The 55,776-nt window shown below is 34.6% G+C and overlaps 3 protein-coding genes across 3 annotated transcripts; 1 reads left to right on the forward strand and 2 right to left on the reverse strand.

The window, feature by feature from the left end:
• Positions 1–10,238: 10,238 nt before the first annotated feature.
• Positions 10,239–14,661, reverse strand: LOC132559028 (mucin-2-like). The gene is made up of 3 exons (XM_060223627.1): positions 14,580–14,661; positions 11,023–13,587; positions 10,239–10,612 (listed from the first exon to the last, which is right to left on the reverse strand). Exons 1-3 carry the CDS (start codon positions 14,659–14,661, stop codon positions 10,239–10,241), a joined length of 3,021 nt encoding a protein of 1,006 aa, XP_060079610.1.
• A 425-nt stretch (positions 14,662–15,086) lies between these two features.
• On the reverse strand, positions 15,087–27,470 carry LOC132559034 (protein FAM47E-like). The gene is made up of 9 exons (XM_060223639.1): positions 27,400–27,470; positions 26,066–26,222; positions 25,273–25,494; positions 24,900–25,057; positions 19,368–19,482; positions 18,405–18,662; positions 17,796–17,960; positions 16,388–16,465; positions 15,087–15,330 (listed from the first exon to the last, which is right to left on the reverse strand). Exons 1-9 carry the CDS (start codon positions 27,468–27,470, stop codon positions 15,199–15,201), a joined length of 1,356 nt encoding a protein of 451 aa, XP_060079622.1. The 3' UTR covers positions 15,087–15,198.
• A 9,600-nt stretch (positions 27,471–37,070) lies between these two features.
• LOC132559029 (uncharacterized) lies at positions 37,071–44,929 on the forward strand. The gene is made up of 18 exons (XM_060223628.1): positions 37,071–38,789; positions 38,901–39,026; positions 40,187–40,346; positions 40,501–40,577; positions 40,793–40,886; positions 41,087–41,166; positions 41,473–41,527; positions 41,715–41,797; positions 41,880–41,930; positions 42,203–42,253; positions 42,441–42,568; positions 42,839–42,924; positions 43,083–43,144; positions 43,300–43,359; positions 43,571–43,673; positions 44,016–44,092; positions 44,425–44,520; positions 44,678–44,929. The coding sequence occupies exons 1-18, from the start codon at positions 37,143–37,145 to the stop codon at positions 44,927–44,929; spliced, it is 3,288 nt and encodes a 1,095-aa protein (XP_060079611.1). The 5' UTR covers positions 37,071–37,142.
• Positions 44,930–55,776: the final 10,847 nt, after the last annotated feature.

Here is a 55,776-nt window from a genome sequence, read left to right on the forward strand (position 1 = left end):
TTGAATATTAAAGTACATGAAACCGCTGCCCTTGGGGTAAAAAGGGGAAATTGTATATGGGGCAAAAATGGGGTATTTTCATTTGATTTTATCGAACAATTTACTACAATTTAAGTATTTATCATACTTGAACCATGTCAAATCTCAATGTATTCAACATAAAATAACGAAACTATGTTGGTAAGTTAAAAAATAAATGTTTATACTGTATTGGTAACATTTCCACAAGGTCTAGTATTAGTTGTCTTTCTCAACAATTTCTTCTTTATCACACATTCGCGTTACAGACATCAAATCATGTACAATCTTGCATTTATATCATAACGTAGCCACTTTTACCACTTAACATTATAAAAAAGGTGAAATTTGAAAAATAGGATATCCTTGTATACAACTGTCACGTATAAATCTAACGCTAACTACAAATACGGTGAAATTGGGAGCGAAATGAAATCAGAGGATATCGCTTTCCCAGTGATTTTCAAGATTAGATAATAAATTGTGTAGGTTTGCCCGACGATTTTGAAGATCAGCTGTAAATAATTCAGGATGGACTTAAGACTGTGCTAGGACCTCATACCTTCTCACCAAGTGCGGCCTATTATCTAGGTGCACTGTGTTACTAACCACGAGAAAGGCAGTCAGAACTTGTGTTTAGAAGTAGTGGAAGCACGAGGAGGAAGCTGAACATACGAGTTTCCTTATTGATATACATATATTGATTCAAGAATTCATTTGAAAATTCCCGAAAACAAAAAGGGCACACACACAAAAAATAAGGGCAGAGCAGGGAGGAGTAGGTTGTGACATTATATTTTGGTTATACCCAGTCTGATTGAATACTTTTCATTGTCGAATTTTATAGCGTAGATTCGCGAAATTCCGGTCCACAGCCTTGATACATAATTCGTTGGTCACACTAACGGTCAAGTGACTAAACATTACAGATGTTTTAAGTCATATATTCAATAGCAATGGTCTAGGTACATACATGACACTTTACATTTTGTGGCAAACACGTAACATTCTCAAACAAGAATATTTTACAATAGATTCGGCCCTTTTAATATTCCATAGTAATGCTATGACATAAGTTACCCTTTTGATTTTATGACTGCAACATTGACATAAGAAGTTTGATATACGCTTTAGTTCATTCCATCCTTAATTCTTTAACCAATATGCAAAAATATAAAGATCACCGAATCTAGAAATAAGTTAAGATAATTTGTATAAATCCGTCTCATCAGATATATTGGTTAGCGAATAGTATTATGTTCTGAAAAGAAAATACCAACATGTCAAAATAATGAAAATCCAATTCAATGAAACTAGGGCAACACGTGCATGTACATGGAGACTCCTGAAAGAGCACAGGGAGAATAAAGCCATGTGTTCTAGAAGAGTAAGCGTCTTCTGCTTCATCGACAGCACCTGACATGTAAACCTCGGGCAGTCCAAGTAAGTATTTTTAGGTTCTTTAATGAGGACAAGGTATACAACAACGGAACCAAAAAGGCAAACTAACAATCATCAAACACTCCCATCTTCATGTCACAAAAAGAAATAGAACATTTCTCAATAAGATCATTATGGCGACCATAAAACTTCCCCATAATTTTTATCAACCTGCATCTTTTGAAACTCCTGTTCTATGAGATTTTCCGTAAGTTCACGACTTCTTGCACGAAAATCGTGACAATGGGAACAGGTCATTGAAGATCGAATCAGCAGCCGTATGTAATCACCATATTTTCGCGATACATGAGTGCAGCTATCCAGAGATCGGAAATTCACAACAGGGAAATTGAAATCCTCACGCTTACCATACAGCTTGGTTGAAACTTGTCTATGTTGAAACTACGTTTTTATTCTAACGAATTTTAACTGACATGCAGGATTTTAAAAAAAAAAACAGGGATAAAAACACGCCAGCTATCTAAACACTATTTAATCTAAACAGATAGTACAATACACACACAGATATTTTACCTTGGCGGTCAGTTATGGAGCAAATGTGTGTGCGAAATTTCTTTTCAAACTGATACAAAAATTCAGTTGGCCTTGGTTAATTGTTTGGTTTGTGGAGTAGAAATCAATTTTATTGCAAAAAAAAGACAAATGCATTTGAAAAAGTTATTTCAACTAAGTTGGTCTCTTTACTCCTAACAAATAAATACAAACTTAGTTATCACGCAAGCCTATGAAAGCAATTCGAATTTAAAGTGAGATTACAGCGAAATAGGAAAATTTGAAATATTGTGCAAATTGTTTATTTGAGATCGCTTGTGTGATAAATTACATAAAGTCTGTATTAGAATATCTATTAATGCCAGAATTTATACATCATAGTGGAAACGATTTATTTGATTATTTTTATATGACATACAGAACAATGGAGTGTATTGCCTGGGACATGTTAAGTTACGATGTAGGTATATACACATCATTGTGTGGTCTATATATACTATTAAGGGATAGTTTAAATAATTTTGCTCATTCAAATTGCGCATGTCGTTTAAAAGTAAACAATAATTGTCCGTCGGTTTGTTTACTTCTTTCCGTGTTGTTATATTATGATATAATGCTTTAAATAGGGGCGCCAATGGGGAGCAGCGATCGTATTGAATTGCTCGTTAGTTTGCTTGTTGGCTCCGTTGTTGCATATCTTGTTTTCATTTGAATTATGACATTACTTACTTGGATTGATCAAGGTTTACATTGCGAGAATCTTCGATGAAGCAGAAGACACTTACTTTTCAGGAACATCTGGTCTTCGTTTCCTTGTACTTTTTCAGGAGTCTCCTTGAAAATCCTTCTCTTTTATATTTTTTCTTATATTGTCTTAGCTTCATTGACTTTGAGTTTTAATTACACTTACGATTCTGTTATCATGTCCTTCTCATGTAGCTCCTCTCATTGTTTCTGTATCAAATATTATGAAATAATAAATATTAGCATTAAAAAGTCCGGCTATGATTTGATAAGAAAACGGGCAATTTAATATCTTAAACAGTAGTTATGTTAATGAACTGGTTTCCCTATCGAGCCCCTGAAGCGGAAGTCCAAGTGGGGTCTCATTTCTTTTCAGAAGAATTGTATCGCGACATTTTAAGTGTGTGTTATGTTAGTCAAACATGACCCCAGTGTAAGCACAGGTCTCGGAGGAAATGTAAATAGAAACTCAAGGTAGTTATTTCTCATTCTATTAATCATTTGTTTTAATATGTTTATTTAACGTTACTATGTGCTATACAAGTAAAAACAAGACTTTAGTATTCTGTCTGAACAACTACCAATTCATATATGTGATCGATTTATGCCTTAAGTGAACATAAAAAGATACTAAATTCTTACATCAATGTTTTACGTTATTGTAACGGGTGGGTTAAAATGTTCCTCACATCTTCAGAGTATATATGCTAGCCGCGGTTATAAAAGTTTTCATTATATTTCATGTAGATTTTTTTAAAGTGTGACAGACGATGTTTTATTATTCACAGCCTGACAATCAACGCTCAACGTTAATACAAAGACCAACGAACACTGAGGAGAAAACACACACAATAAAATAGAAATTAGGCCGTATTCTAATAGTGAACATATCTTTATATAATATATTCCATAATAAAAAAAATAGAAAAATCGGTGTGTTTTAAATCCACTTGAAATAATCGCACGTGTGGTCTATTACAAATTGAAGTCTAGATTTATGAAATGGAATTTGCTATTATTATGAATAAATGAAGAGTGTACGCGAGGTATCAGATAACCTTATTGTTTGTCTTTCTTATTAATATAAAAACCAAACATTAAATATATATATACATATATAGACTTGTCATGAATATGATTAACATATCATAATATGGGTCAAGTGTAATGTTTACATACAAGTGACATACATGTCACACGCAATGGTACTTCATACCCCTCAGGAGAAATGACTTAATATTCATTAAAGACAATCATGACAAACTGGGTATTAAGTCCATCCACATCGAACGCTACATTTAAAACAAATGATTAAATTTTGTTCAAAATGAGGTTTCGTCGTTAGCGGGAACACACAAAAAACCAAAAAAAAAAAAAAAAAAACATCAGGACAACTTAATCATAATCCAGAATCAAATTCTATAAAACTAGGGCAAATATGAAAAAAAGAAAGATTCGCAAGGAGACTCCTGAAAAAGTACAAGGAGAATAAGACCACGTGTTCCGGAAGAGTAAGCGTCTTCTGCTTCATCGACTACACCCGCTATATAAACCTTGAACAATCCCAGAAATGCAGAAATGGCATTCTTCTCAATGAGATCACTATGGCGACCATAAAACATCCCATAATTGTTATCATCATTTGAAGCTATATATTAGGAGTTTGTGCGTCATTTGACTTCTTACACGAAAGTCGTGATAATGGGAACAAGCCCTTGTTATCGAATCAACTGTGACATGACAACATCATTCAAAATCAGAACGGATGAAGGAAAATTATCCCATGTATTACAAAAGTATATTGTACCCGTCGTCTCAAACATCATTCAAAATCAGAAAGGATGAAGGAAAGTGATTCTATGTGTAATATTACTACATCATATGACAGTAAGAGACGATGAAACAGAAGACTTGTTTTTCTGCTTCCTTCCCCAATGCCTTTCTTACCAATTCTGGCCTTGAGTGTCGTAAGTCAGCTAAAGGAAAGTTAAGTGGATCTGACCGAGTCAGACTGGCTACCGGGTAGCGGACACCGTCACTTCAACTGGGTGGACTTAAAATCTGAGCCATTTTGAACCATGAAGCTAACAAGGCCAAACAGAAGTGTCGAATTATCAGTTAGTGAGAGTTAGCAAATGTACAACCCTTTGTGAGATTTGTTAACTTCATGTAGTTATAGTTATAAAAACAAGAGTACGTGCTGTTTTTCTGGACATAGTTTTCTCGAATAACATTTATAAGATTGATAAGCAGGTTGATCGACAACCCTTCAGCAATCGCTGGTGTATTTTTACTATTTCAGGACACGATTTTAAGCTGTGGATATCTCTCTTGTACATACATCATTTCACGTATGTATAATGCAAAAATAGTTGTCGATATTTAAAGTTTTAACATTGTAAAGCCGATGCTAAACTTTGATAATAACAATTTCGATTGAAGCGATTTCTCCCGCTACATCACACAGAAGTGATCGACTTTCTTCCACTATCTCAGTTCGTTACGTAAAAAGTGATGAAGCAGACAAATTTGTTTAGGTGGTAAATATCTTTCTACACAAGGGCATGCGTTTCCCTCGGAGTTGAGAGAGACGTGTTTATTTCGTTTTTCTGTAGAAGACGGAAAAGCATCGACAAAATGCGAGAAAATATTGCGTCTTGTATTACGATATTTCAGGGAATAACTTGAGGCATGTAATACCTGGAGATATGACATAAACATGATATAACTATATGTGTGTTACGTATAGTACCGGGAATTCATGATTGTCCGGAACACAAGGTTTTACATGTTTTTGATGTTTCAAAATCTCTTTTACTGTCTCCTTGATTTCTGTCATAGTGCTTTTTAGTTCAATTTCAATTTTCTGTCATTGTGCTTTTTAGTTCAATTTCAATTTTCTGTCATTGTGCTTTCAAACAACAATAAAAAAAGATAAGTATTAAGGCCTGGTTATCTACCCCAGTACGTACTTCCTCAGAAAGTCCCAGCTACTTTTACGTCTGTTATAAAAATATATAACACCAACAAAAGTTGTCTGTATCGTGTAATATCACAAAGGTACCCGCCAGTGAAGAATATATTAAAAGTATCAGTACGTCAGTTTAATTCAGCTTGTCGGTAAGTAAACAGAAGACTGCAGTACAAACAGTGATATGATACAATATGTGGGTATATGTCAATACAGTTAAATACTTATCAGATATCATTTCATTTGATATCAAATAAAAATTGACAGTTCTAAGACATTTAGACGATTAGATTTAAATTGTGTTCCGTTAAACCATGGACAATAGATAGACATATACAATGCGATGAGAATCAGACTTTTAGCATGTGAAGCCACGTAAATGTATGGCTAGTGTTTTGTCTATGTATATTTACATTGAGGCTTGTCTTTTTAATAGGACAAGGTGCGATGGTGAAATCAAATTTACTCTGTCTTTTTGCGACGTACAAATCTGTCATATACCACAAATGTCATAAAGTACTGGTGCCGATAAAGTGATAGTAAACACATGTCAATAAGTGACACATAAAATTAAGATATTTACGAGAAAATCTTTAAAAATCGGTAGCATGCATAATTTCTGTACATATCCTATTGAAATTATTCTCTCAATCTCACTAACCCACTTCTCCACCTCTCTCTCTCTCTCTCTCTCTCTCTCTCTCTCTCTCTCTCTCTCACTAACCCACTTCTCCACCTCTCTCTCTCTCTCTCAATCTCACTAACCCACTTCTCCACCTCTCTCTCTCTCTCTCTCTCTCTCTCTCTCTCTCTCTCTCTCTCTCTCTCTCTCTCTCTCTCTCTCTCTCTCTCTCTCTCTCTCTCTCTCTCTCTCTTCTCCATCTCTCTCTCTCTCTCTCTCTCTCTCTCTCTCTCTCTCTCTCTCTCTCTCTCTCTCTCTCTCTCTCAATCTCACTAACCTCCTCCTACACCAACCCATCCACCTCTTAATCTATCTTACAAACCCCCTCCTCCACCCACCAACCCCCTCTCAATCTCACTAACCCCCTCCTCCACCAACCCATCCACCTCTTAATCTATCTCACAAACCCCCTCCTCCACCCACCAACCCCCTCTCAATCTCACTAACCCCCTCCTCCACCCACCAACCCCCTCTCAATCTCACTAACCCCCTCCTCCACCCACCAACCCCCTCTCAATCTCACTAACCCCCTCCTCCACCCCGTTTCAATCGCCCTAACCTCCCCATTTCTCTCCTTCAAAAATCTCTATTTTTTATCAACTTGTATCAGACAAAACTGATGTGGTATGTGCTTTTATCGATTAACATTCACAAGTATTAACATTTTATCGTGCATTAATTTATAAACGGAAACTTCAAAACTAAATATAGATAAAACCAGTCTACATATCTCCTCCACTTAACATACATATAATGCGGTAAATTTCGTGGTGAGAATTTATATGTAAATTTAAATGATCACTCGAGTTCAAACTTGGATTCTTTTCCACATAGTGTCATGAAAACGGATTCCATCTTGTCCTGTTCTGTCGATTAGGTATCAATTATGACAGTGACACGTGACAATGTCTTGGATCTTTCTGAAAGTTTAATCTAAAATAATCCCGTTTTTACAGTCGGGGACACTTTTGATTTCTTACATCCTGTCATTGACGGTAATCGCGTGCCTTTTTATCCTTTGTATCAGGGCATACTGTTATTGAAACAGGGTTTAGTAATCTAAAACACATCGAAATAGAGAGGGCCGACACAGTAGTATTATAAGTAGTTTGGAATGTAAATCCCTTCAAAAGTCTGTTGATATTTTCTTTCAGCATGTTTATGTTTCCTTAAATTCCAGTTTTGTTATTCATAACGTAGTCATTTTGTCCAATCATCATTACAGAGTGACAAATTTTCTTTGCTTAATTATTCAGAAATTTTACCAGGTTCATAGTACATAAATGAGTGTTTGTCACCTGTCTTTGTTACAACCTGTCCCTGTCCACAAGTTGTAATAATCTAGACAGGGTTGGGCGGACACATAGATAAATCTCCATACAGTATAAATTGACCTAATTATTTTCTCATTGTTACTACACGATAAGATACCGCGTTATTAGAAGTTTTATTAAGATTTCATATTTTCCAACTTTATCATCACAGATAGTGCAGGTAAATTTGAATATATACATTCCATGACTAGACGGGAATGTTTCTTACAAGCGTATATTTACCCTAGAATAAAATTTCAATTTTACAATTCTCATTCACCGATATCTTGAAAATATCTTATAAATAAGGAACATTACCTATTCATAAAATGGAATCTTTTTCATTACGGTGACAGACATGTCTATCAGTGTATTATATATACAAAGGCTACAGTAGTTATGGAGACAGACTGACAGTCACAACTGATGTAAGAATTTGGACAACATTTGAAACCTTCACAATGTATCATGTTGTATCACATTTATCATCATTCATTACAGGCATTTGGTCCTATTTTGCCGGTACAACCCCTTTTATTCTAAATTCCTTATTACAGAGAAACTCAGATGCTGTAAACTAACAAATATTCGCGAGCAATTTATTTTTGGGTATAAGAAAAGTCACGAAAATTTATCGCCACGAAAATAATAGCTTTAAAATACAATAATCAGATACTGGTAGGATAGCCATGAAAATAAATTGCTTAACGCTTTATTTACGACATGACTACCCCGAAGCTCACCTTATTGTACACTGGTAAATTACGGAAGTGTTGTTAGCTTGTGTTGTACTAAACTTTTCCTTTACCGTGAAAATATTTTATCTTATGAGGTCAACATCGGCATTTCCCGTGTGACGGTGACATATCGATTTGGTGACTGTCATTTGAATCTCCGATTTCAATACTACTAGTACTTTATGACCACTCTCTCAGAAAAGGCTTCATGGAGGCGTCGCTCTCAGATCTTGATACACGGAGTTTCCTAAGTAACTGGCTCTAGTTGTGCAGTTGCAATTTCGAATAAAACTATACCGGTTTTATTTAATACAAAAACGTCTGCCAGTTGCTTTTATTGAATCCGATCAGTCCAAATGATTTTAAGACAACTGACAAATCAGGCATTCCAGACGAAATAATTTGTAATGCTAATATCGCCTTTTAAGTTTCTGCCGTTGGAAAAAGGAAGATGGCTACCATTGGACCAACCATCTCGAATTAAGTCATATCTCTTAGACAAAATACTAAGAGCTCGACAATTCTTTAATTCTAATTAGCTATAATGTCTTGTATTCTAAAAATAAGAAATCTATTGATCACGTCCACTTGATATACCAGCATATCCAGGGAGTTTTCCACAACGATACCATGACAGCTTTCCACTTAGCTGCACAAGTGTTTGCTGATTTTTTAAAAAAAAATTCCTTATTGTGAATTTTCTATTTCTTGATAGTAACATTCCTGTTTTCCTTGCCTTCGGTGTTTAAATGTCGCATTTAATTAAACAATTACGAGAGCTTTCCAATATCACGATATTCGTGAATAATGTCGACAGCTGCTGACAAATCAAAACCAATGGTTTCGAAAAAGCAGATTGATAATTATGGGGAAATTGTACGGTCGTCATTTGGAAATATTCTGTTTCCTTGTTGTGTGATATGAAGTTAAATACGTCCGATGATTTTGTTTGTTTAAAAGATCTTTTGAAATACAATTTCAAAGATTAAAGATTTGTAATATACTGCAGCTTACGGTTACCTCAATGGCATTTGTGTTTGAAAATCGAAAAAAAAATACATATTGCCACAGACAAAAAAACACAAAACTCCGTTCTGCAAGTTGCAATCCTACAGTCCACCTATGAATATGAATGGCAGTGTAGCAGATGAAGCCGAAATAAACGTTTTCTTCGATATAGGTCAAAAGTCAAAATATATGCCATAGTGACCTATTTTTGCAACGAGGTGCGCCTCCTCAGGACGATTACCGTTAATATGTATGTAGTGTGCGCACTTTTTTAAGCAAAAACTGTCATGTCAAATAGGGGGTGCGTCATATCCGCAAGAACATGCCGTTCTTGGGTCATCTTTCCGGAGTTTTCTGTCCGCCATATTGAATTACATCCCGTCACATATTTATATTTAGAGTCGCCGAGCATATGTGACAGATCGAAGATAAAAACAACAAAGAATAAAATAAATTTCGATTTTTAATGCAATTGAGTATCATTATTATTTATCTGTACGTGGACGCGTACGGTCACTCCCTTTGGGAAGTTTGCTGGGGAGCAGTGTCGGTCTTTTGACAGGCGGAAGTTTGGTACCTTCAGCAATACACGCTAGCATCACGGTGAATCTATTTTTCTCATCACCCGTCGTTCGCAAGGATACGGTCTTGCTATTGGACGGAGCTACTGTAGTGTCTTAAGGCAGAGCAAAAGTAAGGGGTTTTTGGTCAGCGTTCCCAGTTCTAGATGGGTCAGTGTCGTATTTCTGCCTCATTTTGATGATATATCTCTGGAATTGTATTAGTTTATCTTCATAAACGCCCGGAAATTTTTAGGCGATTGTAGTTCTCCTCCGGACACTCAGTATGTGTCTGTTCAGAAATCGGACAGCCCATCCAATGGATGCCTTGAAGTCTGTGCCCTTATGACCTCTCTGGATCTGCATAGCCTGCAGGCGCAGTTCTGTCGTACTGACAGCAATGCCAGCATCTCGGCGATTGTATACAAAGTTGAACAGCTCTCTCTCCATCTCTGGATGTTTCGCTGTCGTACCTCTTTCGGTCTTTGTGGTCAGGGGTTGAGACTTAAGGCGTTCTTCCATTTTCTTCCATGCCGGAATGATAAATTCTGGGATGTCAAAATGGCGGCCGGCGGCACGAAACCCAAAACTTTCGGTGTAGTCAGTGGCGTCAAGTTTCTTTTTGGCTGTAAATGATGTAATCAAAATCCTAGGTATGAAGTTAAAGTGACAAGTATTTAAGGAGACACGGGCCAGATATTGTTTTCTTTATTGTAGGTCATAGGTCAAAATGTAGATCGGAGAAACCTACTTTTAATACTTGACAAATTGCTTTACCAAGGTGAATGCATACTGTTAGTATGAAGTTCCTATGACTAGGAGTGTAGGTGATAAAATTGGGAAAAAATGTTCTTTGATGTATTTCAAAGGTCAAAATGTAAGACACGTGACCTACTTTTGATATGTAACACACCATCTCATCAAAGTGAATCAATATCCCAAATATATACTTCCTGTGATCAGTTGTGTAGAAGAAAGATCCAGGACCAGATAGCAGGACTGAAGGATGGGTGGATAGAAGGATGAGCAAAAGGACCAAAGGATGGATGGATAGATGGATGAGCAAGACTGAAGGATGGGTGGATAGACGGAAGAGCAGGACTGAAAGATGGGTGAATAAACGGATGAGCAGAAGGACCGAAGGATGGATGGATAGACGGATGAGCAGAAGGACCGAAGGATGGGTGGATAGACGGAAGAGCAGGACAAAAGGATGGGTGGATAGAAGGATGAGCAAAAGGACCAAAGGATGGATGGATAGATGGATGAGCAAGACTGAAGGATGGGTGGATAAACGGATGAGCAGAAGGACAAAAGGATGGGTGGATAGAAGGATGAGCAAAAGGACCAAAGGATGGATGGATAGATGGATGAGCAAGACTGAAGGATGGGTGGATAGACGGATGAGCAGAAGGACTGAAGGATGGGTGGATAGAAGGATGAGCAGAAGGACCGAAAGATGGGTGGATAGACGGAAGAGCAGAACTGAAAGATGGGTGAATAGACGGATGAGCAGAAGGACCGAAGGATGGATGGATAGACGGATGAGCAGAAGGACCGAAAGATGGGTGGATAGACGGAAGAGCAGGACTGAAGGATGGGTGGATAGACGGATGAGCAGAAGGACCGAAGGTTGGGTGGATAGACGGATGAGCAGGACAGAAGGATGTATGGATAGACAGAGGAGCAGAAGGACCGAAGGATGGATGGATAGACGGATGAGAAGGACTGAAGGATGGATGGATAGATGGATGAGAAGGACTGAAGGATTGATGAGCAGAAGGATGAGCAGAAGGACCGAAGGATGGGTGGATAGACGGATGAGCAGAAGGACCGAAGGTTGGGTGGATAGACGGATGAGCAGAAGGACCGAAGGATGGATGGATAGATGGATGAGCAGAAGGACTGAAGGATGGATGAATAGATGGATGAGCAGAAGGACCGAAGGTTGGGTGGATAGACGGATGAGCAGGACAGAAGGATGTATGGATAGACGGAGGAGCAGAAGGACCGAAGGATGGATGGATAGACGATTGAGTAGAAGGACTGAAGGATGGATGGATAGATGGATGAGCAGGACTGTAGGATGGATGAGCAGAAGGATGAGCAGAAGGACCGAAGGATGGATGGATAGACGGATGAGCAGAAGGACCGAAGGATGGGTGGATAGACGGATGAGCAGAAGGACCGAAGGTTGGGTGGATAGACGGATGAGCAGAAGGACCGAAGGATGGATGGATAGATGGATGAGCAGAAGGACTGAAGGATGGATGGATAGATGGATGAGCAGAAGGACCGAAGGTTGGGTGGATAGACGGATGAGCAGGACAGAAGGATGTATGGATAGACGGAGGAGCAGAAGGACCGAAGGATGGATGGATAGACGATTGAGTAGAAGGACCGAAGGATGTATGGATAGATGGATGAGCAGAAGGACTGAAGGATGGGTGGATAGATGGATGAGCAGAAGGACCGAAGGTTGGGTGGATAGATGGATGAGCAGGGCTGAAGGATGGATGGATAGACGGATGAGCAGAAGGACCGAAGGATGGGTGGAATGACAGATGAGCAGAAGGATCGAAGGTTGGGTGGATAGATGGATGAGCAGGGCTGAAGGATGGATGGATAGACGGATGAGCAGAAGGACCGAAGGATGGGTGGAATGACAGATGAGCAGAAGGATCGAAGGTTGGGTGGATAGATGGATGAGCAGGGCTGAAGGATGGATGGATAGACGGATGAGCAGAAGGACCGAAGGATGGGTGGAATGACAGATGAGCAGAAGGATCGAAGGTTGGGTGGATAGATGGATGAGCAGGGCTGAAGGATGGATGGATAGATGGATGAGCAGAAGGACCGAAGGTTGGGTGGATAGATGGATGAGCAGGGCTGAAGGATGGATGGATAGACGGATGAGCAGAAGGACCGAAGGATGGGTGGAATGACAGATGAGCAGAAGGATCAAAGGTTGGGTGGATAGATGGATGAGCAGAAGGACTGAAGGATGGATGGATAGATGGATGAGCAGGACTGAAGGATGGATGGATAGACGGATGAGCAGAAGGGCCGAAGGATAGGTGGAATGACAGATGAGCAGAAGGACCGAAGGATGGATGGATAGACGGATGAGCAGAAGGACCGAAGGATGGATGGATAGATGAATGAGCAGGACTGAAGGATGGATGGATAGATGGATGAGCAGAAGGACTGAAGGTTGGGTGGGTAGATGGATGAGCAGGACTGAAGGATGGATGGATAGACGGATGAGCAGAAGGACCGAAGGATGGGTGGAATGACAGATGAGCAGAAGGACCGAAGGTTGGGTGGATAGATGGATGAGCAGAAGGACTGAAGGATGGATGGATAGATGGATGAGCAGGACTGAAGGATGGATGGATAGACGGATGAGCAGAAGGGCCGAAGGATAGGTGGAATGACAGATGAGCAGAAGGACCGAAGGATGGATGGATAGACGGATGAGCAGAAGGACTGAAGGATGGGTGGATAGATGGATGAGCAGACGGACTGAAGGATGGGTGGAATGAGAGATGAGCAGAAGGACCGAAGGATGGGTGGACAGACAGAGGGACACTTTGCCAAACTATATTTCACTCCAGTTCCAAGTGGAATACTAATGAAACAAAAACCACCTGTTGTGATTTTTTAAAATTTTTATTGATGCTCAGTGAAACTTAACATCAGCATAACATATTCATAACATGTATTCATTTACTATAAATTAGAATGTTTTTGTCTCACTTTATTTTCACAGCATTGTTACATACTTCATAAATTATCCTGGAATTCGTGAATAGGAAAATTTTGCTGGAAAAAAAAAGTCAATTTTCCTGCGTATGTATAACGGATTTGATCAATATCATTCCTGTGACCTGTATTTATATCAAAATCTCTGTATTCTTGTCTCTTAATGAAAATAAAATGTACAAAAACATCCTAAATTACAGTAAAATTATATCACAGTGGTGTGTATACTCTCACTTTAAAGTGATTGTATCATAATAAAATATGTTTAATAGAAACAAACATTATCACAATGTATACATCAGGTTTAATAACACAGCATGTGATCTTAGTTCCTAAAATTTAACATTAAATTGAAGGTTCTAGCTTTGGTTCATCTTATTGGAACCAAATACCTATTAGGAAAATAGTTTTTTTTTTCTTTTCTCCACCAATCAAAATACAGGTCGTACAATGTGTATATTTTAACTCCTTCACATTCCAATACCAATCTCAAAGTGTCCATTTTATTTATCATTCTTGTAAAATTTCTAGACATATAAGTATGAAAAGGATATTTCTGAGTTTGATTATCAAAAAGTTCATAGATTAGATAGTAAATACAATATCAGAATACCAGGTAATAAAATGTAACTTTGCTCATTAAAAAAGGTTTCAATATTTAAAAAAAAAAACAAAGATAGACAGATTTCTTCACTGTTCGTTATTTCCAGTGAGGTTTCAGGAAATCAGACAGGATGGAAATAGTACTCCTATTTTCAGGATATTTATCTTTTGAAAATTTATTCCATCCTTAAAAAAAGAAAACTAGAAACTCCCAAAAATACTGACTTTCACAGTAAGTTAAACTCGCAAGCTCAGCTGAAGTTTCTACCATGAAGACCACAACACGAACACTAATATTGTGACCCATTCTTACAATGCGACGAAGAATATTTTTGTGATATCCAAAATATAAACAAGCAGAACAACATTTCTTAATTTACGACGTTAAGTGAACAGATAAAATATAGTTATATTTTCTAACAACATCTTGAAATTGAACAAAAATATTCCTGCAATATTCACAAATTTTTGATGAATAAAAAGCATAGTTATTACTTTAACACATCAAAAAGTATGGAAATGAGCTTAGGGTACACCCATACTCTATATTATTCTATAGAACTTTCATACAAAAGTGACTATGGTCTGTAGTTTTATTTCTGAAAAATACCTTGGAACAAATTTAAATATATCCATAGATTTAAAAATCAATTAACATAGCTTACCTATAGCATTATGACTGCTGATAAAACAGGAAATTAAATTTATATAACAATCTAAAATGAACGGACGGATTCTTAATTTACAAAAACAATTTATAAAATTATTAGCATTATTTCACTGGCTTGAGAAATATAAGCATTGATCTGATTTCTCCTGTAATGATGTAACATCACAGTAACAGCTAGGAGGCTTCCACAGTGTCAGCCTTTTTACGATATAAAAATGTTTTGTTCTTGGCCGCTAACTCGGCCTCTAACTTTCTCGCTTCCTCTTCTGCCGCCTTCTGTTGTATATCCTCCACTTCAATTAAAAACTGAAACAGAAATTAAAAATTCCATCTTTTGTTATCTGGCTTTCTTTAAATAACGCACAGAAGTAAAATATACATTGTTAACACTTATTTTAAGTACTTGATTGTAAATATTACATAATGTCCAGCAAACATATTTATAAATTTAGGTTAAAACTGCTTTTTGTTTCCTTTCATAAAATTCACATTGATGATAATTTAGCAATAAGTATTCTTCACAACCAAGAATAACTATCATTATTCTCCTTTGTGTGTATTTTTCTCTCATTTTTTATTTCGCCATGATTTTCTTAAATGTAATTCATTTCTGTAACCAAATTGATCAGTCTTCATGAACTTTAACATACATGTTATAAATTCAACTCAATCCTTATTATTTGATTCAGTAAAATGTTTTGACTTTTTCACTTTTCAACATATTCAACAAGTGAAGTTTTTAAATTATCACAAATAACAATGACACACAAAAAAAGAACAATTGAACAAAACAAGAACAAATTAAACAATACACTGACCCTTGAGGAGCTGAAAAGTACAAGTTTGACATCAAGATGAGTTTGATGGAAGAATAAAGGGAGGTAAGTAAAGAATTTAAACACAAAAATTTGGGGAACATTCAATCATTGTAAGTTTCAACAATTGTTCAGATGGGAATACATAAGTTAAATTAGTATTGTTTAAAATTGATGAAAATAATATAACATATCATTTTCATGTAAAATCATTCCAATTAAAAATTGTCTTTCATTTTATCCCCTTTTGACAGATTTTTGAGCAGAAAAATAAATCTTTACATACAAAAATATATATATAAAGATATAGAATTTCACAAAAAGATAAAAAAAAAAAAAAAAAAAATGTTTTTGTTTCATATAAGATTATCTCCAGGTTACTGTTCTCCCATTCTTATGAAAACCTTTTTATACCAACATCCTGTCCAATATGACCTATCCTACAAAGTGTCAGATTGAACAGGAATCAACATAACTTCATAAACAACTACGGATCAAGTACTTCCATAATATTAATCTCACATTAATAAACAATACCACAGACTTACCTCTGGTTTGCGATCATCTCTTCGGTTCATAAACTCTGAAAACGCCTTTGCTCCATGAGAGATAGATATTTCTTGATTCTGTCAAGTTTCAAAAAACATATCATATAACAAATTTCTCAGGAAGTTTGGACAAAAAAAAACTTTCATGTGCCACACAGTAAGAAGCATTATGTTTTGAAGAAGTGGGTTGTATATAGTGTTAAACTCCGCCTCTAAGACCAGGCCTTATCGTTAGAATAGGGTTTATCACGAAACCTGTGTTTATCATGAGGCCAGGGTTTATCCTTAAACCAGGGTTTATCGTAAGAACAGGGTTTATCATGAAACCTGGGTTTATCAAGAGGCCAGGGTTTATCGTAAGAACAGGGTTTATCATGAGGCCAGGGTTTATCATTAGGACAGGGTTTATCATGAGGCCAGGGTTTATCATTAGGACAGGGTTTATCATGAGGACAGGGTTTATCATGAGGCCAGGGTTTATCATGAAACCTGGGTTTATCAAGAGGCCAGGGTTTATCGTAAGGACAGGGTTTATCATGAGGCCAGGGTTTATCATTAGGACAGGGTTTATCATGAGGACAGGGTTTTCATGAGGCCAGGGTTTATCATGAGGCCAGGGTTTATCGTAAGAACAGGGTTTATCATGAGGCCAGGGTTTATCATTAGGACAGGGTTTATCATGAGGCCAGGGTTTATCATGAGGCCAGGATTTATCATTAGGACAGGGTTTATCACGAAACCTGGGTTTATCATGAGGCCAGGGTTTATCATGAAACCTGGGTTTATCGTTATAACAGGGTTTATCACGAAACCTGGGTTTATCGTGAGAACAGGGTTTATCACGAAACCAGGGTTTATCGTGAGAACAGGGTTTATCATGAAACCAGGGTTTATCATTAGAACAGGGTTTATCATAAAACCAGGGTTTATCGTTAGAACAGGGTTTATCATGAGGCCAGTGTTCAATGAAAATACCTAGACAAAAAGAAACATAAAACATTTTAGAAAATTTTTCATTATCATACACAATGCGTAGGTGCGCCTAAACTCAATATATATACATCACAGCAATATATAACTGAGTTTCACTGGATGTATCACTATTGAATGCAAAAGGTCACTCTGAGGCAGGATCTCTTTGTAGTTTGTGACTACCTCACCGAACCACAAACAGGAGTCCCAATGTACGTCATTCAGAGCAAATGGGGAAAAGTATCCTGATCAAAGAGAAAAAAACGTGCCGGCAAAGATTGGCCTGGAAACACCAGGGGTAGGCAATGTCGAACCACACACCAGAGATCTTCATCTAAGGTCACATAGGCCAATACTCTATCAACTGAGCTACCACGAGCCCCAGTAACCAAGTATTATGGCTAGTAAATCTGTTATGTTAGAATATATTTTTTACCAATTCTTTGCTCCTCTTCTTGGCCTCAGACATTTCCTTGTCTTTAATCTCTTTTGGATCCATAAGGGGTTCAGAATACTTTCTCATCTTCCAAGTTTTAGGGTCCAAATACCAAGATCCATATTTGAATTTTACCCAACTTGGTTCATACTTTCCTGTGTAGCTCTGTAAAAAAGTAGAAAAAGTAGCATTTTTAATACAAATTCAAATAAAAATATTTAGAAAGCATGAACTTAGCACCCTTTGAAGACTTGTAATAGGGAGAAGTAACCACAGGTTTTCTACCAAAGCTGGAGCTAGCGACCTTTCCATCACTAGTCACACATGCTATTGCTAGTAAGGAAACCTGGCCCCATTATTCAACGTCTGGTTAGAGACAACCAATGGTTAGTGAACTATTTTTTAATCATGTTATATATGTAGATTCTGTTGAGACAGGTCGACTGGTGTTCATCATCATCAATTTGTTTTAATGTTAAGCTGCATGTATAGATATAAATTAACACAAAAAACCTTTGTAGAAGATTTTTTAGAATAACATCAACCTCTTGTAAAATTTAAGGTTGCAAGATGTTTAATTTGTGATAAAACAATGGGATATTCACTAACCCAGTTTTCTTTCTTCTGCTCTGCAGGTGGTATATTTTTGTTTGCCTGTTGCGTTTGTGCTCCAGGAGCTGTACTGCGGAGGTCCTGTGGAACATTTGTAAGCTCCACGACATGTATCGGCACAGACAGGGCTGGTTTTGTCTCGTAGCCACTGGCAAACAGACTAGTAATGGTAGACTCCTCAATATTATTCTCCTCTCCTCCTAGGCTCGCCACCCAATCACAGAACTCTTTGGTTACTTTCTGTATATGCTCACCCTGAAATGGAATACATCATAGTCAGATGCATTAACACATAGAAATATTCTTAATCCTTTCTCATCCCTTGATCTGGATCGGTCCATTTGTGGATATTAGGGGGTAAATGTGTTAAATATAATAGTCTAATTTTTTTTACACATTTCAAAGTGAACACTTATTACTTTCAAGAAAAAGGAAATTTTCTGAAAGAGGTTAACATCAAAAACATCTTTACAGTAATCTATATAATTTGGAAAAGTTCATTATTAATTGATAAGAAAATTATAACACTGACAACTGAAATTAAGCAGTAAGGGAGATAACTCCAACCAAAACAAGAAGTTAAGGAATATATTTACCCAAAATTCCAAAAACATGGTGTTCTATGAAGTTTTATCTTTATATATAAATATCTTTGTACAAACTTTAGTAACCTTATATTGTTTCTTATTGGTTTCTAAGTAAAATGTATTAAATAATACATATCCTGTGTATGTTTAACAGCATTGTGAGATTTACAGTTAAACCTGGATTGAAGGCAACAAGTAACAATGTAACAAGTATCTGTCTGTTAAGGCCAATTGTAATAATTCATATTAATTGAACCTCTTTGTAAGGGCCATCTGTCTATAAAGGCCACTTTTCTTCACTCCTTTAAGTGACCTTTGTAGACAGGTGCGACTTTGTTCTATAAAGTGGTGACATGACTTTTAAGACACTTACTCTAGAAGGAGACCCAGGTCCACCACGATCTGATGATTTCTTCTTATCTTTCTTTTCCTTTTCCTCCTTGCGAGGAAGCCATCTGTATGGATTCCGTACAACATTCTCTTCCGTCCTGTGATATCAAAGTTAAAGTAATATTTAAGTAATGATCAAGATATACTTTGCTGTGACTTCAGATCATCTCCACCTCCTACCACACACTAGGTTACACTGTATACTTTACTATGAATTCAGACCATCTGCACCTCCTACCACACTAGATTACACTATATACTTTACTGTGACTTCAGACCATCTCCACCTCCTACCACACACTAGGTTACACTATATACTTTACTGTGACTTCAGACCATCTCCACCTCCTACCACACACTAGGTTACACTATATACTTTACTGTGACTTCAGACCATCTGCACCTCCTACCACACTAGATTACACTATATGTTTAACTGTGACTTCAGACCATCTCCACCTCCTACCACACACTAGGTTACACTATATACTTTAGTGTGACTTCACACCATCTCCACCTCCTACCACACACTAGGTTACACTATATACTTTAGTGTGACTTCAGACCATCTCCACCTCCTACCACACACTAGGTTACACTATATACTTTAGTGTGACTTCAGACCATCTCCACCTCCTACCACACACTAGGTTACACTATATACTTTAGTGTGACTTCAGACCATCTCCACCTCCTACCACACACTAGGTTACACTATATACTTTAGTGTGACTTCAGACCATCTCCACCTCCTACCACACACTAGGTTACACTATATACTTTAGTGTGACTTCAGACCATCTCCACCTCCTACCACACACTAGGTTACACTATATACTTTACTGTGACTTCAGACCATCTCCACCTCCTACCACACACTAGGTTACACTATATACTTTAATGTGACTTCAGACCATCTCCACCTCCTACCACACACTAGGTTACACTATATACTTTAGTGTGACTTCAGACTTCAGATCATCTCCACCTCCTACCACACACTAGGTTACACTGTATACTTTAGTGTGACTTCAGACCATTTCCACCTCCTACCACACACTAGGTTACACTATATACTTTAGTGTGACTTCAGACCATCTCCACCTCCTACCACACACTAGGTTACACTATATACTTTAGTGTGACTTCAGACCATCTCCACCTCCTACCACACACTAGGTTACACTATATACTTTAGTGTGACTTCAGACCATCTCCACCTCCTACCACACACTAGGTTACACTATATACTTTAGTGTGACTTCAGACCATCTCCACCTCCTACCACACACTAGGTTACACTATATACTTTAGTGTGACTTCAGACCATCTCCACCTCCTACCACACACTAGGTTACACTATATACTTTAGTGTGACTTCAGACCATCTTCACCTTCTACCACACACTAGGTTACACTATATACTTGAGTGTGACTTCAGACCATCTCCACCTCCTACCACACACTTGCTTACACTGTGTACTTTAGTGTGACTTCAGACTATATACTTTATTGTAACTTCAGACCATCCCCACCTCCTACCACACACTAGGTTACACTGTATACTTTAGTGTGACTTCAGACCATCTCCACCTCCTACCACACACTAGGTTACACTATATACTTTAGTGTGACTTCAGACCATCTCCACCTCCTACCACACACTAGGTTACACTATATACTTTAGTGTGACTTCAGACCATCTCCACCTCCTACCACACACTAGGTTACACTGTATACTTTAGTGTGTCTTCAGACCATCTCCACCTCCTACCACACACTAGGTAAAACTATACTTTAGTGTGACTTCAGACCATCTCCACCTCCTACCACACACTAGGTTACACTATATACTTTAGTGTGACTTCAGACCATCTCCACCTCCTACCACACACTAGGTTACACTATATACTTTAGTTTGACATCAGACCATCTCCACCTCCTACCACACACTAGGTTACACTATATACTTTAGTGTGACTTCAGATTATCTATACCTCCTACCACACACTAGGTTACACTATATACTTTAGTGTGACTTCAGACCATCTCCAACTCCTACCACACACTAGGTTACACTATATACTTTACTGTGACTTCAGACCATCTCCACCTCCTACCACACACTAGGTTACACTATATACTTTAGTGTGACTTCAGACCATCTCCACCTCCTACCACACACTAGGTTACACTATATACTTTAGTGTGACTTCAGACCATCTCCACCTCCTACCACACACTAGGTTACACTATATACTTTAGTGTGACTTCAGACCATCTCCACCTCCTACCACACACTAGGTTACACTATATACTTTAGTGTGACTTCAGACCATCTCCACCTCCTACCACACACTAGGTTACACTATATACTTTAGTGTGACTTCAGACCATCTCCACCTCCTACCACACACTAGGTTACACTCCTACCACACACTAGGTTACACTATATACTTTAGTGTGACTTCAGACCATCTCCACCTCCTACCACACACTAGGTTACACTATATACTTTAGTGTGACTTGAGGTCATCTCCACCTCCTACCACACACTAGGTTACACTATATACTTGTTACACTATATACTTTACTGTGACTTCAGACCATCTCCACCTCCTACCACACACTAGGTTACACTATATACTTTAGTGTGACTTCAGACCATCTCCACCTCCTACCACACACTAGGTTACACTATATACTTTAGTGTGACTTCAGACCATCTCCACCTCCTACCACACACTATGTTACACTATATAATTTAGTGTGACTTCAGACCATCTCCACCTCCTACCACACACTATGTTACACTATATACTTTAGTGTGACTTCAGACCATCTCCACCTCCTACCACACACTAGGTTACACTATATACTTTAGTGTGACTTCAGACAATTTCCACCTCCTACCACACACTAGGTTACACTATATACTTTAGTGTGACTTCAGACAATCTCCACCTCAACCACACACTACCACACACTAGGTTACACTATATACTTTACTGTGACCCACACAGAAGAGGACTAATTATTATTTGATTGTTCAGTCTTGACCATTATTAGATATAAATACACATTGATAGGCAGATAAATTAGATTTTTTTTTTAAACTGAAAAAGACAGATTTACAAAATCTGAAAGTTTACAGTCTTAATTCCTTTTTTTTGTTTGGCATGCACAGTATGACAAAATTTACAATATCTTCTTCTTTGAATATCTATTTTCATGAATGCCCCAAATTTTCAATCATGCATAAAAGAAAATGTTGCTGTTTGAAATGTTTTTAAAGGGTATATACATGTAATGTAGGTGTACATATATATTTTAACAGAATAAAATTTTCAACATGTTTTTATCTTTTCCCTTTTTGTTTGAATAGACTTTCAAAAATTAAGTTCACAGAGCAAAAATTATGTAATAATGTAAAACTTTCAACCTCTATACACAGGACACCTTTCAACAAAGGACAATCTTTCTGGACAGGTTGCACTGCCCATTGTGTAACTGTTGATATGAATTCTAATTTGACAATATAATGTGCAAATTTACAATGTGGGAACATCATTTACATAATCCTTAAAGTCAACTCAACTCAAAATAATAAGACAACATTGATGTACAAAGAAATACATATGATAAAACATGTAAAATTGTAAAACATTGATAATGACAAAGTGAACTAACATCCATAAACATCTGAAACTATCATGTCTAATACAAGATATGAAAGTGACATCATACAAACAATAAACAACAACAACGGACTTCCCATCAAGAGTTGTGTCATTTGTAGCAAGGACTTTGATATGCGTTATACCAAGGAAGAATAAAATCAGATTTTGGAAACTCCTATTTGAATTTTTTTTCTGTGGGATAAACACCATTTGGAGTACTAGAGCGTTAATGAACTTCAACATAAACTATCAAGTCACTTGAGAGCTACCATAGAAATTTGAGTCAATGGAGTCAATTGTGTCTAACTAGAGATGATCGAGTCACCACTGACCAGAGTTGACTGAGTTACCAAAGTAAGGCCAGAGATGTATGAGTCACCAGAGACTGACTAGAGATGATTGAGTCACCAGAGACTGACCAGAGATGATTGAGTCACCAGAGACTGACCAGAGATGATTGAGTCACCAGAGACTGACCAGAGATGATTGAGTCACCAGAGACTGACCAGAGATGATTGAGTCACCAGAGACTGACCAGAGATGATTGAGTCGTCAGAGACTGAACAGAGATGATTGAGTCACCAGAGACTGACCAGAGATGATTGAGTCGTCAGAGACTGACCAGAGATGATTAAGTCGTCAGAAACTGAACAGAGATGATGGAGTCACCAGAGGCTAACCAGAGTTGACTTAAGTACCAAAGTATGACCAGACAACAGTCATTTAGCACTGTGGTAAAGTTAAATGAAATTTTCAAATAGAATTGTCTCAAATACAAAGTACCTTATACTGTTTATGATTTGGTAATTATTGAAGTTTTTTTTCTTTTTGACAACTTTCATGGAAATAGAGAAACTCTGTTAGATCTCCATCTGAAATGGTTATCAATTTTCCATAAGCTATTGTATTCCTGTTTCAAGGGGACAAACTGGCTCACTAAGAAAAGTAAATGGTAAATGTTCATCGTACTACCAGAAAATATGACTATATCAAAAGAAATTCTGTGTGTTGTGACCTTGAACCTTGGTGACACAATACTAGACAATATGTATGAGTGGTTTGTCCACTGCTGTGACCTCTCACCTCATTTTGACCTTTCTGTACCTAAGTATAGGTTTAGGCCTTGGTTTAAGTTTAAGCACTGGCGGTTCAGGCCTTTATTAAGAAACATAAAACTTTTTATTTAAATCTCTTCTATACAAAATAAACAAACCTGAGAAAGAAAATATCTATTTGACGACTCATCCATGTAAATTGATGCCTGGAATTTTATCCCACTGTTTGTTTTACTGTTAACATATGTAACATTGTGCAATTACATTGTTCATTTTTTTTTTCAAATTAGCACATCCACAATTATAGCTACATAAACAACAAACAGGATTTTTTTATATCGCAAATAACACTATCTTATTCTATTGCAATACTTTCAGTGGGAAAAATGCTAAAATAAAATGTCCATGATGTAGGTTTTTACAATTATATGATCGTTATATGACATATAAATATCATCACTTGTAAAATATCCCCCTTACAATTCATTTCAGATAAAGGACTATTGTACACAACCATTTCTTCATCTTGCTACATGTAAAAAAGATAACTTGGATTATCAAATGTGACCTTGGATAGCTTACCCTAAATACTGAATACTGAAACGTTTCTTATTTTCCTGAGATTTCTATAGAAGAAGAAAATATTGAGATACCTAAAAAATTAAATTAACAGAAAAATTCATGGCCAATTTTATGATTTTGATGGTCAACCTTTTCCCTTTCAAGGTTTTGAAAATACACATGACACTACATTATTTCTAATCCGTTTTAGCTACTTACTCATGTGCTTTATCTAAGTCTATCTCTGATTCCTTATCCCCATCCTCATCTGATTTCGGAGTTTTACTTTCCTCCTCATCATCAAAGTCCTCTAATGAACCAACTTCGGAGTCTAAGTTCATCTCAGGGTCAAGGATGTCCACAATATCCTCAAAAAGCTGAAAATTTAAAATTATATAAATAGTAAGAGTGACTGAGATTCAATAACAAAATTTGTGAAAGTAAATCACATTTTAAAAAAAAGTGGGTTTAGTACACGTGTTAGTAAGCTGGTAATCTAAAAAAAAAAAAAGAAAAAGTGAAGTCTCTTTAAATTTACTTCCACACAGCAATGAGCAGAAGTCAATAAATTTATTTTTTGAAGGTTACATACCTCAGGGTTAACACTCTCCTCTAGATGTGGGTACAGAGCCAGGGGGTGCTGGGTTAGACCATACTCTATTTCATCAATATGATCCCTCCGCTGCTGTTGAAGGGGAGTCAGTCGTGAGTAACAGATCTGGTGTTTACTGAATCTGTTCCTCACAGCTGGCTGTTTTACTACCTTAGCATTCTCACTGCTATGTTTGACATTTGGTCCTGGACCTTTACTTCCCTAAAAACAACAAAACAAATCATTGGTTAGATTTGTTTATATATATCATTCAAAATGGATGTCGAGACAAAATTTTGCAATGTATTGCAACTTATTCATAGGAGTATGAATGCAAATTTAGTTTTTGCAATATGCATAGGTTAGCTTATCACCAGACACGGACTTATTAGAAGATAAATACAGTTATTATTCTATTCAACAGTAATTGATATTGGTGGGCTTATTACCAGACATAGACTTATTACTGGATAAATACAGCAACAATTATACTAAACATCAGTAGATAAGGGTGGGTTTATTACCAGACATGGACTTATTTGTGGATGAATACAGTAATTATTCTATTCAACAGTAATTGATATTGGTGGGCTTATTACCAGACATAGACTTATTACTGGAAAAATACAGTAACAATTATACTAAACATCAGTAGATAAGGGTGGGTTTATTACCAGACATGGACTTATTACTGGAAAAATACAGTAATAATTCTACTAAACACCAGTAGATATGGGTAGGCGTGATACCAGACATGGACATATTACTTGATAAATACTGTTATGTTCCATACCTTGATGAAAACATCTCCTTGAACTGGTGGTGGCAGGCCATCCCTGAAGTCATCCAAACCATCCTTCAGAAACAGCCAATCTTTTCCCATCAAACATTTTGAAGTATCAGCAGGTTTTAAAGATTTGATGTGTTTTGTCTGTAATCTTTCCTTATACCTACATCAGAGATTAATATTTATTTATAGCAATATGACGTTATGCCCATTGTCAGTATAATGGTACCAATGGTGTCCTGCTTCAGTAAAGCATCCTTATACATTCATTTCAGTTCTGCTATATCACAGTAAGGCTTACAAAAACACATCATAAGGACACTAAGCAATATACCAAACCTATGCCTCCTGCAGTATGATTAACTTTCAATATTAGGGAGGTCAACTAGAAAATAAAATTAGATTCAAACAAATATGCAGCTATGTACATTTGATGGTTATAAAAGAAATGTGACCTATTCCACCATGCATTACTTGACTAGACCACCACATCCCCTCAAGGCTGATTATTCAAGTTCTATAGAGTATACAAAATTATAATGACAACTAACTGTTCCAGTTTTGAATATGTCAGCTTTTAATCAAAGCATTTTACTTGTCTAATCAGTCGACCCGATATACAATATGTGTATTTGTATTAACAAATGATGCTCTATATATATGTGTGTATATGTAAAAAAAGTATTAGTCTAATTGCATTGATGAGTCGTACAGTCTCTGTAAAAAGTTTCTGATCAACTTGAACCTCCAACATTGTTGGAGTTATGATAATAGAGTTATATACTGCAGAATGCTATGTTAGTTGTTGGTAATGAACACATGACTTCAATGATCAATGAAAGAAATTTGATTTTCATTTCTGAAGTAGAAATACGTGTAGCAAAAACACAACCTTCTGTAACTGTACATTGTCATGCACATATGTAAAAATAGCAAGCAATAAGCAGGGGTCTTCGGTTTGACAGTCCAGGGCACAAACAACCGTGCAAAAAAGGCATGATCCGTCAGCAGAGTGATAAACGTCGTCCGTACAGGTCGACAGATTAAGCAACATTTTTACCGTGCTGATCTGACCTCCTACTTGTTCTCAATTCGTCCGCCGCAAATGACAAAAACAGCTTTTAAAGGAAACGTGGTCTATTTTTTGAAAGAACAAAAACTGACATTCTTTCCAATAGCTAATTTTTAATCCTCGGTCACAAGATAATTGCGGTGAAAACGGTTGCAACATACAGAAGATTTTGGAAGGTGTTTATGGAATTAAAGAGATCATTATAAACAGTGATATACATTCATTCTAAACACAAATGTGTGTATAAACACGATTGTGTCATATTTACCACGGATGCAGTCGAACTTTTTTGTCTGTTAGTGTATTGACAAGGGCAAGATCGTATTTCCTTTCTGCCATCTTCGTTCCGACTCAACCAACCTCCATTTGTTTACACCAAATAACGCATTACCGGATGTACGTACGAAGACCATATACATCTGAATTTAAACTAATAATCGGCGTAAAGAAACAATCAAACAATGTCAACATCATCAGTACACTACACAGCATGAGAGTTTATTCCAAAAAGATTGACTAACAAGAAGTAAACATTTAAATGATAATATCATATACAAAGAAAATAGTTCCATACGCGAACGTTACCTTGGTTACATAACTCTTCAAATGGAGGTATGATTGTGATATAACGCGGGAAATATCATTAAATTTGACAGTAGAAGGGAAGTAACTCGCATAGATTTACACCTTTTTTGTAGTTTCGCTACAGAACATTACTGACGCGACATATTTGAGCACGAGAAACTTAAACGTGAAACTTAAGAACAACATATCTTATGCACATGACTACCAAATTGATCCCACTGAAATTTTACAGCCACAACTGAAAAGTGACTTAGGTGGAGCTTTTTATGAAATTTCTAACAAAAAAACACAAAACAAAAAAAACATTCTTTCACTCGAAGAAAGACAATAAATATCCGGTGTCCCCTCTAACAATAGCCAGGAATAGTTAAACTGAAATTCCATCATCGGGAAGGTTAACGATACCGAGTCAAAGGTTATTTCAATTTACACTAGATGTTATAAAATGCAACAAGCAGAATTAATGAAAAAGTGGAACTTACAAATGAAATCCGAGCACTGTTTTTAAAACTCTGAGACAGCAAGTTACCATTCTATTTAATCTAATAGGAAATAGGCACTGCCTAAAAGCGAGCGCGAGTTGGTCATGACGCACAGCCTGATCCATGTCTGCAATGAAGCGTGTTTTAAAATGGTATATTTTGCAAGATTTTAACAAAACATTGACACATATAAATATATAAATGTATCAATATATCATCATCATCGTCGTCGTCATCGTCATCGTCGTCATCGTCATCGTCATCGTCATCATCATCATCACCTCTTCTTCTAGAAAACAATGTATCATCATGATCAGGCGGTGGTTTGGTGGCACAGTTGTAACACACTTGTCTTTCACCAAGCTGTTCGGGGTTCGATTCCCCGAAGAGATACAGGTTTCCTCCCAAAGTTAGACCCTTCGCATGCTTACAAAAAGCGTGATTTATATAATTGAAATTATAAAGTTTCCATATGTAAATAAGTCATGCACACATGATTATACCATACTAATTATTCCATACAAAGTATTGAATTTGAGAACTTCTGCTTGAGTACTAGTTTGATGTCTGTTTTGAGTAACGGGTTATTACCTTAAATGGTTTAAGGGAACTGTCTGAAAAAAACTGAACTTTGTAATTTGGCCGATCTGTTTCCATGGTAACAGGCCAAGTATCTAAATGGGAAGCGTCCCTCATAGCAAAATATACTACTAGCCTAATAAGAAAAAAACATTTTGGGCAATTATCTTGAATGGTTTCGGAACATTGGCCCAGAAAATCTGAAATTTGTGATGAGGATCATCGGTTTCAATGGTAACAGTAAATGTATTAATAAAGACTTTGACAACATATCTAGACTATAAAAATTGATAAAAAAAAAGTCTTCAAAATTAATGTACAAGAGTTTCCCTTTCAGAGTTACAGATATTGCAGAGAGGACTATCTATAGTCTTTGCTTTAAAAAAGAAAGGAGTTTGTAGTCAAAATATGGTGAGAGACAATAAAGTTTTAGTCGGATATGTAAAGGCGGTGGTTATATGTTTAACAAGTTTTCATTATTAACATCAGAATGTTCTCTACCACCATTTTCTTTTCTCTTTTCTATTGAAGTTTTCGATCTGTTAATTAACAAATCATAAAATGCTTTGAACCTTCAGTTCTTTAAGCAATGTTGACTTGTCTTGATAGCAAAAAGAGGGTAAAGTTATAAACACTGTTGAGACTATTGTGTTATAAATTGTATTTCAGAAAATTAATATAAATATATATGTTGAAATAAAATTCAAAAGTCACAATATGTTACATAAAATGCATTTTTCTGATGAAAAAAAAACAACAACAAAACTCATCACTAATAGTTATCTTATCATCGTGCCTTAAAAGTGTCTGCTGGAAAATTTCTAAACATTCAAATACTTCATCATAATTAATTTCAAACAGTTATCGAAAGAATATCCACATCTTCAAGAATTAATATAGTTAGGAGACGGGACAGGTTTTTCGCCAAATCGGGACCTTTCGGCTGCTTCCGTCTAGGAGACGATGTCTTACGGAAAGTTACGAAAGTTCCCGAACGTTAAACCGGAAATCAGGTACATCAGTGTACAATCGTGCTCATATCTTGAATGGTTTAAATTGTAATTTTTCAACCAGATATTCGTTATATGCGTTTAAAACCATTAAAGTATATATTTGTTTAATTCATTTGAATCATTTAAGACTTTTAGTATGATTTCACTTTCATAAGAAAGCTTAAAAAGATATTTTAATTCATTCAACAGGTCGGCAGTTTTCATTGCGTGATGCGGTAAGTGTATTGTGGGTAATGAAGTTCCAGCCACACTTCCGTTTAAAATTGATCGTATGGGTAGTTTGTTGGCGTTGACTACCACACACACAATACCATAAAGCGTTCGCTATAAACTAAACATGGATGAGTGAACATAAAAAATACATGTCAAATCTGGTAAGATAGTTTGTCGAAGTCGAAAACAAAAACAAAGGACCTCTCATTACCCGACAATTTGGATGCTAATGATCAAAGAAGTAAACATTTCAGTGAAAAGCATTGGCTACCAGATTATCGATGTAGGCCTATTGGGCCTCTTGTTACTTCATTCGTTTAAATGGGCTATTTAGTCAAGCAACGTTTTTTCTATTCAGTTGGAAATGAAAACATATGTGCTAACAAATCTCAACATAATAGCGATAATCCAAATATATAAACGCTGCGCCCTCTGGCGGGAAGAAGACTGTTTGTAAACAAATACACGCGATATGGAGGCATCAAGTGACGAAACGGTGAGTCTGATTTCACGTTAACTCCTTTCGTAAGGAAATTATGAAAGAAATTGCGTGGTAAACTTTTGTTAAACATATAAAAGTTACTAAAATTCACGGTGAATTGTTATTTGGTGATTTCAATCTGCCAAACACGGTCTGAGATACAAAATTATCACCAGCGATGATGACTTATCACTTACCAAGTCTAGGAGAGTCTTCGCAACTTCTTTATTACTTTGGAAACTTGTCCCACCTCTCGTACTGCTCTCCTATTGTTATTCGAGGGTGAGCTTTCTGTCACCAGCCTTTTCTACGTTTTTGTGCGATGACATGACCCGTTTGCCGCGAACACGCTTCGGTTGGGAAGTCATTTTTTTTTAGTTTTTTCAGACGCGTTTGCGCATACTCAAAGGTCAAAGTGCGCATAGGCGGCTTGCTCATTTGCATTTTATCGTGTCTGTACAGACGATTAGGATTTCCCATATATATCCCGATGGAAGACGCGCTTGTATCAATATGTCGGCGCGGATAGTTCATACGGATTATAGAACTACATTTTTACGGATGAATTTGTAATTAGAAAAAAAAAAATCAAACTGGACGAAATAGCCCCTTTAAGATTTTGCTTTTATTTTTGGGTCCGATCTGAGGACCTCCAGCCTCTCTACAAGGGATTCTGAGGGAGCGCGGAGAGGGGCATATGGAAAATAAAGACAAATATTTTAAACCCCTTTGTTTAGTCTATAGAACGCTCCAAATATCACAACAGTGCACATATTTGTGGAGACATAATTAAAAAAACTTTGGTCAAACAAATCCCGCTGTATACAGTGTTACAAAACGATTGTTAAACAACCCGTGAAGAGTTCATAATTAATTAAAATGTGCCTTTTCACTCGTTTTTACCAATACAAGGTATTTATTGATTGTACACTGAACAGCGTACATCGAGTTTATCCGCCTAACCAATATATAATCAAAGTACTGAAAGTACTGAAAGGCTAAACGTTTTGAAAAATGTTCACAAATAACCGCTAAGCTATATTACTTTCCCCATACTCCTACACTTTAGAATCCAAAAATTAAAAAAAAATAAGAGAACCAGAGGCTATTTTTCTTAATTTTAAGCGATTTTATATCTTCTTTAATTCTTATTTCAAATTTGACGACAATAATGTGAACAAATCAAAATAGGTTAAAAAATGCACACAACCATATATTTATCGCCAACAAGCCAAATGATAAATAGCTCTATGATGAAGTTGACTAAATAAAACCTTTGAAATATCCAAAATGTTGCAATTACTATCCTATCAATATGAGGATTTAGACAAATCGAAAGGACTTTATACCTACTTCTCTATTTTAAATGTATTGCAAAGTAATAGTCCTTACTTATCATAATTATATTGTTAGTTGAGGAAAGTATATAAGGTGTACACAGCATTTCAGGTAGATTAAAGTGTAAGTAATTACATTAAATGTATTTACATGCCTATCTTCCTTGAAGTATCATGGTTAGACTTTTCATCCAGTAATTATGTCTATAAAGACATAGTTCTATGAGATTAAACCAGACTTCCATATATATACAAAATTTACAATATTTTCACTATAGCTACTACTATTTCTGATTTCCAATGCATTAGATAATGTCACCATGACACGCTAAATGAATAAATATGTTATGGAAATATTTCGTTCTAGTTAATTGATAATTATAAACATAAATATTTTGGGGGGGTTTTGTACGCGCTTTGTTTGAAGGAATATTTTCATTTCAAGGAACTTTGACAAACCTTGAGATTTTTTGATTTAATAATTATTTTATTGCAAAACTTTGTACAATTGGATTGGGCACAAGTTTTTCCAACTTATTAAGCCCTCTCCATCACATGGATGGTAAAACAATACTTAACTACAAGCAATGTAACAATATATTGAATCATAATATTTTTCATTGAAACAAAAAAAAAGAAGGATGTAAAGAAGAAAGGAGGATAGGTGAGGAAGGAAAAAGGGAATATATAGTACAAAGGAAGAAATGCAGAAACTAGCCAAATCGCCCAGAGGCATCAATAAATTTTTGAACAGCTCTAGCTAAAAGTGAGTTTTCAGCTGAACTTAGTCGTACGTCTCCATTTAAAAGTACATCTATCGAGATATCACCCTGATACCACGACAGTTCGGTGAACAGGGTGTTACGAATTTGAATGTAGTTCGAACAATGAATTAAATAATGAAAGGAATCTTCAGAGGGATGTCCGCAGGAGCAAGATGCTGAGTTCATGAGATTGGCTCTGAATAGGTCATAGTTGAGTGAGCTTGCCCTATTTCTTAAACGACAATGAAGAATATTCAGTTGACGGGGGCCATATGATAGGAAACACGATTTAAGCTTGTTGGAGTTTTTTGGACGTAGTTTGGTTTTAAACAATTTTAGTGAACCAGCCGTTTTTAAAGATTCATCTAATCTATTCCAGAGTTCAGTTGTAGAAGGAAAAAAAGAGTTACACATAGATTGAAGACGATAAGTTGGTTGTCGTAACTGATCTGCATTTCGTAAGTGATACCTAGTGAGATTACCAATATGTTCAGGGATAAAGTCAGTGAGGAAAGATGGTGCGATCCCATTAATTATATTATAAAAAAGAGATAACTTGCGATGTTGACGTCGTAATTTAAGTTCTTCCCAGCCCGTTTCATTTAGTAGAAAGTCAGATCTAGTATAAATGGGTAAACCAGTCACAATTCGGGCTGCCTCTAATTGAATTTTTTCAATATTTGATGACATATTAACTCCACAATTATCCCAAACTTCACAGGCGTATTCTAATAATGGCCTTATGTATGTGAGATACATTTTTTCTAAAGTGTGCCTGTTTAGAATTAATTTTAACCTACGTAAAGTTGCTATATATTTAGATACCTTTTTAATAACTTCTTCTACGTGTTTATTCCATGATCCATCATTACTCAGTATGACTCCTAAATGTTTGTGATGATCTGTAAGTTCTATATAAGTATTGTTAAAAATAAATTGTGGTTGGTGATCAGGTCGTGTGTTAGATATTATCATTATTTCTGTTTTGTGTGGATTAAAAGACATTAGCCAATCTTTCGACCATTTTTCTAATTTTCTCAGATCACTATTAACTGCTATTTCTATGTCTGCTATATTACGAGAAGAGTAGGAGAGTGATGTGTCATCTGCAAACAAGCGTGATAAAGATGTAAGTTCTGTGTAGATATCATTTATATAGATTAGAAAAAGTAGAGGCCCTAGAACAGAACCTTGAGGAACTCCTGCAGAGGTATTCATAACAGTAGAGCGAGAATCATTTATAAAGACAGATTGGGTTCTATTGGAAAGATAACTTGAAAGCCATTGAAGAAGTTTACCATTAATTCCATGTTTTTCTAATTTATAAAGAAGACCAATATGCCAAACCCTGTCGAATGCCTTAGAAAAATCACAAAAGACAAATGCAGTATGCTCATAATTTTCTAAACTAAGTTGGAGGGTATGATACAACTCGATAAGTTGATGCGTGCAAGAATGATTTGGCAAGAAACCTGACTGGAATTTGTAGACAAGACTGTTGTCAAAAAGGAAGTTATATATGTGTTTGTATATCACACGTTCAAAAAGTTTACCGATACAGCTAAGAAGAGATATGGGTCTGTAATTTGACACTTTGTTGTGATCACCCGATTTGAAGATAGGCATTACACTAGCAAATTTCCATTTATCGGGATATGAGCCTTTGGAAAGAGAAAAATTAAAAATAATAGAAAGGGGTAAGGAAATTTCTTTGGAAATAAATTTCAACATTTTATGACTAATCCCATCTGGACCTGAAGCTTTATTTACATTTAATGAGTGAATTACATCTTCAATTTCATTTTGTGAAATAATGAGATCAGAAAGAGTAGAATTAGTTCTTTTCTTGAAGTGAGGTACAGACTTATCATTATCAGAAAGTGAAGATATGGAAGAAAAAAAGTTGTTTAAGAGTTCACACTTGTCTTTGTCATTAAAAATATATTCATGTGATTTTTCATCGTAGAGTGGGGGTATTTCAACATTTTTCTTTCCTTTCATCAATAGACGCAAGAGTTTCCAATAAGTTTTAGGTTCAGATTTACTTTTATCGATAATAGTATCAATATTTTCATAAAAAAATTCTTTGGCCCGTTTAATCATATTATTAGCCTTATTTCTTGCAGTTTTATATTTGTTCTTATTAAAGTTACTACCTCTTCGAATATATTGTTTTTTTAATCTATCCCTTATTCTAATTTGATGACGTACAGAGTTGTTCATCCAGGGTTTATCATGAGTACGTAATTGAACTTCCTTAAAAGGAATACAGGTGTTTGCAGCAATTAAAATATTGGTAGTTAAAAATTCGCACATATCATTTACATCATTTAACTCATTCAAAGCGTGATTCCATGGAATATCAGAAATAAATTTCCTAAGTCCGTCAGTGTCAGTTCTATTATATAACCAGACCTTTCTTTTGACCACTTTGTTTATAATATTAGGTACATCAATAATAACAAAGACAGCATCATGATCACTAATAGATCTATCGATAGTTATAACCTCCGAGTAGAGAATATTCACGCTGTCACTAATTAAAATTGGATCCAATAAAGAAGAAGATTCAGCCGTGACTCTGGTAGGTTCTGTAATAATATTTTTTAAGTTGTAAGATGTAAATATGGTAGAAGGTTCACCTCGGAGAGGTTTAAGAAAGTCTATATTAAGATCTCCCAATAGAATAACATTATTTGTGAGTTCAAAAGCCCGATCAAGAGAGAAATTTATACGTTGCCACAGCCCGTTCAAGTTACTTGTATTAGGAGGTCTATATAAATTACCAATAACAAAAATTTTACCTTTAAAAACAAATTGAGCCCATATAATTTCATCGTTAAGACATTCAAGATCAATTAGACGTTTTGCAACTAAAGAAGAAGAATAGTACATTATTACACCACCTCCAAACATATTTCTATCTTTTCTAAAGGGTTCCTTACAAAAACCATCTATTATAATTTGATAATTAGAAACAGTATTATCAAGATGTGTTTCTGTCAGACAAAGGACATCTATGTCATCAGTCAGTGTTTGGATATAATCAAGTTTGTTTCTCAAGCTTCTGATATTTAAGTGCAGAATATTTAATGAGTGGATGATGGAACTGTTGTTTGATTTAGGACCGGGATTGGGATGGATATCCCCAGCAATAGCCAAAAGAATATAGATAAGAATTGCTATGTTTGAATTTGGAGTAGACATTTGTACAAACGTAAGGAACAAGGTAAAAATCCAACATCTAATGTTAGTAATAAATATGCATGATAATGCATCGAATGAAGTTTTTGAAAAGTGGAAACTGATTAGAACTGTCGATAATTTAGAGTAAAAACTACCTATGGCGGCCCTCCATGCACACAAATCATTACCCACTACGGCGGATAATGAATGTGTGCTTGTCTGGCCGCCATAGACAGTGTGCTAATGCCATATATGGGCGATCTGGTTCAGCTACATATATATGTATAAAATTAAAGATTATATTGTCAAGTGGTACACGTGACGAATCAGCGCTCTTCAATTCATTTCAGATAGCCGACACATATTCTAGAGGAGAGTTTATCGATTCAATAACATGGTAAGTGCTGAAAACTGTACTTTGAAAACCTCATATCATTAAAAACTCGTACATCGGAAGCGATGATAAAAGTTCTATCGTGAAGAATGATATGAGGAATAAAGTGAAGATCTATTCTGTTACATCAGCACTTTTCACGTAGTATTTATTGTTATTTTCTTAGTATACATTTATGCTGTTTTTATCCTTTTATTCATTAGTTATTCATTAATTTTAACAAAAAACAAGAAAAAATCTTCAACAATACACCTAAACAAGCAGGGTCTCTGAATTATTATTTCAAACAAAGTATTTCAATTGAAAATGATGTTTGGAAATCTTTTTTTTTTAAAAAAAAAAAAAAAAAAAAAACTCATGTTAGTTCCAAAGCAAAGAAAATGACATACCTGGTAAATATTTGCTCTATACGTAGTGTTAAAAGATATGTAGGGGAGACCGGGGCACAGTGAATCATGGGGCACAGTGAATCATTGATCATTTATAGAATTTGGTTTGTGTTAATAGACTGATGACATCATCAGTATATGTGTATTGAAGAGTTCCTGCCAAATTGTCTTGCAGTATCAGTTATCTGGAGCCAGAAAAAAAATTGCAAGGTAAAGTATGTTTTACACCCCCAAAAGTAAATTTTTGTGCTCTCAATCCCTTTCAGATACTCACTTGATAGTCAGTTGATAGACACTCAATCATATTTCATTAGTAACATGGATGTTTGGAGATGTTGACGAAGTTGTGTTATCCATGTGATACTAAGCCTTGTCAGGATGGTGGTCACATGATTAAAATATGACCATATGGGGCACAGTGAATCGGGGCACAGTGGCTCACTTTGAATAGTGATTCAGTGTGCCCCGAGTAATGTTTTTTTCTTTATCTCAACTCTTGGCATTGATTACTTTGACTTTTCACTTACTATGCAGATAAAAGTTAATTAGTATAATTGCATATTATATTCTTTTTCAGCATCATAAAATATGGTGCGTAATAGAAATAAAGAGGATAGGAAAATTGGAAAGACTACCAGTACTAAAATGAAAGAGGCCGTTCAGAAAGTTATAGGAGAACAAAGGAGTATTAGAAATGTCTGCAAGTCATATGATATTCATTTTTCAACCTTGCGTCGTTATGTACAGAGAGCACGGGAACATGGAAACAGAGAATCTATGTCATATTCACCAAATTACAGCTGCCGTCAGGTTTTTACTGAAGAAGAAGAAATACTTCTACAGGAATATCTTATCAAAGCCTCTAAAATGCACTATGGGTTGACACGACAGCAAGTGCGTGAATTAGCATTTGAATATGCAAATCGCAATGATAAAGTATTTCCGGAGTCTTGGAGGCAGAACAGACGTGCTGGTGAAGATTGGTTTGCTGGGTATATGAAAAGGTATCCTAACCTGTCCTTACGTCGTCCAGAAGCAACCAGCTTATCGCGTGCCACAAGTTTCAACAAGAAAAATGTAAAAGACTTCTTTGATAACCTGGAGAAAGTAATGAAGGAACATAATTTCAGTCCAACTGACATATACAATTCAGATGAAACTGGGTGCACAACCGTTCAGAAAGTTGGAAACACTAAAGTAGTTGCTTGTACAAGTGAAAAACAAGTTGGCAAAATCACTTCGGGAGAAAGAGGAACATTAGTAACAATGCTTGGCACAATAAATGCTGCTGGGAATTCAGTACCGCCATTCTTGGTATTTCCTCGTGTGCATTTCAAACAATCCATGCTATATGGAGCTCCGCCTGGAACTGTTGGTGTAGCAAATCCATCAGGATGGATGACCTCAGAGAACTTTACTGTATATATGCAACACTTTATTAAGGCAACCAAATGCTCGAAAGAGCGTCCTGTTCTGTTGATATTAGATAATCATGAATCTCATATATCAATTGAAACAATTGTCCTTGCCAAGGATAATGGTGTTACTATGTTAACACTTCCGCCTCACTGTAGTCACAAAATGCAGCCCCTAGACCGTTCTGTGTATGGTCCTTTCAAGAGCCTCTACACCAAGGCAGCAAATGATTTTATGATAAGTCATCCTGGCCAGCCAATCACAATTCATAATGTAAGTCAGATTATCGGCAAAGCTTACCCACTGGCATTTACTCCAAGGAATATCAATTCCGGATTCAAAGTATCTGGTATCCATCCTTTTGACGCCAACATCTTCAGTGATGAAGATTTCATGTGCTCATACGTAACAGATAGGCCAATAACTGAAAACGTGAAAGACATTGAAGGAACCATCGTTGATCATGTTGTTTCAGCTTCCTCATCAGTTAACCCTAATGTGTCAACTTCCACAAATGTTGAACCTGTTGCATCAACATCTACCAACACTGATCTTGTTGCATCAATTTCGACAAACGTTGATTTTGCTCCGTCAGCTTCCGCCAACGTTGATCCTGTGACTTCTCCCCATGCCAACACTCTAGCAGCAAATTTAATCAGTTCTGATTCTGGTTCAATGTCGTCTGAAAATAGGATATCTAGAGAAAAAATACAGGCAGTTGTTTTACCAGAAGAAATAAGTCCCTTTCCAAAGGCGCCACCAAGGAAAGGTAGAGGAGGTCAAAAGAAAGGAAAAACTCTAATTCTTACGGACACACCAGTAAAAGATCAGATCAAAAAGGATGCCGAGGAAAAGAAAAGAAAGCAAACCAAAGAGAGACAAAACAAAGCAAAAAAAGGTAAAAAGGGATTACGGTTTGAATTTCAACAGAAAGATAGTCAAGGTGATTCAAGTTCAGAAGAGGAAGTTAACGAAAAAAACATTTGTGACGATGACGATGATTCCTTTGAATATGACGAATCTGCTGATTCTCTCGTCCCTGAGGATTTTGTCATAGTACAATTTCTTACCAAAAAGACGAAAGTTATTTATATAGGACAAATAATAGGCTGCAATGGAGACATTGATGATATTGGTGAAAAAACCTTTAACATTAAGTTTATGAGACGTAATTCCTCATCATACAAATTTGTCTTTCCAACAGTTGATGACATATCTGATATTGCATTTACTGATATCATTGGAAAGCTGCCACAGCCTCTTCAGCATGGTGGCACTGCTCGTGTTGCCCGTCATTTAATATTCCCAGTGGATTTTTATGCATATTCAAAATTTCTTCGGTAAATGAATTTAAAAATCAGACAACCAGTCAAACATCTTGTCACCGGACAAAAGGATAGACAGTTTTGATGACTTACTTTTTGTTTACCCATTTCAATTTGTTTATGCGACTTTGAAAGACACTTAGTCACACATGTTGCTGTTCATAAATAGACAGTTCCTTTACTTACGATGTTTTTTTAATGGCAATTTTACTCATGTGACTTTAGAAGACACCTAGTCACACATGTTGCTGTCAATGGATAGACAGTTCCTTTACTTACGATGTTTTTTTAATGGCAATTTTACTCATGTGACTTTAGAAGACACCTAGTCACACATGTTGCTGTCAATGGATAGACAGTTCCTTTAATTACGATGTTTTAGTGGCAATTTTACTCATGTGACTTTAGAAGACACCTAGTCACACATGTTGTTGTCATTGGTTAGATAATTTTGGGGTCTAAATTACTGCATTTAGACTGAATTTGGTTTTTCTTAATTATTGAATAAATAATTCTGTTTGCAAAACATTTATGTTTGTAATTTTTTATCCTTTTTAGAGAAAAAAAATCCACTGATTTCACTGTCTGATTCACAGTGCCCCAGGTGATGGTCCACTGTTCCCCGGTGCCAGGGCACAGTGAATCAGCTTTTTTAAAAAATTCAAACACTTGTATATTTAAAATTGTCAAAGTTGGCATGTAATATTTGCCATGTTTAAACACTGACCATGGGTCATTATCGTTTGCACTTAAAAGACAATCAATTCTGCCTTTTGATAAGGAGTAATATTCAAAAACAACTTTTCCGATTCACTGTGCCCCGGTCTCCCCTATACCTATAGAGAACACGATTTACGTAGCGCCCATTAATACCTGAATCTGTGTTCAAAGGGATCCATACCAACGAAAAAACATGCGAAACCCGACGTGAACAGTGACAACATTAAGGCATCGTTTCAAGGAGAGGATAACACCAAATCTTCCTTACAAGGGGCAATCACCAATCCGTTGTTACATCCAGGAAATTGCAACGGAGGAAACCCTGAAAATGGTAATGTTTTTGTTATATTCAGATGAAAAATATAATGAGCTATCGTTTTAAGGAATTTTTATACATACGATTAAAAAGTATTAAGTGTGGGTTGTTTTTTTTTTTAATTTTTATTCTCCGCTTCATGATTGTTGCGTAAATGTCTTCCTAACAGAAACAATAGATGTGTACAATGGATCAATTAGCGCAGAAGATCAGACACAAAACAATGAGGATCGAGAAAATAAAAAGGTAAATATCAAACAGGTATTTTTATCAAGGCTTCGTACAATCAATATGATAGCAAAGAGGAAATGTTATTCTGAATGAAAAGCTGTCACTTTCATTTTATTTTATATGATGTGCTTTTTCGAAGACAGTTGATTTTGTCTTGATTTAAAAAAAATGATGAAATGTATTTATACAATTAATCATCTATTCAAACGTACTTGTCCTGTTTATAATAGTTATTAAGTCTCCTTTCACTGCAAGAATCGGACTCTGGTGCAACTCATTTTAAACAGAAAGAAGAACGAACTCCTACGGAACAAGATCACAGAGGTACAATGCTTAATTGTTTTATTCAATCTTACTACTACATTACTAAAATAATGTTATCTGAAATACATCATAAAAATTCTTCTAAAATTCCGTATATATACTAATGTATTATTGTATCAGTAGTACTATGAGATTTGTGCATGTATCCATTTTTACATAGCTGTGGATACAATATAAATACATTCTTTAAATATCTTCAGACTTGAAGCCTTTTGTGAAAAAAACATCAACTTCACCAAAAGAAGACAATCCTTCGAGCAAAGATTATGAACAAAATACGGTAACTTCTCAATCAGGATAGCTTATTACATTAGAACGTAGAACATGTACATGGGAGATAACTCCAGTTGACTTACTCATAAGTTATTCTATCTGAAAGCACTTAAGATAAAAAATTTCTTAAAATTAATCTAGGTGTTTATTACATTAACTGTGCATATGCTTGCAATAACTTAAATTGAACACAATTCATGATCATACCTATGTCACAGATGACTTATTTGCCACTATAAATAAAATCACTAAATCAATATTTCTAAAAAAAAAACAATTAATGAAATTAACAAGATTAATAATTACACAACAGGATTATTGGGAGAATATTCAGCAAGTTGACCAAGGAAACGACACCGCTGACACAGGTATGAGACGAGCACTGCTTATACAGTCTTTTGGTTCGGAATTTCTTGTATATATGAATAATTACTGTTATTTAAGGCAATTAAATGTTTACTTTACATTTTTTTTTATTGCACTGAGCATGTAAATATTAACGAATAGTGGTGCGTTTGGGAGTGCGTTAGCATGATTTATCTTCTTTTGTTTCAGGCTCACAAGAACCCAGTGGTAATAATAGCAATGCGAGGAAATTAAACGGTAATGCAGACAAAAGCGATGGAAATCTGATCAAAGTATCCTTTGTAAAATAACCGGCTTATGTGAACTCCCACAATGCTGCATACGTTAGCGTATCCTTCCTTAACATTCCTACAGGGCCTTCCCAATATACAAGCAAGTTCCTGTTATATCTCATCATTGATTCAGGTAAGTTATTGTGATATACGCTTCCAAAATGATTCTTTAGAAAATAGAAATAGAAAATAGAAAGATGCTTTACAAAATACCGTTTTCATGGATATTATCAATTATGATTTGAGCATCTTACGCTTTTCTTCAACATATGAAATAAATGTAGCCGTCAAAGTTTTTGTATCAATTCTGCGACTAGTTTCGCTTATCGTGTAACAGATTGCATACCAATGTTAAGATATACTTAGTATCATAGCTTCTCATGTCAGACTTTTTCGGTTGAACAGGTCTTGGCACAGACACCTGGTTTCATCGACAAACTTTTTACAACCAGACAGGTAGGATATGTAGCATGATACATTGTACATATCATGTCACTTGCCCTGTAATACACTCTACGTTTTAAAGTATTTCTCTGTCATCCATAAACATTGCACATATCAATCCCATTTAATCAAATGTTCACTGCATATATGTTTGTTTTTAACATAATTTGAGTACAAATTTTTGTTGCCATGGTAACAGAACTGTCACGTGGCCGAGACTTTAATCAAGCTGTTTGTGGAGATTAATGATATACAACATGATAGTTGCTATAAAGAAGAGGATTTATATAACCTTGTGTCCGAACTACAGAACTCGATGTCTAAAAGGTAAATAGGTACCAGACAATGCGTTCCTGTGTTAAAACAAAAAGAATGTGGGCAATGCTACAACTGTTTAGATTAAGTGACATCATCATTGTGTCATTTATAATTTTGTAGAGATGAATATTACCAAGAGTGACATCATCATTGTGTCATTTATAATTTTGTAGAGATGAATGTTACCACAAGTGACATCATTGTTGTGTCATTTGTAATTTTGTAGAGATGAATGTTACCAAGAGTGACATCATCCTTGTGTCATTTATAATTTTGTAGAGATGAATGTTACCAAAGTGGAAACCAAAATGACTGTCACTCTTTATACCTCAGTTTGCTGAGTGCATTGGACGAAGAGATCGAAGGTAAGGGTTTAGTGCGAGAGACGATGAGCTTTTAAAGGCCAAGAACAGGACATAGAATTCAATGTATCACAAGTATTAAGATTTCGTGGTATGTACCACGTGATCAATTATCATTTTCGTGATACCATTCATTTTCACAGACGTGTTGTATTTTACAGGATGTACATCCTTGTTCGACGCGCATGCGCGACAAATATTCAGGTATTCGACGTGCGACCACGTGAGTATTTCGGAGTTCTATACTTATTACGTATGCTGTTAACACCAGAATCATTCGTTATCTATATTTATTGTATATCAACAAGTTCACATCTATTTATTTATTTACTTATTTATTTATCAATCTATCTATGCCATGATTCCTACAACTAACAGGTTGAAGAATGCCCGCCGGAGTGTACTAGATCACTGCTTTTGACTGTTGATGACAAATATGTAAGTTAACTTTATATTTTCACTTCTATCACGTAAACATGTTAGATTTGTGATATCTGTATACAATTGTGCTATAAACTTGTGTGTCTTTTGTACAATTTTATATATAACCGGTATAAAAGACAAGAGGGACGAAACCAAGACATTGTCCTTTATCAGTTGCAACAGCGTTAGAAATACAATAAACATCAGTACAACGTTTTGTTTTCAGTGTTCCGTTAATGAGAGTATCAAGCTTTTAGATGAGACTGTGGCCTTTCACGACGCCCAAGTACCATGTAGGACATGTTTGAAAGAGGAGAAACACTATGAAGGTTATCTCGTGTTCCTATGTGTCACTATAACATAAAAAGGCATACAATGTCTTTCATCAAAGACTGTCGGTACCTGTATTTTAACTATACAGAACATGAAGAGCAGTATAAAGTCTTTAATAGGTCATTACACTAGATAAAACTGGTTTGTTAAATTCGTTATTTGTGCACATGTGATTTACCTGAAGCTGTATGTAGCGAACTGTAGTGTAACAGTATATTTGTGTTTGTAATACTGATATACATTATCAAATTTACGTTAAGTGTTCATTCTTTGCTTTATTCTTCGGATCAGAATTCAGAATGAACTACTAATCCTAATGTCTAGGTCATTTTTTTCAGACACTATCACATTTAAACACTTCATCATAGAAAGCCCAGCACAAATACTTGTTCTACAGCTCTCCAGGTTTAAACAGGTATGTCAAAAACGTAGCACGCCTTATCACCTAGTGACAGTTAAATATATATGCAGGGTTCATGTTTCTTGTCCTTTGATTTTTGTCATTGATATAAGTTGTTTATATAACGCTTTACTTCTGATTCCTTTCCATTCATATCTAATTCACAGTTTACTTATAAGACATAATTCAAAATTAACTTTTGGTGTCTATACCTTAAGTGAACACAGCCTATCTAAACCCTATCAGTTTTACCTGAAAACGGTACCGTCGTGAAAATCAAAATATAGAGTGTGCTCAAAAATGTAATATATGATTTATTTAAGTTACTAATTAATTGTTTTTGCAAGGATGTGTTTTCAACGGACGAACCACACGGAAGGCTGTACAAGTACGCGGGCAACGTTATGTACCCTACAGAGCTAACCCTTTTAGTCAGCAAACAGGTGACAAAACATTTTATATATATATATCTTATATGAAAGTACAAATTTTTTAGACATTTGATTGATTCCATGCAACTTAACATATATATGAAAACGTCACGCGACATGATAATCCCAAATTTTAAAACATTTTAAAGCTTAATTTGATCTTCGTCAGGGACCGTCCGGCAGGGAATGTGCACGTGTATGGTACGAGTTATATGGAGTTATCTGTCACGAGGGAGATCTTGATCAAGGACATCATTGGTGTTACGTAAAGAAGTACGGATGGAACCCGGATCATCTGTACCTTTGGCACCTGTGTGCCGACTCCTATGTCAGAAGACTAGAAATTGATGAAGAATGGCCTAACTCACCATTCGCTTATCTATTATTCTACAAGCAAATACAATCAACTCAAAAAAACTAATTAAATTATGAGAAAATTGTCGTGATGACATCAAAGCTAATATGTGATAAAGATATTTAAATATGACAAATCCGTATACTTTAGTATACAAATGTTTCAAATATAAATATGCGTTTTTTGTCGTCTCTTGACGGAAGATTGACTTATTCAGTTTACCTTGTATCATTCTTTGTGTTGTGATTAATTACATCGAACATCATAAAGAACATTAAAAAAGTGTTTATGATATTCATATCAAAATTCATCAAGATAGAAAAAAATATCTATGAAGCTTGTGTATACGTATTAAAACATTAAAAAATGATGACAACTAATATGATATCGTGTTTTTTAGTCTTTCTGTGTTCGCTGATATGATATCGTGTTTGTTAGTCTTTCTGTGTTCACTAATATGATATCGTATTTGTTAGTCAGTAATGATATCGTGTTTGTTAGTCTTTCTGTATTCACTAATATGATATCGTGTTTGTTAGTCACTAATATGATATCGTGTTTGTTAGTCACTAAGATGATATCGTGTTTGTTAGTCACTAATATAATATCGTGTTTGTTAGTCACTAATATAATATTGTGTTTGTTAGTCACTAAGATGATATCGTGTTTGTTAGTCACTAATATGATATCGTGTTTGTTAGTCACTAAGATTATATCGTGTTTGTTAGTCACTAATATAATATTGTGTTTGTTAGTCACTAAGATGATATCGTGTTTGTTAGTCACTAATATGATATCGTGTTTGTTAGTCACTAAGATGATATCGTGTTTGTTAGTCACTAAGATGATATCGTGTTTGTTAGTCACTAATATGATATCGTGTTTGTTAGTCACTAATATCGTGTTTGTTAGTCACTAATATAATATTGTGTTTGTTAGTCACTAATATAATATTGTGTTTGTTAGTCACTAATATAATATTGTGTTTGTTAGTCACTAATATGATATCGTGTTTGTTAGTCACTAATATGATATCGTGTTTTTTAGTATTTCTGTGTTCACTAATATGATATCGTGTTTGTTAGTATTTCTGTGTTCACTAATATGATATCGTGTTTGTTAGTCTTTCTGTGTTCACTAATATGATATCGTGTTTTTTTTTTTTTTTTGGTATTTCTGTGTTCACTAATATGATATCGTGTTTGTTAGTCACTAATATGATATCGTGTTTGTTAGTCACTAATATGATATCGTGTTTGTTAGTCACTAATATGATATCGTGTTTGATAGTCACTAATATAATATTGTGTTTGTTAGTCACTAATATGATATCGTGTTTGTTAGTCACTAATATAATATTGTGTTTGTTAGTCACTAATATAATATTGTGTTTGTTAGTCACTAATATGATATCGTGTTTGTTAGTCACTAATATGATATCGTGTTTGTTAGTCACTAATATGATATCGTGTTTGTTAGTCACTAATATGATATCGTGTTTGATAGTCACTAATATAATATTGTGTTTGTTAGTCACTAATATGATATCGTGTTTGCTAGTCACTAATATAATATTGTGTTTGTTAGTCACTAATATAATAGTGTGTTTGTTAGTCACTAATATAATATTGTGTTTGTTAGTCACTAATATGATATTGTGTTTGTTAGTCACTAATATAATATTGTGTTTGTTAGTCACTAATATAATATCGTGTTTGTTAGTCACTAATATAATATTGTGTTTGTTAGTCACTAATATAATATTGTGTTTGTTAGTCACTAATATAATATTGTGTTTGTTAGTCACTAATATAATATTGTGTTTGTTAGTCACTAATATAATATTGTGTTTGTTAGTCACTAATATAATATCGTGTTTGTTAGTCACTAATATAATATCGTGTTTGTTAGTCACTAATATAATATTGTGTTTGTTAGTCACTAATATAATATTGTGTTTGTTAGTCACTAATATGATATCGTGTTTGTTAGTCACTAATATAATATCGTGATTGTTAGTCACTAATATAATATTGTGTTTGTTAGTCACTAATATAATATCGTGTTTGTTAGTCACTAATATAATATTGTGTTTGTTAGTCACTAATATGATATCGTGTTTGTTAGTCACTAAGATGATATCGTGATTGTTAGTCACTAATATGATATCGTGTTTGTTAGTCACTAATATGATATCGTGTTTGTTAGTCACTAATATAATATCGTGTTTGTTAGTCACTAATATAATATTGTGTTTGTTAGTCACTAATATAATATTGTGTTTGTTAGTCACTAATATAATATTGTGTTTGTTAGTCACTAATATAATATTGTGTTTGTTAGTCACTAATATAATATTGTGTTTGTTAGTCACTAATATAATATTGTGTTTGTTAGTCACTAATATAATATGGTGTTTGTTAGTCACTAATATGATATCGTGTTTGTTAGTCACTAATATGATATCGTGTTTGTTAGTCACTAATATAATATCGTGTTTGTTAGTCACTAATATAATATTGTGTTTGTTAGTCACTAATATAATATTGTGTTTGTTAGTCACTAATATAATATTGTGTTTGTTAGTCACTAATATAATATTGTGTTTGTTAGTCACTAATATGATATCGTGTTTGTTAGTCACTAATATGATATCGTGTTTGTTAGTCACTAATATGATATCGTGTTTGTTAGTCACTAATATGATATCGTGTTTGTTAGTCACTAATATGATATCGTGTTTGTTAGTCACTAATATGATATCGTGTTTGTTAGTCACTAATATAATATTGTGTTTGTTAGTCACTAATATAATATTGTGTTTGTTAGTCACTAATATAATATCGTGTTTGTTAGTCACTAATATAATATTGTGTTTGTTAGTCACTAATATAATATCGTGTTTGTTAGTCACTAATATAATATTGTGTTTGTTAGTCACTAATATAATATCGTGTTTGTTAGTCACTAATATAATATTGTGTTTGTTAGTCACTAATATAATATCGTGTTTGTTAGTCACTAATATAATATTGTGTTTGTTAGTCACTAATATGATATCGTGTTTGTTAGTCACTAATATGATATCGTGTTTGTTAGTCACTAATATGATATCGTGTTTGTTAGTCACTAATATGATATCGTGTTTGTTAGTCACTAATATGATATCGTGTTTGATAGTCACTAATATAATATCGTGTTTGTTAGTCACTAATATAATATTGTGTTTGTTAGTCACTAATATAATATTGTGTTTGTTAGTCACTAATATAATATTGTGTTTGTTAGTCACTAATATAATATTGTGTTTGTTAGTCACTAATATAATATTGTGTTTGTTAGTCACTAATATAATATCGTGTTTGTTAGTCACTAATATAATATCGTGTTTGTTAGTCACTAAGATGATATCGTGTTTGATAGTCACTAATATGATATCGTGTTTGTTAGTCACTAATATAATATCGTGTTTGTTAGTCACTAATATAATATGGTGTTTGTTAGTCACTAATATAATATGGTGTTTGTTAGTCACTAATATGATATCGTGTTTGTTAGTCACTAAGATGATATCGTGTTTGTTAGTCACTAATATAATATCGTGTTTGTTAGTCACTAATATAATATTGTGTTTGTTAGTCACTAAGATGATATCGTGTTTGTTAGTCACTAATATGATATCGTGTTTGTTAGTCACTAAGATGATATCGTGTTTGTTAGTCACTAATATAATATTGTGTTTGTTAGTCACTAAGATGATATCGTGTTTGTTAGTCACTAATATGATATCGTGTTTGTTAGTCACTAAGATGATATCGTGTTTGTTAGTCACTAAGATGATATCGTGTTTGTTAGTCACTAATATGATATCGTGTTTGTTAGTCACTAATATCGTGTTTGTTAGTCACTAATATAATATTGTGTTTGTTAGTCACTAATATAATATTGTGTTTGTTAGTCACTAATATAATATTGTGTTTGTTAGTCACTAATATAATATTGTGTTTGTTAGTCACTAATATAATATTGTGTTTGTTAGTCACTAATATAATATCGTGTTTGTTAGTCACTAATATAATATCGTGTTTGTTAGTCACTAATATGATATTGTGTTTGTTAGTCACTAATATAATATCGTGTTTGTTAGTCACTAATATAATATTGTGTTTGTTAGTCACTAATATAATATTGTGTTTGTTAGTCACTAATATAATATTGTGTTTGTTAGTCACTAATATAATATCGTGTTTGTTAGTCACTAATATAATATCGTGTTTGTTAGTCACTAATATAATATCGTGTTTGTTAGTCACTAATATAATATTGTGTTTGTTAGTCACTAATATAATATAGTGTTTGTTAGTCACTAATATGATATCGTGTTTGTTAGTCACTAATATAATATTGTGTTTGTTAGTCACTAATATAATATTGTGTTTGTTAGTCACTAATATGATATCGTGTTTGTTAGTCACTAATATAATATTGTGTTTGTTAGTCACTAATATAATATTGTGTTTGTTAGTCACTAATATGATATCGTGTTTGTTAGTCACTAATATAATATTGTGTTTGTTAGTCACTAATATGATATCGTGTTTGTTAGTCACTAAGATGATATCGTGTTTGTTAGTCACTAAGATGATATCGTGTTTGTTAGTCACTAAGATGATATCGTGTTTGTTAGTCACTAATATAATATTGTGTTTGTTAGTCACTAAGATGATATCGTGTTTGTTAGTCACTAATATAATATTGTGTTTGTTAGTCACTAATATAATATTGTGTTTGTTAGTCACTAATATGATATCGTGTTTGTTAGTCACTAATATAATATTGTGTTTGTTAGTCACTAATATGATATCGTGTTTGTTAGTCACTAATATGATATCGTGTTTGTTAGTCACTAATATGATATCGTGTTTGTTAGTCACTAATATAATATTGTGTTTGTTAGTCACTAATATGATATCGTGTTTGTTCAGTGATCGGTTTATTCATTCGTTTGTCTTCCGTACTTTCCTAAATTTCTACAACAGTAACATGCAAACACATCGACATTATTCCTTAATGCTCCTTTTCGACAATCGAAAATAATCTAAAGCCATTGAGCAACAGATTTACAGTAATATTGATTTAACTGTTATAATCTAAAACCATTGAGCAACAGATTTACAGTAATATTGATTTAACTGTTATAATCTAAAACCATTGAGCAACAGATTTACAGTAACATTGATTTAACTGTTATAATCTAAAGCCATTGAGCAACAGATTTACAGTAACATTGATTTAACTGTTATAATCTAAAGCCATTGAGCAACAGATTTACAGTAACATTGATTTAACTGTTATAATCTAAAGCCATTGAGCAACAGATTTACAGTAACATTGATTTAACTATTATAATCTAAAGCCATTGAGCAACAGATTTACAGTAACATTGATTTAACTATTATAATCTAAAGCCATTGAGCAACAGATTTACAGTAATATTGATTTAACTGTTATAATCTAAAGCCATTGAGCAACAGATTTACAGTAATATTGATTTAACTGTTATAATCTAAAGCCATTGAGCAACAGATTTACAGTAATATTGATTTAACTGTTATAATCTAAAGCCATTGAGCAACAGATTTACAGTAATATTGATTTAACTATTATAATCTAAAGCCATTGAGCAACAGATTTACAGTAACATTGATTTAACTATTATAATCTAAAGCCATTGAGCAACAGATTTACAGTAACATTGATTTAACTATTATAATCTAAAGCCATTGAGCAACAGATTTACAGTAATATTGATTTAACTGTTATAATCTAAAGCCATTGAGCAACAGATTTACAGTAATATTGATTTAACTGTTATAATCTAAAGCCATTGAGCAACAGATTTACAGTAACATTGATTTAACTGTTATAATCTAAAGCCATTGAGCAACAGATTTACAGTAATATTGATTTAACTGTTATAATCTAAAACCATTGAGCAACAGATTTACAGTAATATTGATTTAACTGTTATAATCTAAAGCCATTGAGCAACAGATTTACAGTAATATTGATTTAACTGTTATAATCTAAAGCCATTGAGCAACAGATTTACAGTAATATTGATTTAACTGTTATAATCTAAAGCCATTGAGCAACAGATTTACAGTAATATTGATTTAACTGTTATAATCTAAAGCCATTGAGCAACAGATTTACAGTAATATTGATTTAACTATTATAATCTAAAGCCATTGAGCAACAGATTTACAGTAATATTGATTTAACTGTTATAATCTAAAGCCATTGAGCAACAGATTTACAGTAACATTGATTTAACTGTTATAATCTAAAACCATTGAGCAACAGATTTACAGTAACATTGATTTAACTGTTATAATCTAAAGCCATTGAGCAACAGATTTACAGTAATATTGATTTAACTGTTATAATCTAAAACCATTGAGCAACAGATTTACAGTAATATTGATTTAACTGTTATAATCTAAAACCATTGAGCAACAGATTTACAGTAATATTGATTTAACTGTTATAATCTAAAGCCATTGAGCAACAGATTTACAGTAATATTGATTTAACTGTTATAATCTAAGACCATTGAGCAACAGATTTACAGTAATATTGATTTAACTGTTATAATCTAAAGCCATTGAGCAACAGATTTACAGTAATATTGATTTAACTGTTATAATCTAAAGCCATTGAGCAACAGATTTACAGTAATATTGATTTAACTGTTATAATCTAAAGCCATTGAGCAACAGATTTACAGTAATATTGATTTAACTGTTATAATCTAAAGCCATTGAGCAACAGATTTACAGTAATATTGATTTAACTGTTATAATCTAAAGCCATTGAGCAACAGATTTACAGTAATATTGATTTAACTGTTATAATCTAAAACCATTGAGCAACAGATGTCTAAACTATTTCCCATAAAACACTTTATCAAATAAAAACACAAATGCCAGGTATGCATTTATCCTGCTGAACAGCTAGAAAGCCGGCGTTTATTAATATTTGACACATATTTTGTTTTATTGTATTATTCATATAAAATTACTTGAAATACATACTCCGAAATATTTTGATCATATCTACTAATAACTCTTGTTTCTAAACTTCCATTTCCATACAATACAGCCCAGGGTTAAAAACCAGAGATAAACTCTATGAGCTAAATGCTCTGGAAAACCTTCTGGCTCACTACCTACACTCGACAACTTTGTCATGTCCGAGTTACCTCCCATAGATAAAAAATTCTATTTTTACTAAATCTAAATTCTGACATTAAAAAATCAAAAAACAGCCTGTACGATATGCTGTCCAAGGCTAGAATGACCCCACCTATACAATACACCTGTATACCTGACTCAGTACAACGAAAACCACGTGCAAAATGCCTTACTCGCCTATTTGGCCTAATGCATATTCATCAGCCTACGCCTATACTATATATGGCCATAAAAACTTACAGACAATATTTTTCTGCTATACTAACGAAACGCAGAAAAAGTTACTTACAGTAACATTGATTTAACTGTTATAATCTAAAACCATTGAGCAACAGATTTACAGTAATATTGATTTAACTGTTATAATCTAAAGCCATTGAGCAACAGATTTACAGTAATATTGATTTAACTATTATAATCTAAAGCCATTGAGCAACAGATTTACAGTAACATTGATTTAACTGTTATAATCTAAAACCATTGAGCAACAGATTTACAGTAATATTGATTTAACTGTTATAATCTAAAGCCATTGAGCAACAGATTTACAGTAATATTGATTTAACTGTTATAATCTAAAGCCATTGAGCAACAGATTTACAGTAATATTGATTTAACTGTTATAATCTAAGAGCCATTGAGCAACAGATTTACAGTAATATTGATTTAACTGTTATAATCTAAAGCCATTGAGCAACAGATTTACAGTAATATTGATTTAACTGTTATAATCTAAAGCCATTGAGCAACAGATTTACAGTAATATTGATTTAACTGTTACCGTGATATTTAAGGCTTTATATTTCCGGACTCCATGTATTTGACTATCTATAAGAGATATAGTAAATGCAATGTATTTCTCATTTTGTTATATTTTTCACTCACAAAATAGATTTTTCCGTAACAAAAGTGACTGAATATGTCGTGACATATTAATATCATTGCAAAGAGATTGTACATGTGTAGTATTTTACAGTAATTAAACATCAGTTCAAACAATCACAATAGTGGAAAGGACTCTCATTCTTTAAAGAAGATTTGTTCATAAATTCGCCATCGGATGATCATGTGACATTTAATTATCTATAAAAGATAGTTGTATCGAACTGTGCATGTGATTGGTTTAGTGTAGATGTAGATAAAAGCCAATAAATAAGACCAAACATGTTCAGAGTTTTTACCAATCAATAAAATCAAATTAATTTTAACGTTAAGCTGGTTTTTTAGGTTAAAGAGTTTTCCCGATCCACACTACCTCTCTTCTACCCCAGAGTGTTACAGGGGGTTTACCCTCCTAGAATGGAACACTGAATTTCAATAACGAAACTATGCATTTGGCCAAACCTACTGAAAACCCTCTGAGGATCAACTTTCGTTTTAAACATGGTTTAAAATTCTTTCAGTCTACTTTCGGTTTACGTTTGATGAAATCTATTCCATTCGTTCTGTAGTGATACTGCTTTAAAATATTAATCTTAATTAAAACAAACTCGACAAATTATACGATAACTTCACACTTATAATATTTCTACTCCAATGACATTTTAACAAAAAAAAATAATAAACAAGTAAAGAACACGATCTTTTGAGCGAACACTTAAATCGTATTGGTAAATAGTGTGGGCATCTGAAAACGAACACATCTTTTACAATAGGTTTTTCTCGTGATCATCTTGTGGTGTTAGTAACTGTCATTTATGTAAGTAATGCTATATGACAATGACGTCACGGCGCATGGGGAGAAAGTATAATCGATATCTCTCTGTTTATAATAAGCATCTCAAATTTCCTGGATCCCACTAATTATCCCTGTCTTTTTTATTATTATTCAAACCACTTCATCCTTCCGAAAGGATACATTTTTTGATAGTTGTATCTCTTTCTACCCCTATGAAGTCATTCCTCTCTCCCATGGAGAGCAACAGTTTACACGTTAACGATATCGCTTTCCTTTGAGCCTTGTATTCTGGATTTACGACAATAAAAACAATGAGAAAAAAATATATTTTCTTGGTCAATAGATCCACCCCTGCCGTTCTCTTGAGACTCGACGAAGGACGATGTTTTGAACAAAAATAACTTTTTATCTTAACATACTGCTGTTCACATATCATGTCTCGTTTAGTCAATATTAGGTCATTTAAAGAAGACGCCGGACGGACGACGAACGACTCACCACTGCATAATATCTAATTCTGTTCAAGCTGGAGAGGCAAACACGCATTTTTATGATACCAGTAAAGTAACTAGCAATTAAACATACTAAGTCTTTTACTGAAAACTACAATCTTACGTATGAAAGACACACACCCCACCCACCAACACACACACACGACCAGTTTCAATAACGTTCAGTTACCTCATAGGTCCCAGAAAATATATGTTTATACATTCTGAACCGTGTTACTTGGTTTCATGACCAAATGTTTCAACTGCGTAATAAATGTTCTCGATAAAAATAAAATAGTTTATCGATGTTAACGGAAATGTCTACGACGACGATAAATGATACCCACCGGTCACTGGCGACAGACATTCACGGCCCTAGCGTTGATAAGTACACAGCCTTTATCACCAAGTCCAAACCACCATATGTTGTGTCACCTTCCACTCGTGTCTCCTACTTTCACTTTGCCGCTGTTTTTCAGAAAACTGATGTCATAACTTACTTTCACTTTCCGATAGACATGCATAGGCATGAAGAAATGTTATTGCGTCGATTCACTGATATGTTAACTGAAATATCAAAATGGAAGTATGAAAACGAAAGTACTAAAACGAAAGTTAGATTTGCTGGATTGCTAAATGTGTTGTAGCATACCCTCAACAAGGTGACAGGTGAGCAGTCATATTAGAGTCGTCATACTGTTTTGTTTGTATCATACATTCAACAAGGTGACAGGTGAGCAGTCATATTAACGTCTTCATATTGTTTTGTTTGTATCATACCTTCAGCAAGGTGACAGGTGAGCAGTCATATTAGAGTTTTCATATTGTCTTGTACGTTTCCTAAGATATTATTGGACAGTGATATTTGCAAACTTTAATCGTCTGTTTTGTGTTGTGTACCGAACGATGGTTACGCTAACATTTTTTGTAAATAACATATCTATTTCTTACAAATGAATTTATTTTAAAGAAAAATATGATTGCTATACACGATAGAAGGGGGACATTTATACTGAACGAGTGAAGACGCTGTTATACACGTCATGCATAGCTAAACTGTATGTCTACATGGAAATCTAATATTTTGATCTCTTTAGAATGACAGATCAGATCTACAAATGATTATTGTACGTGTGTTTGTAGCTTTAATCGTGTAATGGGTATTTCTTCTCGTGAGAATAGTGTGTCTCCCTAAGTGAATTTCTTTTTTTCCCCCATTATCGTTATTTTCTGGTTAACTATGCATTACTCAAATTGAATAAGTTAGAAAAGAAAATGAAACTACATATTCGATTCTCGGAAAACAAAAAAGAAAAATTGCATTGTATATCATTCAAGCAGGATGCAATCATGAAAAGAGCTCTCTGATGAGAACAATTTTGATACATCTTATTGGATCATAATCTTTGTTTGGTGACGTGTCTGTTTTGTTGATTTTATCTTAGACTCGTATTAATCTCTATATATTACCTCATATTTAAACATATT

The sequence above is a fragment of the Ylistrum balloti genome, unplaced genomic scaffold (assembly GCF_031769215.1).
Source record: "Ylistrum balloti isolate Yb309-2 unplaced genomic scaffold, AGI_CSIRO_Ybal_v1 Utg370842, whole genome shotgun sequence".
Lineage (NCBI taxonomy): Eukaryota > Metazoa > Mollusca > Bivalvia > Pectinida > Pectinidae > Ylistrum > Ylistrum balloti.

Excerpts from the sequence above, each read along its gene's own strand:
- LOC132559028 (XM_060223627.1), bottom strand. The coding sequence starts at position 14,661 with ATGGGTCACAATATTAGTGTTCGTGTTGTGGTCTTCATGGTAGAAACT. Across the intron at positions 13,588-14,579 it reads GAGTTTAACTTACTGTGAAA|TTTGGCAAAGTGTCCCTCTG; the intron begins GTCAGTATTTTT and ends AGTGAAATATAG. Across the intron at positions 10,613-11,022 it reads ATCTATCCATCCATCCTTTG|CCAAAAAGAAACTTGACGCC; the intron begins GTCCTTTTGCTC and ends CATCATTTACAG.
- LOC132559034 (XM_060223639.1), bottom strand. The coding sequence starts at position 27,470 with ATGGCAGAAAGGAAATACGATCTTGCCCTTGTCAATACACTAACAGAC. Across the intron at positions 18,663-19,367 it reads GACCTGGGTCTCCTTCTAGA|GGTGAGCATATACAGAAAGT; the intron begins GTAAGTGTCTTA and ends ATTCCATTTCAG. Across the intron at positions 16,466-17,795 it reads AGAAGAGGAGCAAAGAATTG|AATCAAGAAATATCTATCTC; the intron begins GTAAAAAATATA and ends GAAACTTGACAG.
- LOC132559029 (XM_060223628.1), top strand. The coding sequence starts at position 37,143 with ATGGTGCGTAATAGAAATAAAGAGGATAGGAAAATTGGAAAGACTACC. Across the intron at positions 38,790-38,900 it reads TAATTCTTACGGACACACCA|AAAGATAGTCAAGGTGATTC; the intron begins GTAAAAGATCAG and ends GAATTTCAACAG. Across the intron at positions 44,093-44,424 it reads AGCTCTCCAGGTTTAAACAG|GATGTGTTTTCAACGGACGA; the intron begins GTATGTCAAAAA and ends TGTTTTTGCAAG.